Here is a 72089-nt window from a genome sequence, read left to right on the forward strand (position 1 = left end):
GGACGGGCAGTACCGGATGACATGGCCAATTTTTTTACAGTGAGAGTAAGTTGGTGGGATACAGGGGTACTCAACAGCGATGGAGATGATTTCACCACTCTCCCGGACAATCTCGACACTGGAAGGTAGAGGTTTTGTCAGATCTCTCTCCACTTAAACATGGGCTTCAGTTAGACTGACAAGGTTTCTGGTAAATTCGTCCATTTCTTTTGGCTCACCAACTAACCCTGCCACTAAACTGATCCCTTTCTTATGCATCAGGTCGAAAGGCATGCCCTTGAGATGGGCCCAAATAGGAATAGCATTCATATCAGTTTTTGTTCCACCTGATGAGTCCCACTGAGCAACCAGAAACATGCACTCACCAATGTACCAAAGTTTCTTCTCCAATACCTTGGTGCGGATGTATTAATTTGGCAGGCGAACAAGCATTGAGTTATTCAAGTGGTTGAGGTGAATTTTTAACCTTTGACCTCTACCCCACATGTGACTAAGGACGCTTTGTATGTGTTTGTAGGTTGGGAGTCGTCCTTTGAATGTGCCGATAGTGAAGTCTTTGTGAAGCTCAGCACCTTCATGGAAAACCGAGTCAGGTATAACACGACGTGGTTTCCCTTATGGAGAGTATTCGATTGGGGCTAGACGAGTTAGAGATCTATCAGCTGCTTTTTTGAGCTTTTGTGCTAAAGTCGTTGAATCTTTGGTGCTAGGTATTGGCGGTTGGGTATTGGGTGGGAAAGGCAATAAGGGAGGGGAGGAGGCCACACAGGCTGAGATTGGGGTATTTGCACACGCGCTTGGAAGAGAGGGAACAGTAGAGGTTAAGGATACAGTTGGAGCAGAGGAGTCAGTGGATATTGAGGGGACAGTGGAATTTGGGATAGTGGAGACAACCTTTGCAATGTCAGCATAAGGAAGGGTTAAGGGGACAGTGGGTATTGGGACAGAGGAGACAGTGGGGACCGAGGGTACAGAGGGGATCGAGGGTACAGAGGGGACCGAGAGTTCAGTTGGAACAGAGCAGTTAGCGGATGTTGAGAGGACGGTGGAGGTTGGGGTAGAGGAGGCAACCTTTGCAATGCTAGCAGAAGGAAGAGTTAAGCGAGTGACCTTCGGTTGAGGGGAAGGAAGGAGGCTATCAATTTGAGCGATAGTACTAGTTGACACTGTAGCTAGGGATTCAGATCTAGGGTTTTCTTTCAGAGATTTGTAGTACTCATTGAGAATAGCTTGCGCTTGTGGATTGACAATCACAGGAGTTGACTTATGCTGGGCCTGGAGGGCAAGGATGACTCGTTCAGGGGTAATGTAATCAGTTGATGGGGAAAATGGGGAAGAAATAGAGGGAGAAATGGGGGAGAGGGGAGGGAAATCAGAAAGAGAAACAAGGGGTTTTGATCACGAGGATCAGGGGAAAAAGGAGGGGGACGATTGGAACAATCTTCAGCTTTAGCTGAAGCTGGATTTTGGCCGGAAAAACGATCTTCAGGGAACCAGCAGTTCACCATCTACAGTTCCAGAATTATCTTAATTCCAAAAAGTTGTTGGTCTTTCAGTTTTTTTTTTTTTCCAAGACTCGAAATTCATGTGACAAATCTCATTAGCTACTATCTCCATGGTGGAAAAAACACGAGTGATCTTCTTACATTATGCCAGGATGTAACTCCAACAACCAACAAAAAAAAAATACACAATGATCGTTAGAGAACAAATGAGGAGGCAACGACACACACCCACTCTCTCGAACCAAAGTCATACTTCAACATCCAAAACCGAGATCATCACAAAGGAATAAAAATAAAAATTAAAAACAAGCTTGTAAAGCATTTTTTTTTCAAATTTTATTTGTTATAGATAATAATATATTATTTAAAAGGAAAAAGCACATTTTAAACGTTTAAAGTGTCACTGAGTAGCACTTTAAACCTTGAGATTATTTTACTAACACTATAAACCTTTAAAATAATTTCACTAATACTTTAAACTTTAAAACTAACTTTCCTGTTTGCACTGTCATTATAAATGATGGAACAGTAATATACAGCAACATGAAATAGTTAAACTATGCTGGTTTGATTTAAATACTTGTTTAATTTATTTAATTTAATTCTTTAATTATTTACTACGATTGATAAAAAAATTAAAAAAAAAAACAAAAAAAATACATCAAATCCAAAAAATGAAGAATCAGAGGTATAAGGTTAAAACATTTGACAAATGTAAAATTGAAGACGACAACATATTTAGAAGATTCATTGTTTCCTATGAGAAGTCAATCGGTTTGAATCAGAATCCAGTGGAGATGCATTTATTAAAAGGATTAATAATGTGAAAAGTAACATCGTAAAAGTTTTATCTACAATGAAGATGAATACAAATTATATTTTTCTCATTTTATTTATTTATAAAATTTAAATTTAAATTAACCTACTGTAGTTTAACTATTTCGTGTTGACGGATATTATTATTCTGTTATTTTTTACATGAAAGTTATTTTTAAGGTTTAAAGTATTAGTAAAATCATTTTAAAAGTTCAAAGTGTTAATAAAATCATTTTAAAGGTTTATAGTGTTAGTGAAATTCTTTTAAGATTTAAAGTGCTATTCAGTGATACTTTCAAGGTTTAAAATGTGATTTTCCCTTTTTTAAAACATAATGTTATAAATTTATTTACTATAATAATATAATGATTATCAACTAATTTTAAGAGATATTCTGCCTAAAACACATTAAAATTTAAAATTTTAGTGGGATTAACTAAAAAAAAATAGCAACAAATAATAATCTAATAAATTTGAAAATTCATTGGGATTTCTCCTTAATTGTAACTATTTTTTTTTGTACATAACTGATAACTCTTAAGCCAATTTAAGAAAGTTAAAAGTTTAGTTTCTCTGTAAAAAGAAGAAAAAAATATATATTTTAAAGGAAAGAAAATGTGTTCTTAGGAGAGCAAAGATTTATTTACGCCAATCAGCAAAAAAAACAAAAGGTGATGCTTGTCGCACTTGTGTTCGTTGAGAATCTCAGGAGTCAGGACGAACCCAAATCTTCTTCTTCTTCTCGGAGCTGTATATAAACCATTCAATCATTTGAGCTAATCTATTCATAGGTTAAGTAGAGTAAACCCTTCTTCTCTTCTCTAATTCCGTTTCGTCTCCTTCGTTTTTTCCCAATTTCTCTGTCTGATTTTATACGAAATTTTCTGTTAATATCGAAGAATATTGAATACCAATGATTCAAAATTTCATCTTTTATGTGTCTGATTCCTCAATTTGATGTTCCTGTGATTTCTAGGGTTTTTTTTTGGTGTGAATTGGGTGTTCTTATGTAATGATTTTTATGGGTCTTAATTGATGATTGTTACAGGTATTGTTTTAAGGATTTGTATAAAACTTCCATTGCAAATTGAAAGGACTTAGCTTCCAAAAGGGTGAGTTGTGTAATCCAAAGATCACTTCTTCTTTTTTTACCTCTGAGACATTGTCTTCATTGTTATGTATCTTTAATTTTAGTTGTTCTGTTTCAGTTTTTCTAATTTGGTTGCTTAGTGTGTGTGTTCATCAGATTGTGTTAGCCTAGGTCCTTATCAGTTGATTTGTGGGATTGTCTTCTGGGTTCAGTATGTACACTTCGGATGTCGGATGCTCTTTAAGCTTTAAGTTCATGGTTCTGTCTTGGAGATGTTGGGAACCTTAGTGAGTGATATGGTTTCAATGTAGGAACCAAATGCGGTTTTCTTATAGGTTTAAATGGTCTCTAGCTGAGATATCATTCTTATGATGTGTGTCGATGCCTTAGTAAGATGAAACTGTGTAATGTGTTCATATAATGGTTAGACAGAGTTGAATTAGCTGTTGAATTTGAATTTATCTGTGATTCTTTCCAACTTGTCTCTGTTGTGATAATGATCAATATGTATCATTTCTAACTCCTGTGGTCCATTAATTCTGGAATCTTATGTCATAGTACTTTCTTCCAAATCCAATAAGGGATTGGGAAAATATGCCAAAGAAAGAGATGTACATTCTCTGGTCCAACATTCTTAAAATTGTCCGAGTCTTTGGATCCTTAGGTTTGTCTTTGGGTTTAGAATTTCCTTGAATAGAATTTAACAATTATACAAAGTCTTACACTGAGTTTGCATCATTGTGGACAATATCTTTGTTTGCTTTTCTGTTTTAGTGTTTTGATGGTTTATCAAGTTGCAAGGTTATAACAAATTTACCTATACTATTTTTGATGGTTTGTTCTCATGCTACTTACTTTAACGTGGTTAAATAATGATTACATTTTGTTTCAGGCATTACTAAGTTGCAATCTTTTTCAACATGAACAGCCAAAACCCTGATGATCATGTAAGCCATCTAGAATCTGATTTTCTTGAGCCGACAAACCGAATAATTTCTAGTCTCCCTCGCTTGAACTTTCATTCTTTTATCCTATTCTCAAACATAGGAGGACACAACGGTTGTGGGATTTGAGGTACCTTTATCACCGGTTTCAAGTTACAACAATGTGTATTCTGCAGCAGAAGATGAGACAAGAGATCCTCCAGCTGTACCGCCACATCTTCAACACTCTCAGTTAGGCAATCCAGGTAGCATGGAATTGGCTTCTGCGCCACAGAATGTCGTCCTCAACCATCTCTACATTGAAAACCGAAACGCCCCAAGATCTGTTGTAGCACTTGGTTTCTCGCATCGGTTCAGATCTAAGTTTGTCACTGTGGTGATTTACAAGCCGGTCCAAAGAAGAGGGAGCGCAAGTGTTTGAATGATGATGATGAATGCCTCCTTTGAAATAGTGTTGGGATCTTGCTGCTTTGTGGGTTTTTTTTTATTTGGTATACAAAACTAGCTGGTCTAGACTAAATTTTCATATTCTCTTAACCGATTCGGTTTAGACGGTTTCTAGGTTATTTGATTGAAATCATCTTGGTTCGAAGTTGATACTGCATTTTTTAGGGCCAAAAAGCTGATGGACTTGGGCATTGTATGTTTGTAATAACTCCCTTAGATTGGGTTGGTCAACTGAGGTCATGTATCTCTCTTATTGAAGTTGTGTAGTATTCAGTTAGTGTTTACTCATATATAAATGTTCCATAAGGTACTTAAATCTTACAAGTTACAACAATCATAAACTATTTAAAACTCTACTTTAGAATTTTTGGTCAAAAAAAAAAACTCTTTTTAAGAATATGTTCTAATGATGTAACCTCTGTTTTAAAAATCCCCGCCTAGCACCGATTACGCCCCGTAAAATCGCTAGGCCCACCCTCTCCGCCTCGATTAATAACTAATCCCCGCCTAGCATCAATTATCCGATTATACCGTCTAATCCGATTACTTCCCGTTTAATTTTGTATATACCGATGATTTTTGGAGCCAAATACAAATCAAATATTTTTTTTGTTATTTAGACATTTAAATTAAGAGTTTATGATGTTTTACAATATGTATAAACTTTTAATTAAAATCATAAAAATGTTTTAAAAAATAACGTTTTCATGTGTTTACATAATTTTAAAGACCATCTTATAGTTTTATATTTTATTTGATATTTTTCTTTTCACATAAATAGAATATACATATATTTAGTACTATATATTTTTATTTTATTATTATTTAATAAACTAACCCTAAAACTAGTCCCCAATTAATCCTCGTTTAATCTCTGATTTTCTCGCTAGGCGCTAGGCCCACCCCAACCGCCCTACTAGCGCCTAGCGATTTCTAAAACAGGGGATGTAACAAACGGTTAAAAAAACTATTTTGAGATCATAATAATTTTTTTTCTTTTTTGAAACAATATAATGATACTTTATATACAAAAATAAATACTAAAATTTTAACAAATGATCAAGCATATTATACAATGATTTAAAACACTGAAAACACAAAACAATGTAATTCACATAGAAGATAAATTGCATGCAAACTGAAATTGTTTACCTGGTAATTTTTAACCGTATTTCGACAAAAATAATTTGAGTTCAATGAAACCATAACTTAAATCAAATTCGAAGATATAAGAAAATAAATTCAAAATTTAACAAATAAATTAAAGAAAAAAAATTAAATGCAAAATAAAAGATTAAGAGATTTGTATTTTTTTCTTAAATTTTATATATCCTAACCAAAAGATGATTTTATAATTTGATACATAAAATGGCTACATTATGAGTTTTTCACATTTTTTTAATATACTAGCACTGAATTATAGGTCCGAAACTTATTTTGATCTTAGAAGCATCTTCATTGGACTTGTCCGGTAGGTTTGGGCATATTAACCGAATTCAAAACCTAAACCCGATCCGAAATTTCGGGTTAACCCAAAAACCCGAATCCGTTCGAACCCAGTACCTTTTATTGGTGTATCATAAACCATTTTGCCACTTTAGTTATTATGTCCTAATATGAAAACATTAAATATTTACCTCTCTCTCTCTATTATATATATATATATATATATATGTATTCTTAAATTTCTAATTGACTTATTTTTTCCTTTATCAATCAACCGAAGAACTCTAATAATCAATTTTTTTTTTTATTATCTAGATCAATTTTACGAGAAACATGACAAGCAAATCTACAGAAAAAAGAGTGATAGTTTGTGGTATTTGAGGAGTGAGTGAGGTTGGAAACAAAGATAACATTGTTTTGGTTCTTGAAGTGGTGAAAACAAAGATAACATTTGTGTTCAAATAATTTGAGTTCAATGAAACCATAATTTGAGTTCAATGAATCATATCATATAATTTGCACAAATGTTATTAGATTTGGTAGGGGATTTAAAGGATTTGGTTCTTGAAGTGGTGGACATGAATGAACAAATCTAGAGTTTTTGGCTGAAGAAGTGAAAGATGAAAAGATAGAGACGAAAAAGAGAGAAGTAGAAGGTTTTTTTTTTTTCATGACAGAATAAGAAAGAATTTTTTTTACTTATGAATTTGGGTATACCCCAAATTACTGAACCCCACCTGATATTATAAAATACCTGATCGGGTTTTATATATGTACACCCAAAAACCCAAAAACTCGAACATCTAAACCTGAATCCGATCGGATAACTGAATGGCCAAGGCTATTATTGTCCGGCCTGCCAAGAGTTTATTTAGGGAATGTCTAAATCTACTTTTGTAAATTCGGTCTGATTTCTCATAGCACTAGACTAAATCCAAGTGATTCTTGAACAGGAGTTTGACACTTTGAGTCACAAAGAGGGCAAACCAAATTTCCGACCATATATCCAGAACTGAAATTAAGCCACACTTATTTCCTAAAACAAAATTGAACAAAAACTATGATTTACTACTATTGTTGGATTCCCTACCTATTTTTGGTATAGCTTTAGGGTTGTACAATGTTATTATGCGTTATGAGGTAAAAGTAAAAATAGCTATCTTTATCAAAAGGAGAAAAAAAAAAGTTTCTTAATCAACTTACGGAATAGATAATGCTACAATATTAACATATATCGCTTTCAAATCATATACCGTAGGTCCGTAATCTTTCTTTTTAACTCATGTGAGTCTTTTTTAATTCAATAATTTTGGTTATGCTCTTTATCTTCTTCTTTTTTCCCACTAAATCCTAACTTTTGTAAACTTATGCTAGCTTTTGTATTTTGTTCAACAAGTATATTTTCAGAAGTTTGGACACAGAAATTTGGCAGCCACATTGTGGCATATATCTTGGACACCTTTAAAAACTGACACACTGAAATTACTCGATATAGTTTAACTTTTTCATATGAGATATTTTTGTCATCTATATATACTTTGTAGTTTTCGTTTGTTTTAAGTTAAAAGGAAAAGAAAAATACAAAAAGTGTCTTTCATTTGATTTGTTGACACTGAAGACTGAACAGCCAATGAGGATTTGAAACGTTTGTATGTAATTAGTACTCATAGTTGGCTGGCTGACTCTGTGAATCGACATGTTTTGTGCTTCTCTCATTATGAGATTCCATTAGTACAATTTCTTTTCGGCGCATCAACACATTTGACATTTAGATTAATCGTTTTTTTCTTTCTTTCTTTTTCTGTGTAGTCTTTTTAATCCCAAATAAATAACTCTCTCGCGTTGAGTTTGGTGATGAGGTAAAATCCAATATCCGGAGACGAAAAATCAACAGTTTATTCCATTGTTTTTTTTTTGGTTAAAAATATAATATATTCCATTGTTGTATTTGACAAAACAAGATAGGAGAGAGAGAGTGGTTTATCCCCAAAAATATATATATATATATATATATATATAGAGAAGAAGAGTGAATGAGGGGGACCAGATTGGGGTGATAGAGTTGGTCCATGGCTCTGACCATGAGCCCATTGATCACGTGGCAAGGAGTGTCTTACTGGTGCACTTTTATGAAGTAACCATGAGTGTCACGTGAGATACCATTGGGGCTATTGGTCCACCTCACCTCATTGGAGCCATGTCATTATACTTCTGTCTAGTTTTCTCTTAATTAAAAGTGGTGTATTTGGGTCGGAAAAATATCAATAAGTGTGAACTTAGAAAAATAACAATAAATAGAAACCATCTCATTTGTCTCAAGGAGGTAATGAACTCCGGGAAAGATATACTAAGGAATCGAGACCATTGCTAGCTACAATGCTACTAAATCTATTTTTTCGTTTAAAATTCTAAAGGATTTTTCAAAGGTCCTAAACGAGTAATAGTATAAGTATATAATCGCATAGTGTGTCATTGGTGCATGCTACAAGTGTGAAAGTATGAATCACTACTCACTCGGTTATATTTCTGTATGCATCGAGACATTAATTAGAAGTACATGTCACAAATGTGGGGTTATAAAAGACACTTTATTTGAGATTGCTTTCCAACGGTAAATGTCCAACAAGGTTAGACTCAAGGTGAATGTCCGAAAGGAGATGGTTAGCACCTCCTCGAGATAATTAGTATAAGAAAGAGTCCATGGCTATTGTTCATCCAATCTCAAATGTGGGTATTAGTCTTTGCTTATATTCACATTTATATAAAAGAATGTTTTCAAATTTTCGAAAAAGTTTTTTGCCGTATTCGAATGATGTTTCGCGTTTCGAAAAAGTTAATTTTTGTGCAAGTTTTGCAACTGATTATTTTTATTTTTTTTCGTATATGTCAGATTAAAGAAAGTAAACAAAAAAGTTTTAAAAAGAAAAAATAATTGTTGTGTTCTGTATGTAGGGGGAAAAAAGATGGTGGCTAAAGAAATCATGAGGGTTTGATGCGAACACGTCACACCAAGACCAAGTGGCCAACAACTTGTTCACAAAATCTGCACCTATCTACTCAAACTGTACGGACTTGGGTCCCTTTCAGGTGGACTGGGCCTCATACGAATCTCCCTTTGTTTTTTTTTCAGATACTTTCTAATAATATTTTGGGCAATGAAATCAAAGATAGAAAAAATATGGAATTTGATGTCATGCGGATATCCACTAGATAAGATCTGCTTCCTTTGAATTATAATTATTATAATCTGCTTAGACCATCCACAATGGTGTGGGACTTTTTTTGGTCCCCCACATTTAATACTAATATTTTGAGGGTTTCTTATTTTTAGTAGGAGCATTGGTGTGTATTTGGGTTTGGTCCCCAAATAAAATAATATTATTTTGAAAGTTTAAAGATTAATTATTTAAAGAAAGAAAAAACAAAAAAAACACCAAAGAAACATAACCTAAATCATTTACCCTAATTCAATATCCCTAAATCAATAACCCTAATTCAATAACCCCAATTAATTAGGTATTGAAGATCGGACCGGCTTCGGATGCGACAGAAGATCGGCTTCGTTAATCTGGCAAGATTTTCCGGTGAAAAGAACAGAACGTCGTGGAGGATCGAATCGCCTTCGTGGTCGCCGTCAAGAGGGAGAAGAAAGAACTCGGGATGATTTTGTCTCCCGAATACATTTTTTTTAGACCTAGCTTATTCGAGAACAAATCACACGGCTACACGTGGCGAAGAGGACGGTAAAAAAACGTCCCCAAATAAGAACCGTTTTTCAGATATTGGGCTTTTTTCATTTAAATTTAAATCCAATAAATATTGGGGACGGGCCAAATCCACGCCATTGTGGATGGTCTTAGATTATGAACTAAAAGTTCTGATCATTTTTGAACAGGGGGTGCGCGTTGGGGGGCTAATCGGAATATGCTTTATACTAAATTTAATAGATTTAAGTTGGTGTTGTGACCGCTCCCTCATACCATTGGTTAGGATATTAATTGTAGATGCCAATATAACAGAAGATTTCGCCGGTGATCTAATTAAACTTGCATTGATAACTTACTTTGCTAACGAACATGATATTTAATTTAGAAAGTTAATTCTCAGCGTATGATTTATTTGTATTCCTGTTTGCATTGATTTTTTAAAAATCTTATGTGACTTTTTTTTTCCTCTTTTCGTTTATCTATAAGATTAGATCGAGTCCTCAATTTTATGTAATCATTTTAAAAAAAAAAAAATTACCATCAAGTTCGTACTCAACCACATGTGGTTAATTATGTTAACAGTTTTCTCCCAAATTGGCTTGTTTGAATCAATTCTTTGTTTTCTGTTGTTAAAAAAAAAATCTTTTACCATTAATATTAATGAAGAAAAAATGAATTTAGAGTTCAAAAATAGCAATATAAATTATTTAACAAAATTAGTTGATAAAAATACCATCAAAATGTCATGCGTCTTATTTGTAATGGGAAAACCAAACAAATTTTTAAGAATTATGAATTCATGGAAGTGAAATTTAATTGATTTTGAGAAAGTTATACCAAATAACAACGATCTTGTTTTTTATCCACAATAAATTTTCTAGGGACAAATTTGTTGAAACAACAAAGCTATGAGTGTTGTCATCTTCTTATCCCTTTTTGATGTTTAGGTTAAAGAGATTTCTATTACCGACCATCTTGCTTGCTCCTCTATAAGATTGCTCCTAGAAAAATCTCCTAGACCGGATGGTACATGACGTTATTTTATCTACAGTTTTGACATATCATTAGATGTGATATATGGTGGTCTTTGCGATAGTATTTTAGGAAAAGATATTGAAGAACAGTTGAATATAGGAAGTGTATATGTATTTTGATGACCAAAAAGAAAAGGAAGTATTGAAGAACAGTTGAATATAGGAAGTGTATATGTATTTTGACGACCAAAAAGAAAAGGAAGTATATATGTATTTTCAGGAATGCCTATATCTCGAATAATGTTTTGATTGCTAAAAAATGTTTCATGGACGACAAATAAACAATGCATGTCTAAGAATTTACGACGGTGAAAACGTATATAAGTGAATTTTATGGCGAATGGCATTTCGAAGACAACTTTACTAGATTTACGTATTAATGAAGGAGTAATAAAATATCTCTGATAATATTTTGATTGCTTAATAGATATTTCATGGATTGACAAACAATGCATGTCTAAGAATTTATGGTGGTGGAAACGTATATGAGTGAATTTTATGGCTTTTTGATGGCAACTTTATTAGAACTAGGTATTAAAAAAGAAAGAGTAATGCAAATGTATTTAGGTATTACAGAGAGATAATTTAGTTTAAGGAGTACTCAGTTATGTGTATTCTTAATATTTTTAATTTTAATTTCCTGAGATCTGAGTGAGATTCGATCCAAAATTAAACACAATGACGTAATTCGGCTAGTGCGTTTTGATAATTATAAATATATACTATGATATTGTTTGTGTTGGTAGTCATAATAATGCTATCTTTACCCTAAACCAAGTAACCTTTATCAGATAGATAGATAGTGGACAATTATTTTATGAAATAATCCAGAGACCAGATCCTCGTAATAGCGTCAGAGAGTTCCTTGGGTTCAACAAAGTACTTCAAACCACCTGATACTGAAGAGTGAAGACCATACTTTTATATTATCAGTTCTACTTCTACTACATATACAATACAATATATTAATCTGGCTAAAGTTAATATTTAATATTTTTTTTTTAAAAGATTGGTAAGATATATTGATTTGCTTGTTTCTGCTATTTGAAATTAAGTATATTTTTAGTGGTTAGGTTTTATCTACATTAGATTTGGATCAATAAAGATAAAGCTTTTTCTTTCATTTAATTAAAAGTCGATTCAATCCAACTTTTTGCAATTTATATATATTACCGGCGATATGTATCAGTGAAGGCCAACCTCAAATACATGCTAGTTATCCCAAATGTTATATACGCTCTTGTATTTATTTAAAAAGCAATTTGTAGAAAAATTACTGTTTTATTTTTGATTACACCTCTTGTCAAACTGATTGTAGAAAGAAGAAAAATGTTTAACGAATGTTAGGGCTTATATGTACGTACAGGATATAGGTCCTTGTTGGTGTTAAAACTAAATGTACGTATACGTTTCTACGTAGAACATATAGAAACTACACCTTAAAGCTAATAATCTTTAAAAATAAGTGAACACCAACAATGACAAACTCTATGTAAATCTACATTTATATATTATGCAAATACATTTAAGGGGCATTCTCAAAAATGCCCTTTTTTCCATATCTCTTTTTAAAAATACCTCTTCATGTTGACCATTTTTAAAACTACCCCTCTTTATATACAAAATGACCAAATTACCTTTTTTGAGTGACAACAAGAATGTACAGTCATTAAAATCGAAAATATTCTCCCGCCAAAAAAATTTCCCGCCAAAATTTGTTTTCCCGCCAAAATCGAAAATTTTTCCCGAAAAAATTATTTTTTTCCGCCAAAAAAAAAAAAATTTTCCCGCCAAAATCGAAAAATTTTCCCGCCAAAAATATTGAAATTTATACCTTTTAAAAACCTTGTAAATGCTTTTAAAAAACTTTTAAAAAACTTTTAAAAGCGTTTACAAGGTTTTTAAAAGGTTTTTAAACACATTGTAAACGCTTTTAAAAACCTTGTAAATGCTTTTAAAAAGCTTGTAAATGCTTTAAAAGGTTTTTAAACACCTTGTAAACGCTTTTAAAAACTTTTTAAAAGCATTTAAAAGGTGTTTAAAAACCTTTTAAAATTTTTATAAAAACTTTTACAAGGTTTTTAAAAACATTGTAAAAGGGTTTAGAAGGTGTTTAAAAACCTTTTAAAAATCCTTTTAAAAACCATTTGAAATTTTTTTAAAAACCTTTTAAAAACCTTTTAAAACCTTTTAAAAACCTTTTAAAAATCTTGTAAAAGCGTTTACAAGTTGTTTAAAAAACCTTTTAAAACTCTTTAAAAAATCTTGTAAAAGCCTTTACAAGGTGTTTATAAGGCTTTTATAAGGTAGAAACCTTATAAAACCTTTTAAAAACCTTGTAAATTTTTTTTGGCGGGAAAAATTTTGGCGGGAAAATTTTTTTTTTTCGAAATTTTTTATCAAAAGTTTTTTGACAAAAAAAATTTTGGCGGGAAAATTTTTTTGAAAAATTTTTGGCGGGAAAATATGTCGGAAATTTTTTGGCGGGAAAATTTTGTTTTTCTTTTTATTGAATAAAATAATTTTCATCTAAGGGTAAAATGGTCATTAAAAATTAAAAGAGGGCATAAATAAAAATGGCCAGAAAAGAGGGTATTTTTGAAAGTGGTATATCAAAAGGGGCATTTTTAACAAATTCTCTACATTTAATTAAACCGTGATTTTTTTAAGCGCATTTGTGTGTTACACCTTGCGTTGCAAAATCTACTTACTCAAAATAACTTTGACAGAGAGCACAAAACAAAATCATAAAATTCAACTTATGGGAACTTTTCTCTTTTATTTTATAATTTAGATCCCATATTTTTTTTTGAAATATATTATATAAAAATAAATTTGTGCATATATGTATATATATATATATATCTGTATTTGTTGTAAATTATAGGTTAAAATTTTAGATGATATAAAATGATAAATTATAAAACTATATAAATATATTAAAATAGTTAAATTATTTAATGCAAAATTATTAAGTGATTATCAATGGTATTTAACTTTAGGAGTGGAAACAAAGACCGTAAACAAATATATATATATATATATATATATATATATATATATCTGTATTTGTTGTAAATTATAGTTTAAAATTTTAGATGATATAAAATGATAAATTATAAAACTATATAAATATATTAAAATAGTTAGATTATTTAATGCAAAACTATTAAGTGATTATCAATGGTATTTAACTTTAGGAGTGGAAACAAAGACCGTAAACAAAAACATTAGATAATAACTGGTTACCGACCCTGATATTCGATTTGGTTTTCCTTAAAACTAAACTAGGTTTTGAATCCACGCTATGCGTGGGTTTATTTGATATATTTTGATGAACTTATATATAATTGATGACCTTTGATGAAATATTATTTTATAAACATTTTAATTAATATTAAGAAAAAAAAAATTTCAGATACACAAGTTTGAAAAATATAAAAATCAGTTGTGTTATAAAATCAAATCTGATAAAAAAAATCATGAATCTAACTCGACGTTCCGGTGAGACGGATCAAACTGGTGACCTCACATATCCTAAACCATTTCTTTGACCACCAGAAAAACAAAATAATTTTATAATCATGAATTTATTTCGTTTTCATATTTAATTGATTGCTACCACCTATGTTTTCATGTTTTTTATTCAATGTTTTCTTATTTATCATATTCTTTCTTTTCATTTTTATTGTCAAATTTTATGCTAATTATCCTCGTTACTTTTACCGTCAGGTTCTTCGTTATACTCTTCTTCTTCTTCTTTGTCAACTTCTTCACATTCTTCCACTGAAAAACATTTTTTCTTAGACTACTACACAACTTATTAACCCATAAAACTCCAAGACCAAAATCATTTATTTTTCATAAAATTTGTGCAATCATTGATAATTTCATCCATATACTTATTCGGTTTTAGATCCACACATATTGAAACTTCTCAAACCAAAATCCTTGTACATATTTCTTTTATTTATATAGATTTTACTTTTACTTTTTTTTTCCATAAATGTTAATTAGTTAAATATCTAATTCTTATTGGTTGTTTTAAATCCTATATGGACACCTTTAGGAGTTTATAGTTTCAACTTTTTATTAGTATAGATATAATATTTTGAAATTTCTATGGAGGATAAGTAATTGTAATAATTAAAATATTCTGTGAAGTTTAAATATTTTTAATATTTGAACCTTTTAAAAGTTTCTATATTTATAATATTTTAAACTTTTAAAATTTATAAATTATAATTCTCTTAAAACCTTTTAGCTAAGAAATTTTAAAAATTTATAAATTATAATATTTTGAAATCTTTCTAAATATTATTTCAAATATTAATTAAAAGTTTAAAATATTATAAATATTGAAATTTCTAAAAGTCTTAGCTTTAGAAAGATTTCAAAATATTATAATTTATAAATTTTTAAAATTTCTTAGCTAAGACTTTTAGAAATTTCAATATTTATAATATTTTAAACTTTTAAAAGGTTTTGAAATAATATTTGAACCTTTTAAAAAGTTTCAATATTTATAATTTATTAAACTATTAAAATTTTAAAAATTATAATATTTAAAATCTTTTTAAAAGTTAAGAACTTTTAAAAGTTTCAATATCTATAATATTTAAACTTTTAAATTTTTTAAATAAGATAATATTTTTTTGAAACTTTTTAAAATTTTAATTTTATCAAATAAAAACTGGATCAAACCGAATAAAACTTTTAAACTTGGACGCCTGATAAATCAAGCTTTCCTGCTCATTCGATGTTGGAAGCATATTAATCTTATTTATACTGGTTCTGAACCATTGTCTAAAAAAGTTCTAGCTGATGTGGGATATTACACGTAGTTCTTTTATTTCCATAAATTTAAAATTCTGTAAATTTAAAAAATGTTAATGAATGAGCTGTCAAATCCTGATAGGTTGTTTAAAATAATTATTAATATAGAAAATTCTGGAAATTTAGAAAATGTTAATTAGTGACATATCAAACCCCTATTGGTTGTTTAAAATCTTAGGTGGACAGCCTTAGAAACTTATAGCTTCTACTTTTATTTAGTATAACTAAGTTTTGAACCCATGCGTAGCTTATACGATAGTATAAAATTCCGATAGGATGTTTAAAATCCTAGGTGGACAGTTTTAGGAGGTTATAGCTTTTAGTATAATTAGTTTTTTTTTAATGATATTGATACATAATAATAATATGTATATGCTCCATGCTTTCCCTACGTGTAGTTTACGTTTATTAATTTACTTTTTGAATTTATAAAATATATATAATTCGCTGACAGAGACAAATTAAATTTGCAAACCGCCAATATTAAAATCCCCAACTTCGAGAGAGACACGTCCAGAATCAAGCACCACACCCCCATCTTGTTGTTTTCTCTTCAACTCTTACACATTTATAACAAACATATTATAATAAAAATAAAACCAATGAAAATGCATGGTGTTTTACATGACACTTGAGTACTTGACAGGTAAAGGATGTCAGATATTACCATATTTATAAACATAATTGACACACGCCAGAGCTACATGTTATTATGTTAGTCAGGATTTTGTAAATATAAAATAAACCTTATTTGTAAATTATAGATGTAAATTTTAATAATGTGTTGTATATGAAAAAATGTAGATGTCCAACTTCGACATGTAGACGATGTAATAATTTTCTGTGCGGGATTCTCTAATCGTTTCATTTTAGTGGACCATTTCTTTACACGTGAACTCTTTTTCGTATTCGAAATACAAAAGTTTAAGTTGGACCATTTTGTGTTCGTAAAATCTTTGTCTTATAGATGGTCGATTGGTTTAAAGATCATTTTGTGTGCATGTTTTGGCAGTATCTCGAATCGGTTTTGCGGACCTGAAGTTCGAGAAATGGAAATCACTCCACAAATTTAATGGGGAAAATACCAAAAAAAAACCCAAATTATTTTTATTTGGAAGTTTAATACTCAATGATTTTGTATTGGAATAAAAATTCCTCGTTTATTTCTTATATGCTTTTTAAATCATCATGGTATATTGATTTGTCGAATCAAACATCCGACTTAACAGACGTTAATTTGATTAACGAAATCTTTTAACCGGGTTAATTAAACCATACATGTGGGTAATTGGAGTTAACGAAAGACGTTGTTGCTCTTAGTTATTTCCCGAAATCGATTTGATATCGACAAACCCTAAAAACCACTTTCCCCAATTTCTTTCTCTTTGTCGTGTGTGTTCTTCGCGAGTGATGAGTGAAGTCGTTTGATTTTGCGGATTTGGGTTCAATGTATTGAGCGTGCATTCTGAGATTATTGCGGAGATGAGGTATGTCGATTTCAGTTAATAGGGTTTGGGGTTCTCGATCCATCGCAATTTTGGGGTCGATTTCAATTCTTAGGAATTTTAGGGTTCATAGATTTTTGTATTTTTTGTTGGGTGGGTGAAATCCATTATTATATTGGGAGATTAGGGGTTGATTTGAAGTCGATTTCAGTTTTTAGGAATTTGTTTGTACTAATCGTGAATGTTTTATTGTCGTGTGTAGTGCTTTCGAGTGTTTGAAGTGCAAAATACACTTTAGAGGGGATGTTTCAATAAAGGAGCAATCATTCGTCTACATAGGAGGGGATTCAAAAGACATGTTAATAGATCCCGATTTGATGACATGGTCAATCTTTGGCGAGTTTTGCAAGGAGAATGAAGTGGATGGTGAAGTCGAAGAAGTTTGATATAAGCTTCCACATGAGGATATAAGTTCAGCAAGAGCAATTAGTAACGACAAAGATGATGGTATAAGGAAGTTGTGTCGTGAAGCACTTATTGGTGGTGAAGTCGATATATACATCGACAATGGGGTTACTGTACCAGCACCATTTCCTCTTTCAAATGAGGATGTTGTAGTTGAGGAAGACGAAATAGAGGCTGATGCTGATGAGGATGACCATGGTGATCGAGTAGAGGAAGGTAGGCATGATGATGGAGTAGATCCAGTAGAGGAAGGTAGGCATGACCATCCCGCAAGTGTCTAGTAAGCCTAAGTTTGACAAGTTTTACATTTATTTTGATGCTTTAAGCAGAACATGGAAGAGTTGATGTCGGCCTATCATTGGACTTGATGGGTCATTCTTGAAATGGGAATTGAAGGGTGAGATTTTGGCGGCTGTTGGGAGAGATGCAGATAATAGAATCTTTCATATTGCTTGGGCAATAGTTAGAGTGGAGGTCAATGACTCATGGGTCTGGTTTGTTGAGAATTTAAAGAAGGATTTAGATTTGAATTTAGGTAGTGGTTTGACGGTGATATCCGATAAGTAGAGAGGTTACTTAATGTTGTTGCTGACTTGCTGCCTAATGTAGAGCATAGGCATTGTCCTCGACACATATATGCCAATTGGAGGAAGTCACATGGAGATTACTCTCACGAAGGTTATTTCTGGGCTATTGCATATATTCCAGTAGAAGGAGATTATCGGTTTAATATGAGAGATTTGAAAGCTTATGATGAAGCTGCACATGATGATTTGCTGAAAATAGAACCACATACGTGGTGCAGAGCCTTCTTCAGTGGGCATTCTAGTTGTGAGGATGTTTGCAATAATCTATCTGAGAGCTTCAACCGAACAATCAAAGACGCAAGGAAGAAGCCAGTTATTAATATGCTTGAGGATGTTAGGAGACAAGCCATGAAGCGTATATCAAAGAGACGTGATAAGACTGTGAAATGTCAAACTAGGTTCCCACCTCACATAATGGGAATTGTTGAAGCCAATCGCAAACATGCCAAGTTCAGTTCAGTTCTCAAAAGTATTAAGAATGTCTATGAAGTGTTAGAAGGAAGTGGCAGCTTTGTGGTCAATCTTCTTCGTAGGAGTTGTGCGTGTAACCAATGGAATCTCACAGACATACTTTGTCCCCATGCAATGTATGTCATAACCGAGCACAATCGTGATCTAGAAGAGTAAGTTTGGTTAATTATCCTTTAAATTTTATACTTTGTTCCATTATAAGTGACTGACCAAGTCTTGTTTATCCTTTTCTTTTGTAGCTATGTGAATAGAAAGTTTCTGACAACTGTTTGGCAAGCCAACTACAAAGACAACATAGAACCTGTAAATGGAGAAAGATTATGGATTGGAACAGATAAAGAGGCTATTGAAGTGCCTGACAAAAGAAAAAAACGTGGGCGTCCTAAGAAGTTTGCTAGGATCAAGGAACCAGGTGAATCATCCAATCCGTCCAAGGCTACAAGGGAAGGACAAACCGTGACTTGTACAAATTGCAAGCAACCAGGTCATAATAAAGGCACTTGCAAAAATGTTGCTGTACAACCAGCTCCTACTCGCAAAAGGGGGAGACTGAGTAAGCGACTGGTAAGTTTGATTTATTTGTTTTTTCGTTTATTACAGCTTTCTGTTTGTAATATTTTAGCGTTTGCTTAGGATAATGATGATCCATGGAGCATACACAATGCACCAAAGAGGTGGCAGCAAGCTCAAAGCCAGTCCACTCTAACTGTTTCTCAAATCAATCCACAGAACAACCACAACATTCAAGTGTTCCTGCAGCTGGTAGAGGACGTGCTCGTGGACGTCCTCCGGGAACTAAAAATGGTGAAGGCAAGGGTCGTGTCAAAGCTCGGGGTAAAGGTCGTGGAAAAGTATCAGATGAAGCTCCTAAACTGCCAGTTTTCTTAATGTCTCCATGGACTGACAAAGTCTTTGATGTTTGGCAACCCAAAAAAAACTAAGTTGATGTGTTCTATGTTCTTAATGATTAGGATGGTACGATGATGTCTTTAGGATGATATTTTTGTAGGATCCTTGTCTTTTTTTTTTGTGGGATCCTTGTAATGTTCTCAAACATAACGGCTCTTTTGGATCAATGGTACTGATTTTTAAGAAATTTTTGAAGTGCAAATAACATCAAACTTAGATTAACCATACAACAGACTAAGCAACAACAACAACAATATCAAACAACAACAACAACAACCCATTATAGCATACTACTTTCCCAATCCAAGTATCATCGCAATTACCACAATGAATCCTCCCCAAGACAACACAATGAACTGTCAGAGCATTTTCTCTCTCTCTCAGTAGCTGCCATAACTTCATTTTCAAGCTGATTCTTCTCTTGCTCGTATTTGTTGACTAACCCACTATGCATCGTCGTCGTCGCAACACTCACACCATGCTCATTCATGGCCTTTAGAGATTCTTTAAGCACTTTTATTTCATCTTTCTGATGGCAAATGTCATCTCTAGCTTCTAATAAGCTAATCTTCTGCCATCCATACGGCTTTCCTTCATCTGCCCAACCAAAGAACCCATGAACAACACATCTGTAGAATCTTCTTCCTGGATTATCGTTTGTCTATGATTTTACAACGGTCGTTGCTTTTCCACAATTGCAGATAGGACCACCAGACCATCTCCCTGAATTTGCATCATACCCAGAACTTTGACTCGACATTCGCTCCATTTTGGGGGACAAAGAGTAAGAAATTTGGGAATTTAGTTTTTAGGGTTTGAGCAAATCGATTTGGGGAAAATAACTAAGGGCAACAGTGTCTTTCGTTTAACCCCAATTACCTACGTGTTTGGTTTAATTAACCCGGTTAACAGATTCTGTTAATCAAATTAACGTCTGTTAAGTCGGATGTTTGATTCGACAAATCAATATAACATAATGATTTAAAAAGCATATAAGAAATACACGAGGAATTTTTATTCCAATGCAAAACCATTGGGTATTAAACTTCCAAATAAAAATAACTTGGGGTTTTTTTGACATTTTTCCCCAAATTCAATATCATTTGGTGCAGCTTCCTTGATCATTTATATAAAAGCAATATTGTTCAAAAGAGCAAAAAGGTTGGACATAATAATATAAATATAGTAATAACTAGAATTCAACGTTTCGGATTTCTGATCTGATTCTGATAATTCAGATAAAAGTTCATTATCTATTCAGGCTTTATGACTATTATGTTTAGATATGTGTCGGATTCAGATCAGTTTTCGGAGAAAAAATTAACTAAAAAGTCAGTTTAAACAAAACTAGGTTTAATTTTAACAAGATTTGGTTAATTTAACAAAAATATATTAATTCAACAAATGTAATTTAAAAAACTTGGATATCTAGGTTATCTCGGATATTTTTGTTATTTGGTACTTTTAATTATAAAACGATAACTAGATATAACACAAATTTTTGGATACATAATCTTATTTTAGGTTTTCAGATATACCATTCGGTGAGAAAAAAAAACATTCATTTGTTTCATTTTAATTGATGTTTATTTTTCTCATTTATATTAAAAAATCATTTAGTGTTATATTTTGTAACACCCGCGAACCGGAATCCCGGTTTAGGGTATGCATCAATCGATGCAGTTAGAGCATCGGTCGATGCTGACTCAATTCTCTGCATTTTGACTTAAGTCAAACGCTGCGTTTTGGGCAAAAGGGAGAAGGGAAAACCCTTAAGTCGTTTTGTCTCATTAGTCGTGGGGAGCCGTTTTTGAGAGAAACAAAAAGAGAGAAAAAGTTATTGAGAGTTCTTGGTGATTTCTGGAGATTTGAGGTGTTTCTTGGTGAGATCTGTAGCTGCAATCGTTGTAGGAGCTTCCTAGAGGCTTGTTCTTGCTTGTTAGAGGTTCAGATTCTTCTGTGGCAAAGGTAAGTTCATGACCATGGCTTATCTAAGCTAGAGGATTCTTTAATCTGCTTGTTGTGTGATGTTAGGCTTGTTAGATCGTTGCTATGGACGTTAGGAAGCTTTCTTGTGGCTTGGGATCGAGTTTTGTGGTTGTAGGAACGAAGATCCAGCGAGAAGCTTCGGGGAAAACATGGTGCTCGATGTTGCGTCGATCGATGCATAACTTGCATCGGTCGATGCAAGTGCGAGGACGGCGCGTAAAACTCTAGAGTTTTCGCGTTACGTCGAGCATGCGTCGGTCGATGCGGATTGGGTATCGGTCGATGCAAGTTACACTTGCATCGGTCGATGCAGCTTCTGTGTCGATTGATGTTTCCCCATTGGGCATCGGTCGATGCATGTTGGCGTCGGTCGATGCTGAGTCCCGGTTTGTTATTTGTCGTTTGTTGATTGTTGTGTGTTGGTTATTGATACTCTATTGCTTGTGTGTATAGCCCAGTAGATGGGAGGATTGCCTTACTAAGTGTTTATAAAATACTCATGCATTGCAATATGTGTTTGTGGTGCAGGTAAAAGCAAAGTGTAATCGTGGTATCAAGGCAATGAAGAGGAGGATGTTCTAGTGGTTCCCTTGGTTGTCTAGCTTCTGTTAGGTTGCTAGAGTTGAGTCCTAGAATGTTGCTTAGAATTGCTGGTTCACTGGTTTATGTTGGTTGGATTATTAATTTATGATTGGAATTCATACTGGATATTATTCTATTGGTTATTATATTTATTGGATACTACTTATTGGTTATTGGTATTGTTATTCCGCTGTTGGTTGTGATTGTGGTTAGGTGGCTAGTGGGTATGGGACCACTAGCTGTAGTTTATTTATTATATTATATTTATTATTAATTATTTTTTTTTTAAAAGGTCGGTCGTTTCATATTTAAAAATAAAATAAGATATCATTTATTTTATCTTTAATACTAATTTAGCCTATGATAAATGAATTCGTAAGATACAAATAATCACAAAAATAAAAGTAAAACTAAAGTTAATTTTGCATTAAAAGCAAAAATATTACAAAAAGGGAACTTATTTTTTGGGTAAAGAATCCCTTAATATTGTAATTAATCTTGATCTAATTGAACCAGAGGATTAGAACAAAGAACTTAAGAATCAAAGAAAGCAAAGAACGACACACGATTTAACGAGTTCACGCTTCAAAATCGGAAATGTTACTTCTTGGCAGAGTAAACTTCTCTGGTAATCCACTAGAACAATGGTGGACAAATTGGTTTACAAAGCTCTCGACATCAGTCTCTCTTGATCCTTCTCTAACCTCTCTCAACAAGATCTAACAAACTTTTTGATCTCGTTTACAAAAGATAAGAAACCTCGAGCAGTCTATATACAAAGACGAAACTACCCTTAGCAACTTTTAACAACCACCAACCTTAACGTCCACACTCACATGCAATGACTTGAGCTTGCTTGCAAATCCTCTCATACACCGAGAGTCTTTATCACCCTCATGCTATTTCAATAATCGAATCCTGAGTCACAACACTTCAGTTCTCCACCTTGACTCTTATTCTCTTACTTAGCTTCATACTTGTCTAGTTCTGGGATTACCCTCCTCTGATACTTGAGCTTCACCGCTCCAACTTATGACTTTAACCACTCCAATCCTAAGTTCACCACTCAGCCCTTGAGCTTAACCGATCAAGTATCAAGCTTCACAGCTTAGCAGTTTGTTACTCGGAGCATATCTAATGCTCCATCAAGTTTATCCACCGGTAGTATCTTTGTAAAGATATCAGCTCGATTGCATTAACTCGCAAACTTAACTACCTTCACCAATGATACCTCTGATAAAGTGAAAGCTGATATCAATATGTTTGGTTCTCTCATAATGAACTGAATTCTTTGCCAGTGCAATCGCACTTTGAGGATCAGAATGTACCTCCACAAAACTCTAAGAGAAACCAAGCTCGGCTTCTAATCCTTTAAGCCAAATGACTTCTTTCACTGCCTTTGTCAGAGCCATATACTCGACCTCTGTAGATGAGAGAGATACCACTCTCTGTAACCATGATTTATAACTTTGTGTCCTCCTACTGTGAAAACATAGCCTGTAGTAGACCTCCTGGAATCACCATCACCGGCGTAGTCCGAATTACAATAGCCTCATAGTACAAAATCCCCTTGTTTCCCACTTGGCCGCCTCCCAATGACTTTTTAGTGGCTTACCCATGTATCTGCTTATAACTCCAACTGGATAACCAAGATCTGGCTGAGTGCTCATCATCGCATACATGATACTGCCTGTAGTATTAGTGTATGGAACCGCCTTCATCTTACTGAAGTGTTCTTCATATTCTTCATCAAAGGCTGCTTTTAACTTGAAATGAGCTCTCATAGGAGTAACCACTGCTTTAGCTTGATCTATGTGGAAAGTCTTCAAAACTTTCTTCATAACCCTCCTGAGACAAAACTAATGTCCCTGTAACACGTCTCGTATGATTTTCACACCCAAAATCTTCTTAGCGTCTCCTAAGTCTTTCATTTCAAACTCTTGACTTAGAAATTTGTTTAATTCCTGAACATGAGGTTTACTCACGGATGCAATTAACATGTCATCTACGTATAACAACAAATACATATACGAGCCATTCTCCAGCTTCCTCTAGTACACACAACTATCATAGGCACTTCTACTATAGTCTATTCCTTTAATAAACTCATCAAATCTTAAGTTCCACTGCCTAGGAGATTGTTTAAGACCGTACATAGATCTTCTAAGAAAACATACCTGGTTACGATCTTTCTAGCTCTCAATTCCTTATGATTGAGCCATCACTATATCTTCATCCAGAAAACCATGTAGAAAAGTTGTCTTCACATCCATCTGTTGAAGCTCCATATCAATCTGTACCACCATTGATAGTAAATACATGATTGATACATGCTTAACCATCGGTGCAAAAATTTCAGAGTAATCTACCCCTTCCTTCTGAGTATAACCTTTGCAACAAGTCAAGCTTTAAATCTTGGAGCTTCGACCACAGGGATACCTGGTTTTTGAGTAAAGACCCATCTACAACCAATCACCTTAGCGTCCTCTGGTTTCTCTCCAAGATCCCAAGTATGATTCTTCTTCATAGAAATCATTTCTTCTTTCATTGCTTCATTCCATTCTGTGAAGTGACCTTAGTGCAGTGGCAGGAGGTAAGTCCATTTGTAGAAGGCACCATCACACCCGGGATCGAGTCCCGGTTCCTACGAATGTAGGAATTTGGCTAATGGGTCGGCCTGTTGTGGCCCAATGGTTGACAAAAAAAAAAAAAAAAGATCTTGGTTCTGACTTTCCTCCATCTTCAGTGTAGTAAGCATAACCTACCATATTAGATTATTTATACCTCTGATTAGCCTTGATAGCCCTTTTACCTCTATCTCTAACTAATTGATAGTCACTTAAGTCCTATTCCTCAGACTCTATATTCTCTTCTTCTACCGATGCTTCATTTTTGATTTTTGTGACTGTTTACCATTGATTATTCTATCATCTGTAGGAACACTAGGTTCCTGAGTAGCTCCACCTTGATCAAAAGAACTTGAATCTAAATCCAGATTCTGCAGGTCCAACTCGAGAACATCAAACTGCAAACCATCCTTAGCATCTTTATACATAACTTATTCTCTGAAAATGACATTCTAGCTTATGACACATCTTCTTTCTTCTGGAACCCAAACCTTATAACTCTTGACTCCTTCAGGATAACTTGTAAAGTAACTTTTCTTCGCCCTCGGATTTAACTTGCCTTGATCTTCATGAACATATACTAAGCAACTGAACTTCCTGAGTAAGCTCAAATCAGGTAACCTCGATGTCCACCTCTCCTCAGGAAGATCACACTCTATTACCGTGGAGGGAGACCTATTACTCAGATAAACTGCAGTGGAGGCTGCTTCTACCCAAAATTTCTTCTCCATTCCACTCTCGCTAAGCATACTTCTCACCTTATCCATAATAGTCCGGTTTATCCTCTCAATTACTCCATTTTGTTGATGAGTATAAGCACACATCCTGTGTCTTACATTACCCTCATCCCTACAGAACTTATGGAAATACTGATTATAGTACTCCAAACCATTATCAGTTCTGAGCTCATTTACCTTCTTCTCAGATTGTGTCTCCACCATCTTCTTCCAATCTACAAACCTCTCAAAAGCTTCATCTTTTCTTTTAAGAAGATAAATACATGTCTTCCTCGAGAAATCGTCAATACACGAAATAAAGTATTGACAATTACCTAATGACAACAGATTATGAGGAGAGCCCCATAAGTCTGAATAGACATACCCCAAGTTCTCCTTTGTAACATGTTGAGCTGGTGAAAAACTCACCCTGTGATTCTTTCCAAAACACAATCCTCACAAAATTTCAAATCTTGGATCCCTCTGCAGACAAAATTTCTTCACAAGCTTCTCAAGACCTCTCCGACTCATGTGACCAAGGCGGCTATGCCACAAGTCTGTCTCATCCTTTGACAGTTCTGAAGCATGAGATTCTGCAATTGATGTCTCTCCTTGTAGAATGTAAAGTGTATCTTTCTTCTATCCTTTAAGAATTGTCGAACATCCTTTGAGCACCTTAAGTACACCATCCTCAAATTTAAACCAATTCCCTTTATCTTCAAGCCTTTCTAAAGATATCAGGTTCGTGGACATTAATGGCATATACCTTACATCTGTTAAGACAGCAAAAGTACCATCTGGATCCTTGATTTTGACACTACCTATCCCCTTCACCTATGAAAAAGTATCAATTCTCATCTTCACATATCTAGAATGCACATCATTGAAATCATAAAACCAATTCCTCCTGGGAGTCATATAAAATGAACACCCTGTATCTGATACCCACTCGTCAGCTTTACTACCAGATGCAACTAAACTTTCATCCACCGCCATTAATACCATAGCATAATCAATCTCTTCAGTTGATTTTGCCATACTACCCTCTCCCTTATCAGGTCCATGTGTTTTACCTTTATTCTTTTCTAGCTATTTGTAACATTGTTTCTTGAAATGACCTCCTTTACCGCAAATCCAACACACTTGCTTACCATCCTTTGACTTAGATCGAGACCTTCCCTTACTTTTAGTAGTATGACCATTATACTTTTCCTTAGATCTACCTCTCGCAAAATGGCCCTCTGCAACTGACTTATTATTCTGAGCTACCTCCCTTTCCTTATCTCGTGTCGCTACCATCACATCATCTAATCTTAAATTCTCTCTACCATTACTATACGTCAATGTTTCAACTAGAGTATCAAACCTAGCAGACAAAAAAACTCAGTAGGATGATAGCATGTACCTCATCAGAAACTTCAATCTGCAAGTGATTCAGATCCGCAACAATCTTTCAGAAGTCATCAATGTTATCATCGATTCTCTTATTTTCTTGCATCTTGAATGTATATAAGTTCAACTGTGAATACACACGATGCGGAAGAGAAGTATTCATGAACATCTTATCTAGCGTTGACCACGCTTCTGCTGCTGTTTCACACAAGTCAATGTTCCTTAACACCTTATCCTCGACATTTAAGAAGATCACGTTCTTTGCCTTATCGCATCGCTCTAATCTAACTGCTTCATCTGCTTCACGCTTCTGTTTCTTTTTTTTGAATCTGGTTTCTCTTCTTCTGTGAGAGGTGGAGACGGAACCTTCTCTACGAACAAATCCTTTAACCCAATCACACTCAGATGAGCTCGAATCCTCGTCTTCCACAGAGAGAAATCACCCGAACCATCAAACACCGCAATCGAAACCCCATACATCTTCGATTCAACCACACTTCGACAAAACCGTAGCTCTGATATCAATTGTAATTAATCTTGACCTAATTGATCAATCACAAACTCAAATCGAATGCGAAACAAAAGGATTAGAACAAAGAAAGCAAAGAAACGACACACGATTTAATGAATTCACGCTTCCAAGTCGGGAAATGTTACGTCTCGCTAGAGTAAACTTCTCCGGTAATCCAGTAGAACAACGGTTAACAAATCGGTTTACAAAGCTCTCGACCTCATAAGATCTACCAAACTTTTTGATATCGCTTACAAAATATAAAAACCCTCGAGCAGTCTATATACAAAGACAAAACTACCCTCAGCGACTTGTAACAATCACTGACCGTAACGTCCACACGAGTCACTCACATGCATTGACTTGAGCATGATTGCAAACAATGGCGGACCGACGTAGAGCTTAGGAGGGTCAACTGACTGGGTAAAATGTTGAAATAGCATTGTTTTGCATATAAAGTTGTAAATTTTCAGTAGCATAGTTGGTCTTCTTTTAATAGGTTGACCTCGGTTCGACTCTTCCGTACTACACCAATTATTTCTTTTTTATATTTAACTAGCTTTTAATTATTTTTTTGACCTAGATAAATTTTTTTTCTGAGTCCGCCACTGATTACAAACCTTTTCATACACCAAAAATCTTTATTACATTTATGCTATTTCAGTAATCGAATCTAAGTCACAACACTTCGAATATGAAACAGAAGATGTAGTTTTTATCATCCTCCTCAATCTATACTAATAAAAAGTAGAAGCTATAAGCTTCTAAGACTGTCCACATAGGATTTTAAATAACCTATCGGGATTTGACATGTCACTCATTAACATTTTTAAAAATTTCTAGAATTTTATATATTAAGAATTATTTTAAAACAATTTATCAGGATTTGACATGTCATTCATTAACATTTTTTAAAATTTCCAGAATTTTTTAGAAAATGGAAATTTTAAATTTGTGAAAATAAAAGAACTATGCACAATATCCCACATCGGCTAGAAAAGTTTTAGACAATGGTTCAGAACCAGTATAAACAAGATTAATATGCTTCCAACAACGAATGAGCAGGAAAGTTTGATTTATCAAGCGTCCAAGTTTAAACATTATTCGGTTTGATCCAGTTTTTTATTTGATCAAATTAAAACTTTAAAAAGTTTCAAAAAAATATTTTAATTTTTAAAAATTTTAAAAGTTTAATTATTATAAATATTGAAACTTTTAAAAGTTCTTAGCTTTTAAAAAGTGTTTAAATATTATAATTTTTAAAAGGTTCAAATTTTATATTTCGAAACCTTTTAAAAGTTTAAAATACTAGAAATATTGATGCAAAACATAAATTATCTTATTTATCTACGTTTGTACTTTCTATTTCTTATGAGCTATAAAACATTTTTTTTGTATGATTTTAGATGAGTTGATATTCTTTCATTAATTTTTTTTATTTTTAGGTCTAAGGAAGAACGATTGACATCACAAGACCTTGATTTGATGTTTGAGTCAAGTAGTACAAAAAAAAAAAAAAAGATGGACGACAAACACATATGTTTTATTAGCTATACATAGGCAAGACCAGTGTTACGGTTGTCACGGTTATGGTTTATTAACCATCGGTTAAGGTTAGAAATTTTGTTTAATCTTAACTATAATCGTTTAATAAATAGTTAAACGGTTACGTTTAAATACGGTTCCGGTTCAAGCGGTTACGGTTATATACGGTTAAGTTATTTGAGAATATGATACAGTTGATATTATTTGATGATATAACATAATTAATATTATTTATTTATAATTATTATGTTTTTACAGTGTACTCATATTTCTATATATCATATGATTCATATTAAATAAATTATTATTAGTATATTTTATTATGTTTTTAAAATATTATAAACCAATGATTTTGGTCGGAGAAGATTCTAAACGTGTGGATCTAAAACCAAATAAGTATATGGATAAAATTATCAATAATTGGATGCATGTGTTGACTATGCTGCTCTTCATGAATTTCACAAATTTATGAGAAAATAAATAATTTTGTTTTTGGAGTTTGATGGGTTAACAAGTTGTGTGGTAATCTAAAAAAAGGTTTTTCAGTGGAAAAATGTGAAAAGAAGAAGAAAAAGAATATAACGAAGAACCAGACGGTAAAAGTAACAATGAAAATTACCAAAAATTTTGACAATAAAAATGACAATACTAATTTATTTATTTCTATAAGATAATATTTTATTACCGTCATCAATCATATATAATTTTCATCAAAATATATCTAATAAACCAACCGTTTAATAAACGGTTAAACAGTTACGTTTAATACGGTTCCGGTTCAAGCGGTTACGGTTATATGAGAATATGATACAGTTGATATTATTTGATGATATAACATAATTGATATTATTTATTTATAATTAATTATTTATTTATAATTAATATGTTCTTATAGTGTACTCATATTTCTATATATCTTATGATTCATATTAAATAAATAATATAGTATATTTTATTATGTTTTTAAAATATTATAAACTAAGTAAGGATTTTGGTTGGAGAAGATTCTAAACGTGTGGATCTAAAATCAAATAAGTATATGGATAAAATTATCAATAATTAGATGCATATGTTGACTATGTTGTTCTTCATGAATTTCACAAATTTTACGAGAAAATAAATAATTTTTTTTTGGAGTTTGATGGGTTAACAAGTTGTGTAGTAGTCTAGAAAAAAGGTTTTTCAGTAGAAGAATGTGAAGAAGTTAACGAAGAAGAAGAAGAAAAATAGTATAACGAAGAACCAGATTGTAAATATAACAATGAAAAATTATCACAAATTTTGACAATAAAAATGATAATACTAATTTAACTATTTTTTAAGATAATATTTTATTACCGTCATCAATCGTATATAATTTTTATCAAAATATATCAAATAAATTTATACGTAGCGTGAGTTCAAAACCTAGTATATGAATAAAAAAGAGACTTTATTGAGAGAGGGCGTAATAAACCAATAAATTTTTGTAAAAATGGACCTTTTTGATAATTTCTAAGTAGAAATAATATATCAATTGGCGTTTTGGAAAAGAAAATGAAATTATTTCTTTTGATTATGGCGACATATTATTCGATATATTTATAATCAAGATACTTCTTAATATATGTATAGAAAGATTCTGCATGTCTATTCTTGAAACTTGAAAATTGCTGACTTATCAAGAAATAAATTAATAAATTAAGTTCTCAAGCCATTATTTATCATCCGTTATACTATTATCTAGTATTTGGGTCAAATCTGTTCCTCTAAATAAATCCAAACAATTTGACGAGTGAGCCGATTTGGGTTTTAGTCTTTTAGCTAATGGTGTAAGTATGCCGTTAGGATTTAAACAGGAAAAGACCTGATGTTCAGACGAGGAAAGCCAACTATCCCGGGCAGAGCCGTGCCTACCCTTATAGAAAAAAGGTAAGTGCCTTAGGCCACACTAATCCCCTAAATACTTCACTACACTGTTGATGACTCAACTGTTAAAACTTAGTTCACTATTAGTATTAGATTATTGCTTCCGTAACTGTTTAGCTGAAGAATTAAATACTTTAGCTAGATACAATAATAGTTTTTTTTTTTTAAATAAATAAAATGCATAGATCCAATAATAGTTGGGCAAATAATAAGAAGTAGCAAGACATGTGAAGTGGGAAAGTGAGATATTCCTTCACGAGGTGGACTCCAAGATGGCAGCGTCTAACTCCATTTGGCCCAACTCTCTTTACCAATATACATAAACTCAGCTTCTGCCAATCAAACTCTTTATCAGAAAATATTTATGCATACATTAAAAATTTTAATCACAAAAATCAGCATATATTCACACTCACATCTCTAGACTACTGTGCCTATATATTATTCACACACACATACACATCTCTCTCTCTCTCTCTCTCTCTCTCTCTCTCTCTCTCTCTCTCTCTCTCTCTCTCTCTCTCTCTCTCTCTCTCTCTCTCTCCTGTTCTAGATCTCATCAGGTTTTTTCTGGTTATTTTGTAGCTTCTACGATCTGGTAACATGTTTTTATATACGTCATACCTTTCATTTTTGCAAATCAATAATAGAAATTTGTGGTTTTGTCTCATTTTACTATTTTAGCAGTATATATATATTACCAAGTTCAGAGAGTGTTCAGTATTTTCTTCTTCCCCTCTCTTATCTCTATCTGTTAGGGTTTCACTTCTTTTTCAGGTTTGGATATGGTTAGGTTCCAACTAAGTAGAAGAGAATACGTAGAACTGTACCAATCACAACTTGTCATCTCGACTATTCCGCCATGTTACCCCTCCCACATATGTATAAGTATAATGTATACATAGATAAATTTTATATTATATTATATATATATATATGAAGGTACGAGTTTCTATAAATTATGAAGGATAAGTATTTAAATATATTTAGAGGATATATATGTAGGTAGTGAGTTGGAGTTATGAGTTTGAGTTTGATTTGAGAGACAAACGATTGCGACATGAAGATGAAAGACTATTTCCGAAGCCGCGCGCGGTCGTTGTTTGCTGCTGTGGCATCATCAAGATTCACATCTCTGTTGATGGACGGTGGTGATTCACTCTCCCCAAATTTGTCTCTGTGAAAAATGAGAATCTTGATGATGCTGCATCGGCAATCAAGGACTATTATTTTTGCCCTTTCTGTATTCCATCCAAGATCTTGTTCAGGTTAGTTTGCTTCTGCTTGAAATCCGTTTTTATAGTTTCATTTTTGTCACCTGTGTATGTTAACCTATTTTCCCTGTTTAGTTATAGTTTCTTAATACATAAAGATCTGATCATGATCTGTTGTTAGTATCTTTTTTTCTTCATGTGATACCGTCGGATTTGATTTAGGATCTCAAGTTTTTGGCAGTCGTTTTCAACCCAATACATGAATGGATCAAAAAGCTTCTCTTTCAATAGATGAACAAGAGTCACAATATCATCAAAAGGACTAACTAAGGTAACTATGACATATCCCTATACAATTTTCTCTTGTTGGCAAAATTTCAGCTTGCACTTTCACAACACAATAATATCCTTTTCTTTCTTTTGGAAAAAATAAAAAAAATTGGATATCATGGAAGTTGATGAGATAATGAAAGGGTCTAGATGGAACTATTGATGTCTAGCAGCAAAGAAAGGTTTTCAGGACAAACTGTCAGTTCTCTTTGTGTTGTTGGTTTATTGTTGGCTATTACATTCAAAATGAGAATCAATTAGGAACTTGTTGGGTGGACCTTACACATTGTAGACTAGGCATACGTACTCAGTCCCACCTATTTGTGTCCCCTCTATGTACATGTTTAGGTGTTCTTGTAACTGCAATACTACTGATGAACAATGAAGCAAAAAGTACTCTCATTTTTTTGTTTTTAAAAATCTTATAGGGTAATATATATATTATGACAGACCAATCAGATTGTGAACAAAACCAAAATACATAGTATAATGAGTCTCATGTGTTGTTTGTGAGCACCAATCATCCCAAATGTAGCTTCCAAATCAAATTAACAATACCTAAGTAATGCCGCCTTCTTTTCTTTTGGTTATGTCTCGTAGTACATGTAGATATAGGTGAGTTTAGTTAGTTAATGTCTTGTATGTTGTGGAGCGTGTGTTTAATCACTCCCCCATCCATATATATTTAGTTTTTCAAAGAAATGAATCATAGCTTCCACTATAAAATCTAATTGTTTTGAGCAATGAATTGGATGATCGCGCTCCATAAGTGGAAGTGAAATCATTCTATCTCATTCTTGTAATGCACAATGGCAAGTTGGCAACTATTTTTTCATATCATGATGATATCTTTGATATGTCCGCCAATCACGTGTATTTTGCATATATCTTCCAGTATTGGCAAACGAAATTGTAATTTTATCAAAATTAGTACATCAAAATAATAATATATGTCGTCACTCCAACTTTCTAATTGAGGACATAAGCTGTAAAAAAAATACATTTCTACCGCTATATTGCTAATACTAATCACAAGCGGATATCATTATTTAATCGATCTTTTGTTAAAATATTCTTACCGATATGTGTCACTAATTAAACGAACCATATAATATGTTTTAATCAGAAGAATTTAATGTGTGAATCTTTTTGTGTTCTGATGATCTTCGTATTTATCTAAATAGCTATTGTGATGTTTCATCAGTTTTATATATAAATGCAAAACAAAACAACAAAGCATTAGAATCTTTGCGTATATGGATGGATCTGACAAAATGAGATGGTAATATTGGCTCGAGGGGATGAATATATGTGTTTGTGTGTGGTCCATTCAAATTGAATTTAAACGCAACGCTGAGTATGTGAGGACCATTGTCCATTTCATTGTAGTTGTACTTATTATTTCCCAGCTTTCTCAAACTTTAAGCTTTTAATGTGTTTGTATTAATTACTAATTTGGCTCAGTTTACTATTTATAGATAAGATTATTTCCCACCTTTCTCAAACTTTAAGCTTTTAATGTGTTTCTCAAAAGTATTTGTTTTCAAGTATTTTTGATGGCTAACGAATTTTGAAAGTGATATTTACGATTTTATCGATCTCAAATTAGTTTGATCTACAAATATAGCAATTCAGTCACATATTTACCCCTATCAACAGAAATGATGAGACAGTTTATCTTGATATAAGAAAAAAAAAAAAAAAAAAATTCTCTGACCAACCACACTCTTCATATTTTGTCTTTCTCACTCAAAAATTTTCTAAATATTGTTTCTCTGACTAAACCACACTCTTCTTACTTTGTCTTTCTCACTCCAAATTTTCTAAATATAATTTTGTGGTTGTTTATCTTTCTATTTCTAGCTCCCACAATGTTTTTAATATTAATCTGGATCATGGTAGAAATGATTAAAGGCATAATAAAGTAAATGTATATTGTTAAATAAGTAAACGTCACACCAATACATTTGGACGATAGTAGATATGATATGATAGGTCGACCCAAATTCAGTAGTAGAGTTACGAAAAATAAGACGAAAATTATTATCCACTTTAACGGTACTGTACACTGCGATCAAATAATCTAGTAACCAACCCTGACTACTGCCTATAGTGACCAGCTACTAGAATCTTAAATTGTTATATTCATTAGCGATCAATTTAACGCGTCGACTGAATTTTATTACGAGGAAAAACATTATAAGAGGGCTATCTCAAGCTTTGGAGTATCTTCACAATGGATGTGAGAAGATGATATTTCACAGAGACATAAAAGCAAGCAACGTAATGCTGGACTCGGATTTCAACACTAAGCTCGGTGATTTCGGGCTTGCGAGGATGGTTCAGCAAAGCGAAATGACACACCATTCGACTAAGGAGATTGTTGTAACACCAGGATACATGGCTCTTGAGACTTTTCTCAACGGGGAAGCCACGATTGAAACAGATGTGTATGTGTTTGGTGTTCTAATGCTCGAAGTAGTCTCAGGGAAGAAACCAAGTTATCTCTTGATAAAGGAAGACCAGAGCAATTAAGAGAATAGTATTGTGAATTGGCTATGGGAGCTATACAGAAATGGAACCATCATGGATGTTGCCGACCCGAGAATGGAAAGTTTGTTTGATGAAGAAGAGATGAAAAGCGTTTTGCTCTTAGGACTCGCTTGTTGCTACCCGAATCCGAACCATCCATGAAAACTGTTTTGAAGGTCTTGACAGGTGAGACTTGCCCACCCCATGTGCCTACAGAGAGACTGGCTTTCGTGTTGCCAGTAATGCCTCCATCTTTTGGTGTCGTAGACTACTTTCTTACAGGGAGCCAAAACCTATACGCTCACCGAGCTTACTGTAAACTTATAGAAGATGCTTGGAGAGTATAAGTTTTTGATCTAATAATCAGAGTAAACTAAGGGCCGGTGGTGCCCTATATTGTATGTTGTTTACTTTATATTTAGAAAGTAGACTCTTTTTATGTGAAAATCGTCATATATTTTAGTGATCATTTTCTTGAAAATTTGTTGTTATGTCTACACTATCTCTAAGAAATTTAAACCAAAATGGCAAAAACTAGCTACCACGTTTAACAGTGATGTGATGCCGCTTAATCAGAAGTCCTCTTCTTGATAGAGCTAAGGAATTTCAAAGTCTTAGTCGATGAAAAATTGTTGGCATTAGTAAACTTACAGGTCAATAATATAGACGAGCATGGGGATTCTAAAATCTTGATAACCAAGAAGGAACAAGTAACCAAAGCCGGTTATGATTTGTATGAATTGCTGTTTGGAGTGGTGAACTTGATTGCCCGGCCATAAACCACTAGAATAATTGTACTATGCTAACTATGATGCATGTGTCTATTCAATATATGTTATAACTGTATTAAGGGAATTAGATGTGAGTTACGGTAAATTAATGCTGAATAGCCATCATCTTCATAGGTGTTCCGGCATTCAAAACTGTTATCCCCTTTTCCACTCCTGACTCTCATCTGGTTTGGCTAACAAATAATTATCTTACGTTGTTCAAAAATAATGTTGCAAGTCCGAATATGGTCAATCGAGAATTAATTTAGGATGTTCATGTCAACAATCAATATGCCGGAACAGAGATAATAGACACATATAGTCATACTGTTATAAGATATTTAACTAAAATTTTAAATATCCAAAAATAAAAATGATATTTAAAAACTATATAAATTTAAAAAGGGAGAAAAGTCCCGTCATCTAGGTTCGAGTAGCATTGGCTAGGGGGTTCGAAATTTAACATAGTTTCTCCCGGTTCCAAGAGATTAGTTTTTGGGCCTAAAAAAACTTTGGATGTTATCAAAAAAAAAAAACTAGATAAATTTATAAAGATTAGAAATTGTTTTCAAACTTAAATAGTTGTTTTACTTGTTAATTTCTCAATTGTATCTTATTATATAAAGCTTGGTTCTCAAATTTAGTAACTCACCAGATCGTAACACATGTTAGTTTTAACGATCAGAGATCAAAGTTAAAAACTCACTAGATCGTGACATGTGTCAGTTTTAACGATTAAATATCCAAGTTAGTAATTCATCAGATCGTGACACGTGTCAATTTTAACGATCAGAAATCACATATCAAAGTTAGTCACTCATTAGATCGTGACACGTATCAATTTTAACGATCAGAAATCACAGTTTTCAAGCTTGGTAAAACGATGCATAAGATAATTGTAATCTTATTATATTAAAAAAAAACTTTGTTAATCCTAAAAGAAAAATGATTGTAAATACACCCCTCTATATAAGCAAAAAGATAATGACATATTTTTCACCAAACAAAATAATTTCGACAAGCTTTGTTTTTTTTTGGTAAAATTTTCTTCTTTGTTTTTTATTATCCTTTTGTTAGACACATCATTGTTGTTGAACAAGTCTGGAAGGTAATTTGTTTGTTGTCTAATCGAAGCAACTATATAAAAAGATTCCTAGATATTACAACGTGTTTTCGTCATCGTTTCTTTGAATTTTGTTTCGTCTCTCAATTTCATAATGCATACTACGCGATCTTTGACTTTGAAGTGTTAACAAAGTTTCTTATGCATAATAACTAAGGTTTTTGGGAGTAACAAATTTCTCACGGTGTTATTATTATTTCTATTAATTTACAGGACAAGTAGCATAAAAAAATATGAATACACAAATGCACGATAACAACAGAGATTATATAACACTAGATCAACTAAACATAAAGCGTTCTTATCATCGAACGATAGTATGTCTTACAAGAAAGTGAGAAGCAAAATTTTTTAAAAAAACAATGAGCTCATTGGAATAAATTTTCTCATAAAATAGAAAATGGATTAAGAAAAATACACAAAAAATATTAATTCTAAAAAATGTAAATACTCACTTCTATATAAACATAGATTGTCTTATATTATTCATTTAACAAAATAATTTATCCTAAAATATTGCTTTCAACTTTGTTCTATTAGTCAAACTTTTTTAATGAGAAGACAAATTTTCCTTATTTTTCAAACCAAAATATACTTCTACTTTCGACTTTTTCAGTTTGGAATAGGTAAGATTAATATGTTGACCCAAAAAGAATGAAAGATTAATATATCTATCTTCTTTTTCTAATATTGTATTTTAAAATTTATTGTAGTAGTTTTAAATTATTTTATTTAATTTATATTTTCATCTTTGAATTATTTGAGATTCATATATTACCGTGCTTATAATTTTCTATTATTTTATTAATTATGTCAAATTAATATTCTTCTAATTTCTCAACCTTGATTGGTTGGTCATAGACCTTTTTTTTTTGTGTAAACATAATTGTTACCATTCGTTCAATCTCAAAATGAGATAAAGAGGAGAAATTTATCAACCTAATGGCTGGATAAAATAGGCTAATCAAACACAAGCCTACAAAAAACATAGATAGATTGGAAAAACATAAATCGTTGTTGATAGATCCATAGGAACTTGAAGACAGAGGCTACATCATGATGTGTCAAAGAACCTTACATAATTACATTGAGAAATTTAACATTAGTTACTATCAAAAGATTTTGTGACGTTGGAAAAAGGTCTTTAGTTTCATTGGTTGCTGGAGCAAGTCAGACGTGAACATATTCTCTCCACGCAGGAGGAGGGCAGAGCCAAGATTCTCTCTATGGTGGAGGAGGTTGGACGGAAGGTTATCTCCCCAAAGGAGGAAGGTGAGGGAGGTTGGATGCAAGGTGATCTCCCCAAGGGAGGAAGGCGGAGCGAAGGTTTCTTCTATGGTTAGTCGTACACTATTGTGATGTAATTTATTTTTATTCAACATGTTTTTTGAGCCAACAATTTTAGTGATTAAAGAAACTATGCAAAAATAAAAGTAAAGAGACATATAATAGTTGGCTTAATTTGTTCATATAAACATTTTCTAGGTGGTGATAAATAATATATTTGTAACCTACAATATACTTAGGTATAAAAAATACACTTTTATTGGTAACATACATAAATAATTTGTATATGGATACAAATCAGTGTATTATAGCAAAAAAAACTTTTATAAATAATGTACAATAAATTTTAATATATTTTTATTTAATTTTATTTTATTTATAAAACTTTAAACCGCACATCGGCGGATCCTTATCTAGTGATTGTATATAGTATATACGATTGTAAAAGTCAATAATATAAATCACTAATAATTTTCTAAAACTTGAAAAGATTAGAAACATAAGAAAAATAAAGAAGGCTAACTAGACAAGTTTGAATCTCTTGCACACTAAACTTCACATTTCCTAGAAAAGTGAATATTTGACCATATATGGGAGGGCTCAAACGGCTTGGTCGGTGGTGTTAATTATTGTGGCTGGCTTTAAACAGGTTTCGGATACGAGATTTTACGTTTTATAGATCTATTTGTGTTCTTCTAATGCTAATTAAAAGCTACAAAATGTAATGTACATTATCTTTTAAAAGGTGCTAATATTTGCCAATAGAACATTAGAATCTTTAAGCCACCCCATCCATGCCTAGAATAATATGTAACTGAAGCGCGTAAGTAACTTTGCATATTATTCAATGAAACATATCCATGTTCTATGCTCTTATTGAAAGGACAAATAAAAATTACAAGCCGAAGGTGTGAAAATATATAATAGTAAAAATTAAGTTCGCAAAAGACTCTTTTGGTTTGTCTCTCTTTTGGTTTGTCTCTTCAACTCCACAATGCAGAACAATCAGTAGGCTTAAAAGAAACCAGCAGTGAAGAAGAATCATAACTCACCAAAAAATTATTCTGTGCCCTGTTCCCAAAGATAGCTTCTTGTGTCGCATTACCACATAGAATAGCCAAACAAAACAGTCCTCCTCCCTCCAATTCAACATACATATTGTACTTATCCAAGACAAGATCCGCACCGCCAGAAAAATGCATTGTGATCACCGGAAAAATCTCTATGGTGCCCGAGATGTAGCACAACATGTCGTTGCGACTAGTGTCAACTACTCAATCCGCTGTCACAATTTTTTCTACTGCCTCTCTTACTAGGTTACAGTAGCTCTCAGGCAAATATGTGTAAGTGGTTCCAGAGTCTATCACTATGTTTCCTAGCAAGGCATGAAACGGTGTCCCCAATGTCTCAATGCGGGTGTCCCCAACGCTGACCGCGTCTAGGTTTAGGTAATAGATGTTGGATAATTCCAACTTGTGATAGAAGTTATCTCTTAAGGGGGCTTAAGGAGATAATGGTCAAGGATACACAAACAAGATTTAGATAAGGAGAAGCTTATTTAGATAAGGCTTTGTGTTACAATCCTATTAGAATTAGGAGTTGTCTAATTCACTATATATATGTAAGGGTCAATAGAGAGGTGTTCTATGTGACTTGAGAGATTTAGTTTTTAAGAAGTTTTCTAAATCAATTAGAAAGGTGTTCTTTTATTTCAAGTCTTTAATCTAATATTTGGTATCAGAGCAAGGTTGTGCTTCTGAACTAAAACTGGTGGAGAAGAGTTACGAAAAAGCATGGCGGCTGAAGCAAATCCACCATTACGAACAAAGGATCTTGGAGCACCATCGATCCAATGTCCGTTACTCACACCGACCAACTACACAGTTTGGTCGATGAGGATGAAGATCATACTTCGAGTCAGCGAGGTATGGGATGTTATTGAACCTTGATCCACAGATGAAAAGAAGAACGATATTGCGACTGCATTTCTGTTTCAGTCTGTTCCAGAGTCACTTATCTTGCAAATAGGAGAGCAAGATTCAGCCAAATCTCTTTGGGGAGCCATCCGATCACGTCACCAAGGAGCGGAGCGTGTTAAGGAGGCCAGACTTCAAACCTTGTTAGCAGAACTAGAACGTTTGAAGATGAGTGAAACAGATTCGGTGGATGACTTTGCAGGCAAGATTTCAGGGCTTGCATCGCAATCAGCTTCTTTGGGAGCGACCATTGAAGAACCAAAGTTGGTAAAGAAGTTTCTAACAGGCTTACCTAGAGAAAAATTTATACACATGGTAGCCTCCCTAGAGCAAGTCCTCGACTTAAATACAACACCGTTTGTAGACATAGTTGGGAGGTTAAAGGCTTATGAAGAACGAATTGGCGAAGTAAAGATCGTCGAAGACCAAGGCAAGCTGATGTTTACTAACACCTCTAATAATCGTGGAGGATATGGAGGTCTTAGAGGAGGATCCAGAGGCAGAGGCAACTACGGTAGAGGAAGCTACGGTAGAGGTAACTCTGGCAGAGGTGGTTTCGGTAGAGGCAGGGGTCGAGGGAGATTCAACAGCCAAAACCAAGGAGGAGAAACCACGGAAGAGAATCAAAAACAACAGAAGAAGGATTTATCCAAAGTAATCTGTTGGAGATACGACAAACCTGGACACTATGCGACGACTTGCACCAACAAGCCGATACAGAATCATAATCAAGAGTCAAACCTAAATGAGACACAAGAAGCAGATGGACTCTATATGCACGAAGTTGTTTTCCTCAATGAAGACAAGGTGATTCCGGAGAACTACGATATCAACAAAGGCAATGCAAGTGTTTGGTATCTAGATAATGGACCAAGTAATCACATGTCAGGAAACAGAGAATTCTTTTGCAGTTTGGATGAAAGGATTAAGGGGAAAGTGAGGTTTGGTGATGGCTCATATGTTGACATTGTTGGGAAGGGAACTATTAACTTTGTTTGCAAAACAGGAGAAATACGAGCACTCAAAGAGGTTTATTATATACCTGATCTCAAACACAACATATTGAGTTTAGGACAAGCAACAGAAGGAGGGTGTGAGGTGAACATGAAGAAGGATTTTCTAACACTTCTAGACCCATGTGGGCGGCTGCTTGTAAGAGTTGTCTGATCACCAAATCGTTTGTACAAGACCCCGATGGAGATTAGTTTGCCGATGTGTCTACAGATCGACAGTGATGAGGCTACACGGCGTTGGCATGCTCGGTTAGGACATGTCAGTTTCAATGTTATGAAGAACATGGTACAGAAGGATATGGTTGAACGTATGCCAAGCACTATACACGAGCAGGGTATGTGTGAGGTCTGCTTAGCTGGGAAGCAGACAAGAGGATCGTTCCCGGGAAAAGCAAGTTTCCGTGCATCACAGCCTTTGGAACTGGTACATGGAGACTTGTGTGGTCCGATTTCACCTTCAACACCGGCTAACAACCGCTACGTCTTTGTCTTAATTGACGATTTCTCTACGTATATGTGGACAATGTTGCTTAGGGAAAAAAGTGAAGCGTTTGATCGTTTTAAACGCTTCAAGGAGTTTGTGGAGAAACAGAGTGGTTTAGCCATCAAAACTTTCAGAACTGATAGAGGAGGAGATTTTACCTCAGGAGAGTTCAATCGTTTCTGTGAGGAGAATGGTGTAGCCAGACACCTAACAGCGCCATATACGCCTCAACAGAATGGTGTGGTTGAGAGAAGGAACCGCACTTTGATGGAGATGACAAGAAGTTTGATGAAGGGGATGTTGATTCCGAATGATATGTGGGGAGAAGCTGTACGGCACTCAACTTACCTCATTAATCGAGTTCCTACAAAAGCTCTAAATGGTCAAACTCCTTATGAATGTTTCATGTCCAAGAAACCAAACATAGAACACTTGAGAGTGTTCGGTTGTGTCACATACGCAAAGATCAATGGACCACAATTGAAGAAGCTTGATGATAGATCGAGGAGAGTGATTAACCTTGGAACAGAACCAGGTTCTAAGGCCTATAGACTCTATGATCCTATTGATGAGAGAGTAGTTGTCAGCAGAGACGTGATTTTTGATGAAAGTAAGACTTGGGATTGGTCATCTACGAGAAACAAGTCAGATGATGGAAAACCTGGTATGTTTAGGCTTTTTCAAGAAGGTTTTATAGAAGATGGTGGTGGACATGACAATGGTCAAGAAAACGACCATCAAAATGTAGACCAACATGCTAATCATGGTAATCAAGAGGAAGAAGAAGACAATGAGGGTGATGCGATTGTCGAGAACCAAGTTCAACCACAAGTTGTAGTAGTACAGCCACAAGTTGAAGTAGTACAACCCTTGGTGACCAGGTCTGGTCGTGTGGTAACAAAACCACGCCATCTGAATGATTATGTCTTGTTCGCAGAAGCAGAAAGTTGCAAGTTGTTCTTAACAATCGATGGAGAACCAGAGAATTATCTTGAAGCTGGAAAGATAAAAGAGTGGATTGATGCTATGAAAGCTGAAATAGATTCTATCATAAGGAACAACACATGGGAGCTTGTGGATAAACCAATCGGAGTTAAACCTATAGGAGTTAAGTGGGTCTATAAACTCAAAAGGAAGGCTGATGGTTCGGTGAATAAGTACAAGGCGAGGCTAGTTGCAAAAGGGTATGTGCAACAACAAGGCATAGACTTCGACGAGGTGTTTGCTCTGGTAGCAAGGGTCGAGACTATTAGGCTACTGATAGCACTTGCAGCAACAAGAGGCTGGGAGATTCACCACCTAGATGTGAAGACAGCTTTTCTCAATGGTGAACTAAAGGAATTGGTCTATGTTACTCAACCTGAGGGGTTTGAGAAGAAGGGAGAAGAGGATCGAGTATATAAGCTTCACAAAGCTTTATACGGACTGCGTCAAGCCCCTAAAGCTTGGAATTTAAAACTTGATCAAGTTCTTAAGACAATGAACTTCAAGAGATGTGCGAAGGAACCAACGGTGTACCGTAAGAAGGAGGAGAATGAGTTTTTGATTGTAGCCATCTACGTTGATGATCTATTTGTAATAGGGACTTCACTCAAGATCATTAAGCAGTTTAAATCATACATGTCAAGGAGGTTTGAGATGTCTGATTTGGGGAAGCTAACATATTACCTTGGCATAGTAGTTTTTCAAGGAAAAGATGGAATAAGAATCAAGCAAGAAGCATACGCTCAAGGGATTCTTATTGATGCAGGAATGGGTTCCTGCAATTCAACTCATGAACCGATGGAGCCGGGACAGAGTTTGTCAAAAGCAGAGAAAGAGAAAGAAATAGATGCTACAAGGTATAGAAGAACCATTGGGTGTTTGAGATACCTTCTCCACACGAGACCGGATTTGTCCTTTGCTGTCGGTGTCCCTAGCCGTTATATGCAGAGTCCAAGAGTTTCTCACGGACAGGCTATTAAACATGTTCTAAGGTACTTAAGAGGAACAACAAGCTATGGTTTGTTTTTCAGGAAAGATGGATTGAGGAAAATTACTGGGTATAGTGACAGCAGTCACAACATTGATATTGATGATGGGAGGGGTACCACAGGTCACGTGTTTTACTACGGATCGTCACCTATTACTTGGACAACACAGAAACAACCGACTGTGACACTGTCATCGTGTGAAGCAGAATTCATGGCCGCTACGGAGGCTGCCAAACAAGCTATCTGGCTGAAAGAGTTGCTGAGTGAGATACTAAGCTTACAAGGAGAGAAGATCCTGCTTAGAGTTGATAATAAGGCAGCCATAGCTTTAACCAAGAACCCAGTCTTTCACGGGAAAACAAAACACATGCTCGCCAAGTATCATTTCATTCGAGAATGTGTAGAGAATGATCAAATTGAAGTTGATCATGTGCCAGGAGAAGAACAGAAGGACGACATTCTTACAAAGCCTCTAGGACGGATTAAGTTCAAGGAAATGAGGAGTTTACTTGGAGTTGAAGAGATCAAGCTTCCCAAAGTTCGTGTTGGAATTAAGGGGGAGAATGTTGGATAATTCCAACTTGTGATAGAAGTTATCTCTTAAGGGGAAGCTTAAGGAGATAATGGTCAAGGATACACAAACAAGATTTAGATAAGGAGAAGCTTATTTAGATAAGGCTTTGTGTTACAATCCTATTAGAATTAGGAGTTGTCTAATTCACTATATATATGTAAGGGTCAATAGAGAGGTGTTCTATGTGACTTGAGAGATTTAGTTTTTAAGAAGTTTTCTAAATCAATAAGAAAGGTGTTCTTTTATTTCAAGTCTTTAATCTAATAATAGAAACCGGGTTTTACTGTGGTCATAAACATAGTGGTTGATACAACACCATCTCCTGCTTAATAGCATTCGCTCCAAAGTTGATCTTACTAGTTCCTTTACCAGAGAAGCAGTAAGAGATGAAACCTGGGTACTCCCCTCCCATCTGAGTGACGAGCGATAAAGGTCCCCAGTTTAGACCAACCATGCCCGAAGAACTCGGTCTGTTAAGCCCTGAGCTACTGTGGCTACAACCAATAATGGTTTGAGGCATCACAAAGGGTTCCCCTGAAGTTGAATGGATCGTGACTGTCTCGGTTGCTAAGGTTCCCTTGGTATGCCTTCCGTCTTCGTAGACAATCTCGTAAGGACAAGAGTGGTCATGGGTTTTGCATCTTTTCGCTTTGAAGGTTGAGGATTTCGAAGGATCGAATATGGGAGCGTATTTGTCGTAACAGTTAGTACAAGGTAAACATTGTGTCCATACGAGTTCGCTTCCTGTGTCTAAGATAGCTTCGATCTCGAAAGGAGGAGTACCTATCTGTAGTTTCATTAGATACTCGCTGTTATCAAAGACGGTGTTAGCCTAAGGTGATCCGAGCTGAGTATCAGAGCTGACTCTAGAAGAAGATGCATTGGAGCGACGCTGGATCAAGTCGATGGTGAAGCCGTGAGGTGATGAGGCTATGGTGGTAAAGATGAAACAAGTTATTATGATTTGAAGAAAGAGAGCGATCATCGTAGTTGTAACACCCTGGACTCACCGTACGGTCCGGTCAACGTGTTGACTTCTTGGTTTGGCTCAAAACGACAATCTCTAAAATTCAAATAACGAATACAACTAACCTGAGAAAAATAAATAGTAAATGGGGGTGAGTAATTAATTACTCAGTGAGAGGGTCAACACTGCCCACTGAAATGCATTAACAACAATCTACTCACATTCATCAATCATTGCATAGCATAGAATCAGACTCCACATTCTTGATATACATCCAACAAGCATAACATTTTTACATCTATTCAACCTAGCATCATTATAATATTTAAATCACATTTCTCATATCATCAAAGTCAATCATATACACGATCATCAATATCGCTAAACCGAAATTCCATCGGCTTAGCATGGCACGAAACAAATCCCATGTTCGTCCAATCACCATGTACAAAACCAATCCCAGGTTTGTACAATTACCAGGCACGAAACAAATCCCATGTTCCGCCCATCACGAGTCACGAAACAAATCCCATGTTCGCGCTCCCAACACATAATCTCATCTCATATCATCATACATTAACCATCATATTAAACCAACTCATCTTATCATGCATCATCTCATACTACTACATCATTATACATTATTATCATAAATATAATCATCATAATAGCACACAATATCACACAACAGACATATCCAATCACATAGTTTCCAAGCCTATACAAGCAATTCAAGAAAAAATATGTTTAGAAGTTAACCAATGCATTCCCGCAAATCCCGCTCTCACCTTTGCTTTAATGTGATTGAGAACTGCCACTAGCAAACTGCAATTGCGACTAGAAACGGTGACTGCACTCCAAAAACTTGCAGCAGAAGAAACACATTCAAAATCCCGATTAGGGTTTCTGTTTTTGACAGACACAGTAGTTTCTTGCACAACAAGCAATCATTGTGGTGGTTAGGGTTTACCTTTTCCGGTGATTTTGACGGTTAAGGTGGCTTCCTTGACACCTCCTATACCAAGAATAACCGTCTATATGCTCCAAATCGCTAAGGTATTACCGGAAATATCCTCCAAAAACCCCAACCTAAATCTCCGTTTGACAAACCGTCAGTTTCTGTGGATTCCTTGCAGCAAGATCTATCTAGGGACGATAAGATCTCTATCTATATCTTTCTGAGTCGACGGCAAACTAATCCACAAAACCCTTACTTGCAACCGTTTTCCTCCTCTCCTAACAAACCAGGGACGACGGAAGTCCAGCTCCGGTGAGCAACGGTGACTAACGGTGTAGCTACGGTGGTGGTAGATGTCTTTGTTTCTCTACAATTCTTCTTCTTTGCTCTCTCTCTCTCTCTCTCTCTCTCGCTCTCTCTCATTTTCTCTCTTGGCGGCCTAGACTAGGTTTTGCTCTTTCTAAACGGAGAGGGAGATACTTACGCATATACACATATGTGGCCACACTCACGTATCACGATCAAACCCTCGTTTTTTTTGAGGTTTTGCCCCAATTGGGCTTTTAATGGACTATAACTCACAATGGCCCATACACATAAGATTTGGGGATGTTACAGTAGTTGCAAGAGAAAAGTCATATGATCGAATAATTGTTTTGTTTTTATTTTTTTTTGGGGTTTTGAGACACAATGCAATGTTATGTTCCATTTTTAGGTGAACTTGGGGGAAAAATTAACAATTTTTACTAAGTTTTACATTTTTTTCAGGGAATGTTATTTTCTTTGAGTTTTACTCACGATGACCATTTTTAATCTTTTATTCGAACTTGTCTTTTTTTAGTCACCCCAAAACTAGTTTAAGAAAATCGTGTCGTTTTCATATTGAGAAACCACTTTTTGACGGCCGGTCCAAATTTCCAGCTCTGATGAACGGAGGTGGTGAGTGAGCCAGAGCTGCCGACGAGACGATTCGATGACTCTGCAAAGCTTCCTGAAAACCTTAAAGACAGCTAAAAGAACTTATCCATTCTCAATCAACAAGCTCCTCCTCGATTCTTCCTCTATAAACCAAACTCTCGATTCACCGGAAAAGCCACTCTCCGACCTCAACCTCTCCACCTTTCGCCGTATTTTATCCGACCCAGATGTCAAATCCTGGAAATGCGTCTCCTTGTTCAATTTCATCCTCGAAAGCCCATCTCTTTTCTCGTTTCAACCTGATCTCAGAGCTCACTTGTCTTTAGCTTTCCGTGTCTTGTCAGAGAGGAGATTCTCAGATGCGCAGAAACTGATGAAACCTGTCGCTATTGACGACATTCTCAGGTACCCTTTTATCACAATCGTCTCTGCCTTCGTTGATGAGTGTGGTTGTTGTGAGACGAGAGTTGTTGCGAGGTTCTTTAATTCGATGGTTATGGTTTACTCAGACAATGATAAATTCGATGAAGTTGTTGAGGTTTTTAAGTATATGAAGAACAGTGAGGTTAAGATTGATGAAAAGACTTGTACTTTACATCTGTTGAATCTCAAAAAATCTGATCAGATGGAATTAGCTGTAGATTTCTTTCCTTTAATGGTTGAATCGGGACTAGATGTTGTATCTGTGTACTCTTTAACGGTTGTTGTTTCCGCGTTGTGTTGCAATGGAGAGATCACGAGAGCAAGAGGATTAGTTGAGGAGATGGTTCTGGTTAAAGGGATTAAGCCTAATATTGTTACATTTAAGTCAATGATAGATTGTTGTGTTAAAAGATGGGATTTTGAAGAGTTGGATTTGGTTCTTAAGTCAATGGAGAAGGAAAGTGTGATGCTTGATCTCGATACTTACAAGATTTTGATTGATGGGTTCACTAGTTATGGTAAGCTTGAAGAAGCAGAGAGGTTGGTTTCGACAATGCATGATGAGAAGCTAAGAGTGGAGACTTATCTGTATAATTTGATCATGGATGGGTACTCTCGATTTGGACTAGTGGAGAAAGCGTTTGAACTACACAGAGAGATGAGTTGTAGAGGTGTTACTCCAAACAAGGATACGTATTGGGTGTTGATGAATGGACTTTGCAAAGCTGGGAAAGTGTGTGAAGCGATGAGATTGTTGAACGAGTTGCGAGTGAACGAGTTTGAGATTGATGAAGAAATGTATATTACGTTGACTGAAGGGTGTTACAGAGCAGGAATGATAGATAAATCTTTGGAAGTGGTGGCTGAGATGATTAGGGAAGGATTCATTCCTGATGGTACAGTATTTGAAAGATTAGCTGATGCACTGTTAGAAGTAAGCTGGAAAGAGGCACAGATGATGGTTACATTCGTAGTTAAGAGTGGCATCAAACCAAAATCTTGTTCTGAATTTGGTCCAAAATGATTATGTGGTCATAGAGGAAAGAAACTTATCTACTTTCTTATAACCTTAAGACTGAGATGACACACCTGTGCCTTACCAAGTCTCCAACTACACCTGTGTCAATGATATGGTAATCTACCTCTACTAATATTCTAAACTGTTTTTAAGGATAGTGATGTGCACAAAGTTGGTTCTATACCTCCAAAAGATGCAAATATATTAGACATTCTTGAAAAATTAGTGGTTCCGGAAATTTTTAGAGTATTAGTGAGTCTACAGTGTATTTGAGTTGGAGAATAAAGTAGAAGATGATTTAATGTATAAAGTGAATAATGATGACAATGAAAGGGAATGGTGATGAACAAAAACTAGGTGGAGAAGAAGGAATGACGACGATGAATATGAGTTTGATTAGGTCCATGTTGTTATGTCTTCCATGACAACCGAAATAAGATCTAAGGAGATTGCTTGAAGATTGATTTCCTATTTTGGATCGTGAGAAAGCAAGGTTGCAATGTCTAGAAGCTTAATGATTGTGGCTATGTCGATCTACGCTATACCAACTTGTACTTTTTAGAGAGTATTGGAAAAATCTTTCATCAATTTATATGTATGTTTTGATTCCCCAAATTAGCTAAAAGATCATCCATATTGACTGTTCCGTTTTTAAAAGGTGGTGTGTAGTAATAACAAGTGATATGGTTAACTTAACATCTGATCGTAGAGATCTTAATGAAATAACTAATGTTTTCCATCGCATGAATCATTATTAATGTTGATAACAACATGGACCTAATCAAACTCATATTCATCGTCATGGAAGACACAGCAACATGGACCCAAATACAAAAAACCAAAACATAAATCTGAATCTGAGAAGAGAAGAGATTCATCAGTTTGTATTAGGGATTGAGAAGAGATAAGAGAGAAGAGATAGTGACCTTCATTCTTATCAAATGATGCGGTGAAACTGTGATCGGAGATTCAACGCGAGAGAAAGATTAGGGTTCGACGAATTGGGGATTATACAATTTGGGGATTTTGATTGCAATGTGTCTTGAGGGATTTCCCATCTTCGATGGTGTTGCCGGTGAACTACGACCATGGATTTCATGGCTGGAGGATTTCTTTGTTCAAGAGAATTTCACGGCGGATGAGAAACTGAATCTTGCACATAGTCTTCTCGAAGGTGAAGCAGACGCCCATGTTCAATGGCGACAATCGTTTATGCCTTTCCAAAGCTGGGAAGACTTGAAAGATGTTTTGGTACTGGGTTTTGGGAAAAGAGACGATCCTGAAAAAAGGAGGATGATGCTTGAGAACGAACGTAAAATACAACAGTTCATCAAGAAGCAAAGAGTCGATCTAGAGGCTGACAGGAGTGGTGAACCAGAATTTGTAGTGACTGATTTGATTCGCAGTGACAAAGACTCGCGTCATGAGAAGAAAGCGATTCAAGAAACACTTGTTTCTCCTGTGTCGAAGGATTTTGTATACAGAACAAGTTTGTTTACAACACAAGATACTATTCACAATGAAGAATCGATTCTACACGAAGAACAGCCTGGCCAGATTCAATACATCCCACAAAAGGAAGCGTTTCAGCATCAGATATTGATCTCTGACTCGGAACCTAGCAGTAGAGTTGATCAGTTAGGATTTTCTGTACTGGATTCGATTGTGGCAAATGGGAAACTTGGGGAAAAGCACGTTGAGAATCCAATCTTTGAAGGTCTAAATGAAGGTTCACATAAGGAGAAGGACTTCTCTAAAGAGAAGCAATTGCTACGGACTGGCGACTCTGTTGGTGTGAAGACATTAGGTCAGCATGAAGACGTGATTTGTGAAGCAGAGTCGACTTTAACCTTGTCAATGATTGATTCTAGTCTCCAAATGGAATCACAAGCTTCAGTAACTTCAAATTTGGCAACAGATGGAGTTCAGATGGAAGTGGAATCTGTTGGAGTGAAGGAATTGGTTCAACAAAAAGAATCCATATGTGAATCAGAATTGATTGCGATAACAGAGAGGACTGAGTCGATTACAAAATCAAAGTTATGTGAAACAGTGTCTGCAGTTCCAAAGACAGTGTTCGTTCAACCAAAAGAATCATTTCGACATCAGAAGGAGCAATTACATGTTTTAGATTTTTCAGAAATGGCTGAATGTGTTGAGAAGTCAAGTCATCAGTTTTTGGAAGGAGAGATTGCAAAGCTATGGATATCAACTTGTGGTACACTACAATCTCATAGGCATCATGTGCAAAGACTCATTACAAGACATAAATTTCAAACTAAGAGAAAGCTTACTTTGTCTCTTAAGTCATGGATGTTTAAGTACAAGCGGAAGCATAGACTGCTTGATCGATTTGGAGAATCTACTGCAATAAGGCATGGAAACAGAGTGCTTACTCACTCTATACCAAAATCACTTTTACCAAATTCAGCCACAGATGCTATCGAGATCAAGACCAGATCATGGACTAGAGCATACATGTATGCCTGTTTCAGAGAAAGTGAATGGCCAGTATCAGTTCCATGGATTTTATGGTTAAGGTTGGTAACTATAGTGTTTTTTCCTATTGGGGTCGAGTTGCAGCATACACTACAGATGCATCACCGATTTAAGAAGCCAAAATTTATCAAATCTTGGCGTTTCAAGTACAAAACTAAGGGTAGTTGCAGAGAAACGAAAGTGACTATGCAACATACATTCACACTCTCACGTTTGGATGCACTGAAGCTTTGCTACATGACATCGCAAAAGCTGACGTACAATCTGTGTTTGAGCAGATTAGACAACGACTTGAGAGAGAACGTGTTCAATACATTCTGCAGGTGAAAGTTCCATCAGATGGAACATTTCAAGTAGTGCCTTGTGTGCAGCAGGCTGCATTTAGGTTGTCAATGAGAAGACACAGCTTGAGGACAAGCTGTTTTAAAACGGGGGAGTATTGATAAGCTGCATAGTGTGAAGAAGAAGACAAGCACATGTGGATCACGTGAGAAGAGAACCGGTTTAGAAGAAGAGCTGGTTTACTTTCTTAGACATTTGTGTATATAAACGATTGTATGGTTTTAGAAGAGGGTTATGCATTGTTTGTGAGTTGTATAGGCGACGTATGGTTGCTTGGGAGAGAGAGAGTTGATGAATCGGTGATGTGCCGGTGGCTCTATCTTTTGTAAACAGTGTATCAGATAAGAAATAGAGATTGTGTTCTTCATTCTTATCAAAATCTCAAAACCGTATGTCTTTTATTACTACTAGCTAGGTTACTGCAGGTTGTAGATAAATAAGCAAATATAAAAATTATATTATTGCTTGAAGATGAATTTGTTTCTCTTTAATTGCTTTTGTTTATCTTTTGCATATCTTGAACACACATTACGAAAATAAAATGAAAATATATAAATCGAAAAAAATGGACCAGGTTTTTTTATGGGATTTTTGAATCAATATGGTAAACAGTTCATAAAAACTGGTAACTATATGTGAATATGGACCAAGCTTAGTTACTTGTAACTCTAAATTATAGAATACATGGTGTTATAGTAATTTTTATTTCTCACTTTTCGTTACCTCTTATTGCTTCTTTTCTTTTGTCCTCTACTCTCTTTGCCTCCTCCAATTTCTCCTCAGATCTTGGTCTTACCGTAATTGGTGATCTTCTTATCTCTCTCGTTAGTTCTTCAAGAACAAGAATGTAGCAAATGCAATCAAGAACACTACTCTTGAAATACTCTACAATTGATTTAAGGACTCTCTCCTCTAGCTTATGTATCCCCTCTGCGGGTTTCTTCGTCCACCATCAATTTGTCCTCCAAATTTGCCAAGATTCATATTCAGTTCACACATCTTTTCTTTCTTTCTGTTTCTTCATCTTTTGCATGTCATATAGTTTCGTTTTATTAAAATCAGAGAGCAAGAAGAGGGCATCTATTAGTTGATAGAAGTGAAAACAGCATGACACTAATACACTAAAATATTAAACAAAAATGGCACATGTCGCAATAAATAATATAATGTATGTCATATAAAATTAATTAAAAATATAATAAAATATTGTAAAGAAAATAACACATGTTGTAATAAGATAGTGTCAAATGACAACTTCAGTTTGTCTAAAGAGAATCTTATTATATAAACTTTAGTTCTCAAAGTTTGTAACTCACAAGATCGTGACATGTGTTTGTTTTAACGATCATCGATCAAAGTTAAAAATTCACCAGATCATGACACGTGTCAGTTTTAACGATTAAATATCAAAGTTAATAACTCATCAGATCGTGACACGTGTCAATTTTAACGATCATAAATCACATATCAAAGTTAGTAACTCATCAGATCGTGACAGGTGTCAATTTTAACGATTAGAACAAAATAATTTTTATGATCATAAGATCATCTATTTGCTTATATAGAGGGGTGTATTTACCATGATTTTGACATGTGTCAAGTTACTAATTTGAGGTCTTGACATGTGTAAAAGTTATATTTAATAAAAAAAAATTAAGATTACGAAAAAACAAATAAAATTGTTTTAAACAATATTGATAATATAAAAAGATAATTATCAAAAAATTAATAAAATTAAACAGTTTTTTAAATAATTATAAGGAGATTATATATATATATTTATATAATAAGATAATTCATAAAATTCAAAATTATAATTTTTTTACTTATTAATTATACAAAAAAATAGAAAAAGGATTAAGGAAAGTATACAGAAAATTATTAATTCTAAAAAATGTAAATATTGACTTCTATATAAACATAGATCGTCTCATATTATTCATCTAACAAAAATAATTTATTCAAAAATATTGCTTTCAACTTTGTTCTATGGGTGAAGTTTTTTTAATGTGAAGGCAAATTTTCCTTATTTTTTAAAACCAAAATATACTCATACTTTCTACTTTTTCAGTTTAGAATAGGTAAGATTAACATGTTTACCCAAAAAACATATGGAATATTAATATATGCATCTTCATTTTCTAATACTGAAAATTAAAAAGAAAATTTTATTTAGTAGTTTTAGATTGTTTTATTTAATTTTTATATTCATCTTTGAATTATTTGAGGTTCATATATTACTGTGCTTATAATTTTTTATTATTTTTCAGTTATGTCAAATTAATTTTTTTCTAAATTCTCAACCTTGATTGGTTGGTCATAGACCTTTTTGTTGTGCAAACACAATTGTTACCATTCATTCAATCTTAAAAAGAGATAAAGAGGAGAAGTTCATCAACCTAATGGTTGGATAAAATAGGCTAATCAAACACAAGCTTATAACAAACATAGATAGAATGAAAAAATATAAATCGTTGTTGACAGATCTATAGGAGCTTTGAGATAGAGGCTACATCATGGTGTGTCAAAGAAACTTCTATGATTACATTAGAAAATTTAACATTAGTTACTGTCAAAAGATTTTGTGACGTTAGATAAGTCTTTAGATTCATTGGTTGCTGGAGCAAACCACTTTGAAATAGCTAAAAGACGTGAACATGTTCTCTCCACACAGAAGGAGTGCAGAGCCGAAGTTCTCTCTATGGTGGAGGAAGTTGGACACAAGGTTATCTCCCCAAGGGAGGAAGGTGGGGGAGGTTGGACGCAAGGTTATCTCCCCAAGAGACGAAGGCAGAGCGAAGGTTCTCTCCATGGTGGAGGAGGTTGGACGTAAGGTTCTCTCCAAAAGGGAGGAGGGCAGACTCCGAGGTTCTCTCCATGGTTAGTCATATACTATTATAATGTAATTTATTTTTTATTCAAAATTTTTTTTGAGCCAACAATTTTAGTCATTAAAGAAACTTTGCAAAAGTGAAAGTAAAGAGACATATAATAGTTGGCTTAATTTTTTCATATAGACATTTTTTGGGTGGTGGTAAATAGTATATTTGTAACATACAATATACCTAGGTGTAAAAAATACACTTTTAATGGTAACATAGATAAAAGATTTGTATATGGATATAAATCAGTTAGTAAAAAAAAAATTTATAAATGAAATACAATATATTTTAATATATTTTATTAAATTTTATTTTATTTACAAAACTTTAAACCCGCCCGATCAGGCGGGTCCTTATCTAGTCTTACTTATAAATAGTTACTATAACTAATAATATATGATATGAATTCCAAGCAAAAAAAAAAATTAGAAATAAATCTTATCATATATATAAATATACTTGTAATAATCATATTATGTTAATTATTTCTATTAAAGTAAAGAAATAAAAGAGAAAATCTTATTTTGGACAATGTGTTACACAAATTAGAAATAAATTGACCATCTTATAATGTATAATATCAAATTAGATTTTGTCTTAATGTCATGTAAAATCAATTAAAAATATATATTAAAATATTATAAAGAAAATGACACATTTGTCTATTGCAAAGTGATCATCTTATTTCCATTAATGGAAAGTAAACCCAAGGAACAATATAAAATGTAAGACTTAGTAACAAAATGTGGATGTATGCATAACATTGCACTGTGTCTCAAACCCAAAAAATAAAAATAAAAAAACAAAAAAAAACAAAACAATTATTCGATCATATGTCTCTTGCAGAACGCTCTCTTTCTTCAAATCATAATAACATGTTTTATCTTTACCACCACAGCTTCATCACCTCACGGCTTCACCATCGACTTGATCCAGCGTCGCTCCAATGCATCTTCTTCTCGAGTCAGCTCTGATACTCAGCTCGGATCACCTTACGCTAACACCGTCTTTGATAACAACGAGTATCTAATGAAACTACAGATAGGTACTCCTCCTTTCGAGATCGAAGCTGTCTTAGACACAGGAAGCGAACTCGTATGGACACAATGTAATAACGTAAAATAGAGATTAGAATCAAAAGATCAAATAGATTCAAAAGGAACAAGTAACCGATAGATTTGACACAACGTTCATAGAAAAACGCAGTCCCAACATCTCATCTGTAAGAATCTCTAATGGAGATCCAACAAAATGATGAGGAAGATAAAGTCTAGAAGATTCTAGAGAGAGTTTACAATTTCAGATTTTGCATAATCCATATTCCATATAATGAGCTAACAAGTTGCTCTTTATAATGAAATGGTGAAACGAATCTTCCGTCTGTAACAACCCCTTGAGCTTAGCACGACACGCGTCCTTCCCTTCTCACACTTCACACGTGCTATCTTCATGTCACAAGTCCCTCACGTGTGGCTAAACCCCTTTACCACAATCCTATATCAAATCTCCCCTCTTCGAAGAACCTTGACCACAAGGTTCAGATGTAGAACTGTCCATGGAGCTTGACCTGCAGCTAACAACTCCATTGTAACTCCAGTTTAAATCAAAGATGAGTGAAACTGGACCTCCAGGATCCCAAACTTGACTGCCCAAATTCTGTGAAGATGGAGCCTTGCAACGATGCCACACATAATTACTTGCACCCCCAAAAAACATATGAATATTCAAAACCATTGTCATTTGTTGCAGCTCCACTCGGCATGTACCTGGCACCTTAATTACTGTATTCTCCATAAGAAATTGGTCATCAAGTGTAAATTGTTGCAGGTCTTGTAAGGTATGTATTTGTCTCAGCAATCTCAAAGGCTCAGTTGCAGTCCTCGTCACAGTGGTTTCAGTTTGACAACCAGAACTGATGAAGTTAGTGTTTCCTCTTTGCTTGAGCACCTTAGCTGATATAATCTGCAGTTTTGCAGCCAACCACTTAAACGTTACAGTAGATAGTAGCTCATCAGCAGCCCCTGCAACTTCAGTGATGTTGATGAGAAAGAAAAGCAACAAACTTCTCTCCACTGAAATAATTATTTCATCACATCGAAATGACTTCATCCTCAATGAATCATCCTCGTCATTAACACATCCAAAAGTAGAATGGAACTGACTTTGATGTGTCCTCCAAAACGAATGTTGACAAACCTCGATAATTTCTAATGTTGGGTTACCAAAATTAAGGTTATGTTCCAAGGGACAGATAGAAACCTGGGGTTGGAGTGAAACAACCGACCCTTTTTTTTTTTAATAAATAAATAATAAATAATAATATAATTAAATAACTACAACTAGTGGTCCCAAAACCATCAGCCACCTAACCACATTCACAATCCAACAGCGGAAACACATACCAATAAATATCCAATAAAACAATATCCAATAACCAAATAAGTAATATCCAGCATTAATTCCAAACAGCATAAATCAAACAACCAGCAATCCTAACAATGCTCTAAGACTCAATTCTAGCAACCTAACAATGCCAGATAACCATACAATCAAGTCCCTAGAACATCCTCCTCTTCATTGCCTTTGATTCCACGATCACACTTTGCCTTTACCTGCACCACAAACACAAATTGAGATGCATGAGTATTTGATAAACACTCAGTGAGGCAATCCTCCCATCTACTGGGCTATACACACAAGCAATAAGATCTCTACATGCCACAAACAACAATCAATAAAACAAACCAGGCAATATACATAGCATGCAACGTCCATCGTAACTGAACAAGGGGTGTCGACCGACACCAGATGGTGTCGATCGACACTGACTATCTGGTGTCGACCGACACCAAACTGGTGTCGACCGACACCCTGCCCGACACTCCCGAAAACCCTAGTTTGCGTCGACCGACACCTCCACATGGCATCGTTCGACACTCGCTAAAGTCCCGAGCCGTCCTCGCGTTGGTGTCGACCGACACCCCAACTGGTGTCGACCGACACCGATGCCGAGCAGCGATTTCCCTCGATCAGAAACTCCGAATCTCGCCTCCAAGCTTCTCCAATCCGCTCCTTGCACTCCCAGAAGCCAAACCCAGCCCAGACAGCAACGAAATATCATAGAGAACTCAAAGAAACAACCACATAAGCACCAAATCACATAGAATCTAGAGATCTTAGCTTAGATAAGCCATGGTCATGCACTCACCTCTTTGCAGGAAGATTCTGACCAACAAGAACGAATTCCCTCACTCCTAGCAAGCTTCTAGCACCTTCCCAGCCTTGGATCTCCCAAGAACAGCAAGGAATCTCTCAATCTCTTCCCAATAGCTCAAGAACACTCTCTCTTTGTGTTTTCTCTCAAAAAACGGCGAATAAGACAAAACAACACGACCCTATGTCGTTTTCTTCCTTTAAAACTCGATTTAGGGATTCCCTAAACCAACCACGCAAACCGGACAATTAAAATTGAACCGACCAAACCGACCACAATTGGTGTCGATCGATGCCTCACTAGGAGGTGTCGATCGACACCCTTACCAAAATACCAAAACTTGGTTTGCGGGTGTTACAATTCTCCCCCACCAATATGGATTCGTCCCCGAATCCCGCAATACCGTCCATCTGCCAAGGACCTCCGTGCCACCGTCTGCACGGCCCGCACGTCCCCAGACCGGACTAAACACCGTCAGCCAAGGTTTCCCGTGCCACTGTCGCAACAGCCCGCACACCTCCGACTGACCCTCGAGGTCTCCCTCTAGCCAATATACTCGCATCATAAACACTATTTGCTCACAACTCAGTGCTTCCCCCGTCCGTCGTCGCAACCATCGAATCATGCCGGCTCGCTATCAAGCCAACCGCCTTAAGCTACGGCATCCAGGAAGTCACTCACACACACACACTCCCCCCGCTCTCAGGTCGCAACCTTCGAGTCATACCGGCTCACTGCCAGGCCACAGCCTACAGCTACGGTATCCAGGGAGTCTCACGCGCCCACTCCCCCCGCTCTCGGGTCGCAACCCTCGAGACATACCGGCTCACTGCCGAGCCGTGGCTCACAGTTACGGTATCCAGGGAGCCTCGCATATCCCGCTCTTGGGTCGTCACCCTCAAGCGCGCTCTCGGATCGTCATCCGAAGCAACATACCACTCCCACTCTCTGGCCACAAAGTCCATCGAGCTATCGGTATCACGTGAGTTAGGCTCGCACGGCCTTGAGCAAAAACAAACACTGATGCCAACGAGTATCTCCCGGCTAGATCTACCTCACATTTCCACAAAACATTCCCATTTTAGAAACTTTCTATTTATGGAAACCTTCCTTTTGTGGAAACTTTCTATTTATGGAAACTTTCCAAAAATAGAAACCCGAGCTATTTCTCTTTTCCCATGACAACAACAGTCAAACATAAAGAAAAATACTCATCTTATTAATCTCAAAATGTCATAATCGTTACAATCTCAACGAAATTACATCAGAAAAAGCAATAATACAACAACCGGAGCAAACAACCCGCATCCCGAGCACCACCTCATCTTGATTCTTAGTCGCACAACCAACCACCCCTAAGCGACCAAATATCAAGAGAGATGGGCTGTAATACTCCGTACCCGCTCCAGCCACGGACTACAACTCGGACCTGGCTAGACAAGCTCAAGTCGCGGTCTGCTTCTCAAACCACTTCTTAAACCTTGCCTTCATCCTCGCCTCGGGCTCCCAAGTCTGCTCCTCTACTCCGTCACAGTCCCACAGGACTCTCATCAAAGGAATCTTCTTCTTCCGAAGTTCCTTGACTCTCCTCTCGAGCACCCTCACTGGTCTCGCCTCTAAAGTCAAGTTAGGCTGAAGATCCTCAGGAATCTTAGCCAACAACTGATCACCCTCGTGAAGACACTTCCTCAGCATCGACACATGAAATACCTTGTGGAACGCACGCATAACCTCAGGCAACTCCAGCCAGTATGCCACTGGTCCCACCCGCTCAACCACTCTGAACGGTCCCATGTACCTCGGACTCAACTTAGTCTCTGTCAATGATCTGTTCGGACCCCGCAACATGGCCATCTTGAGGTACACTCTATCACCAACCTGAAACTCAAGATCCTTTCTCCTCTTATCAGCATAACTCTTCTGCCGATCCTGAGCCTCCTTCATGTTCAGCCTCAAAACCCGAATCTTCTCCGAGGTCTCCTGAACAAAATCTGCACCAAATATGCTCCTCTCCCCCACCTGAGTCCAACATAATGGTGTACGACACGGCCTCCCATACAAGGCCTCATAAGGAGCCATCCCAATACTAGCCTGGTAGCTGTTGTTATAAGCAAACTCCACCAAACTCAAGTGATCTGCCCAATGACCACCCCAATCCAGCACACACATCCTCAATAAATCCTCCAAAATCTGGATCGTCCTCTCTGACTGACCGTCCGTCTGAGGATGATAGGCTGTACTCATATGCACTTTCGTGCCCATCTCCGCCTGAAATGCCTTCCAAAACACTGAAGTGAACTTGGAATCTCTATCAGACACAATACTAGCAGGCACCCCGTGCAATCTGACTATCTCCCTCACGTACTTCTTGGCCAAAACCGCTGCTCCATCAGTTTTCTTGATGGCCAGAAAATGCGCGGACTTAGTCAAACGGTCCACAATGACCCAAATAACATCAAACGTCCTGGACACAGGTAAACCTACCACGAAGTCCATCGTGATCAAATCCCACTTCCACTCTGGAATGGGTAAACTCTGTAACAAACCACCAGGAACCTGATGCTCCGCCTTCACCAGCTGGCAAGTATCACACTTCGCCACCCAATCAGCTACGTCCTTCTTCATCCCGACCCAGTGATAGTACCGCTTGAGGTCACGGTACATCTTGGTCGCTCCTGGATGAATAGAGAACTTGCTCGAATGAGCCTCTCTCAGTATCTCCTGCCTCAAATCCTCACCCTTGGGCACACAGATCCGACCATGCACAAGGATAGTACCATTGGCAGAAACCTGATACTCTGCACCCGCAGCCTTAGAGGCATTCACCAGCCCCTCATCACTCTCCTGAGCTAACCTCACTCTGCTCAACAAATCTGCTCTATCAACTGCCTCCAAACCCAAAGGTTCCTGTGAGATAGCACACAAACTCAATGCACTAATCTCACCTACCAACACCTCCATATCCTGCTCCTGAGCCGAAGCCACCCGCTTCTGACTCAAGGCATCTGCAACCAGATTAGCTTTACCAGGATGGTAAGCTATGTCCAAATCATAATCCGCTACTAACTCCATCCAACGCCTCTGCCTCAAATTCAGCTCAGGCTGAGTAAAAATGTACTTCAGACTCTTGTGATCTGTAAATACCTGTACCTTCCCACCATACAGATAGGATCTCCAAATCTTAAGAGCAAAGATCACTGCTGCCATCTCCAAATCATGAGTAGGATAATTAGCTTCATGCTTCCGCAACTGCCGCGAAGCATAAGCTATAACCTTCCCCTGCTGCATAAGTACACAACCCAACCCCACTCTAGAAGCATCTGTATACACAATATAAGGCTCGTCCTGCTCAGGCAATGCTAACACCGGCGTGGTAGTCAACATCTGCTTGAGACTTGCAAAACTTGCCTCACACTCTGGTGACCACACAAACGGGACATCCTTCCCTGTAAGCTTAGTCATCGGCTGAGCCATACTCGCAAAACCCCGAACAAACCTCCTATAGTAACCTGCTAACCCCAGGAAACTCCGAATCTCAGTGGCACTCTGCGGCCTCGGCCACTCCCTGATGGACTGAATCTTCTCTGGATCCACTAAAACTCCCTCAGCTGAAACAATATGACCCAAGAACCCCATCTCACGCTGCCAGAAACTGCACTTACTCAGCTTAGCAAACAACTTCTGCTCCCGCAGCTTCTCCAACACTGCTCTCAGATGTACTGCATGCTCCTCAGGACTCTTAGAATATACCAGGATGTCGTCGATGAAAATGATGACTGACACGTCCAGAAACTCCTGGAACACGCTGTTCATCAATCTCATAAACGCAGCTGGCGCGTTTGTCAACCCAAACGGCATCACCACAAACTCATAGTGCCCATATCTCGTCCTGAAGGCTGTCTTCCTCACATCTGCCTCATGAATAGGGATCTGATGATAACCTGAAGCCAAGTCGATCTTGGAGAACCAACTAGCACCCCTCAACTGATCCAACAACTCATCAATCCTCGGGAGAGGGTACTTGTTCTTCACAGTAACTCGGTTCAAACCCCGGTAGTCAATACACAACCGAAAACTCCCATCCTTCTTCTTAACAAACAACACCGGAGCTCCCCACGGTGAACAACTAGGACGGATAAAACCCTTGCCCAACAAATCCTCCAGCTGCTTCTTCAGCTCTGCCATCTCTGCTGGAGCCATCCTGTAAGGAGCCTTGGATAACGGCATCGTCCCCGGTTCCAGCTCAATGGTAAAAGGATCCGACCGAGATGGTGGTAATCCCTGCAATGACTGGAACACATCCTCAAAGTCCTCCACAACCGGAATACCGCTAACCGTAGACTTCCCCACTGACTCTGGCATAGATATAGTAACCAGATAGGCCTTACGGCCCTTCTCGATCATCTTCCCTGCCTGAACGGCTGAGATCACGAGACTCCCCGAAGTCGGTCTAATACCCTGAAAAACCAACTTCCCTCCTGGACGCTCAAACTCCACTCTGCCCCGATAGCAATCCAAATGCACCTTATACCGATGCAACCAATCCATACCAAGAATGACATCATACAACTCCACTGGACTGATAAGCAAATCCGCTGGCCACGACTCTCCTGCGATCTGAATATCAACTCCTCCAGCTCGTCCAATAACCCTCAGGAACTTGCCTCCAGCAACTCTGACCACTCCTGATCGCTCTCCAGAATCCCCTCTGCTCCCCGCACTCACGGCACACTCCGGAGTAATGAAGCTATGAGAAGCTCCAGAATCAAACATAACATGGGACTTAAACCCGCCCACCAACAAGGTCCCTACACAAACCTCATGTGTTGAGAACCTAACACTTGACCACAAACAAAAACAAATATAATCTGAACTATTGAATTGACTAAGTTCGAATCTCAGAGGTTATACCTGTGATCGCTCCTGCACTAGTGCCACCGGGCTCCTGAGTCGAATACACCTAAGTCGTCGGCTCAATCCAACCCACCGGCTGCACACCGTGCTGCACACCCTGCTGCACCCCTGGCTGAGCTCCAGCCTGCAACACTGCTACCGCCCTCTGCTGCAACTTGGGACAACGAGGCTTGATATGCCCCGTCTCTCTGCAGTAGTAACACACCCGAGTATCTGTCCGCGGCTCCGTCACCGCCCGCTAGTCTGTCACTGCCCGCTGCTCACCCCTCTGTGGACAGCTAGACACCTTGTGGTCCCTACTACCACACCCAAAGCACTTCGCACCCCCGTGCCTCGATCTCTGCATAACATCGAACTTCCTCTTCTGCCCCTGCGCAGGCTTGCCGCCCTTGCTAGGAACAGAAAGCGGCTGAGACTGCTGTGGCTGCACCGAAGAACTGACCACAACCACCTGTGACCTCAAGTCATCCTCTATCCCAGCTGCAACCTCAACCAGCTCTGCTCTCGTAGCATAGCTCCTCACTCTGCACCGAGTCCTCAAATCATCCCGTAGAGCCAACAAAAACCTCCGCACCTGAGCCGCCTCTGGCTCCCATGCCCTGCCTGCATACCCCACAAGCCGACTGAACTCTGCATCCAGCTCCCGCACTGTACGGTTCCCCTGAGTCAGACCCAAGAACCGTGCCTCCATACGATCAAGAGCCTCCTGAGGAAAATACTTGGAGTTAAACTCCCCCACAAAATCTCCCCAAGACATACCCCTCTGCACCCTCCGTGCTGTCACCGACCTCCACCACACACGAGCATCTCCTGACAAGTAAAACACTGCCAGATCCACCCTGTACCGGTCGGGACACCTAAGCGAAAGGAAAATATCCTCCATCCGCTCTCTCCACTCATCCGCTACACTCGGATCGGTACCTCATGAGAAATACCCTGCTCCCACATGCCGCAGCTGCTCCATCATCCGCACATACTGAGCATCCACAACCTCGGCCCCCGGCTGCACACCTGCCTGCAAACCCGCCACAGGCTGCACCCCTGGACCCTGCCCACCACCCACGGGCGGCATTACCGGATCCTGCCCACCAACCACTGGCGGCACTACTGGATCCTGCCCACCAACCACTGGCGGCACAACTGCTGGAAGTCGCTGCAGAACCTGAGCTAGCAAGTCCATCAAGACATCCTCCCTGCCTGGAGCACCTCCCGCTGTAACCCCCACACCCGGGGCAACACCGTGACCGACACCGGGCCCATCCGCCCTACCGTCACCCAAACCAGCCTGGTCTCCAGACACACTAGGATGAACTTGTGACTCCGCCACCTCCTCACTGGCCATGCTCTGGGTCACACTCACACTGGCCTCAGGAACCTGACCTCGTCCCCGACCCCGACCACGACCACGCCCACGACCACGACCGCGACCAACAGCATCCTCACCCCTAACCATCTGTATCATCCAAGAACAGAAGGCTAAGCAAACAATAATTCTATTACACAAGAAACACAACTTACCGTGGAATCACAACACAGGCTCGAAGAGGATGTTCTAGGACTTCATGCCACACTCAATTGACCAACCACACAATCAATCATAGCATGGAATCCTAAACATCAACAGCAAAAGCACAATGAACCCTAGTCCTAGAACCATAAGGGCTCTGATACCAAAATGAAACAACCGACCCCTTTTTTTTTTAATAAATAATAATATAATTAAATAACTACAACTAGTGGTCCCATACCCACTAGCCACCTAACCACATTCACAATCCAACAGCGGAACCACATACCAATAAATATCCAATAAAACAATATCCAATAACCAAATAAGTAATATCCAGCATTAATTCCAAACAGCATAAATCAAACAACCAGCAATCCTAACAATGCTCTAAGACTCAATTCTAGCAACCTAACAATGCCAGATAACCATACAATCAAGTCCCTAGAACATCCTCCTCTTCATTGCCTTTGATTCCACGATCACACTTTGCCTTTACCTGCACCACAAACACAAATTGAGATGCATGAGTATTTGATAAACACTCAGTGAGGCAATCCTCCCATCTATTGGGCTATACACACAAGCAATAAGATCTCTACATGCCACAAACAACAATCAATAAAACAAACCAGGCAATATACATAGCATGCAACGTCCATCGTAACTGAACAAGGGGTGTCGACCGACACCAAATGGTGTCAATCGACACTGACTATCTGGTGTCGACCGACACCCTGCCCGACACTCCCGAAAACCCTAGTTTGCGTCGACCGACACCTCCACATGGCATCGTTCGACACTCGCTAAAGTCCCGAGCCGTCCTCGCGTTGGTGTCGACCGACACCCCAACTGGTGTCGACCGACACCGATGCCGAGCAGCGATTTCCCTCGATCAGAAACTCCGAATCTCGCCTCCAAGCTTCTCCAATCCGCTCCTTGCACTCCCAGAAGCCAAACCCAGCCCAGACAGCAACGAAATATCATAGAGAACTCAAAGAAACAACCACATAAGCACCAAATCACATAGAATCTAGAGATCTTAGCTTAGATAAGCCATGGTCATGCACTCACCTCTTTGCAGGAAGATTCTGACCAAGAAGAACGAATTCCCTCACTCCTAGCAAGCTTCTAGCACCTTCCCAGCCTTGGATCTCCCAAGAACAGCAAGGAATCTCTCAATCTCTTCCCAATAGCTCAAGAACACTCTCTCTTTGTGTTTTCTCTCAAAAAACGGCGAATAAGACAAAACAACACGACCCTAGGTCGTTTTCTTCCTTTAAAACTCGATTTAGGGATTCCCTAAACCAACCACGCAAACCGGACAATTAAAATTGAACCGACCAAACCGACCACAATTGGTGTCGATCGATGCCTCACTAGGAGGTGTCGATCGACACCCTTACCAAAATACCAAAATTTGGTTTACGGGTGTTACATGGAGAGGCAAATACACATGATAAACCAAGCTAGGTTCCAACACTGAATCCGTCAACTGATTCTTGGCTTGTTCTTGGATCAATTGACTTTGGTTAATCAATGAATCTATTTCACACGTTACTGATTCAATGTCACTTGTTACCCTTGCAGAAGTCCCTTGCTGAATTGACTGATTCCAGTTGGAGCATTCCATATCCTTATGTAAGGAATTAAGCACTTGAGTGTTACTCAAAGAAGATCCTTCCATCATTTCCTGATGTAACATATAAGCCCCAATCTCCAAATGGGCATTGTGAATACTCTCTAGTACAATACAATGAATTGATTTGCTCTGACTTTCATCACTGCCAAACTCTTTGTCACATTTACGAACACTCAACTTTGTACAATTTGTTTTGTTTTCCAAGTAAGTAGAAAACAGATCATAACCAAGCCGTTGATCCCTCTTTTGTTTCCTGAATTTGAACATCCAAGTCTTAATCCCTTTCAATTTCGTCTTTACTCTAAGCTTTTCTTTATGCTGAGACAATTTGCAGAACACTTGGTGTGCAGAGGTATATTTCGGCAAACTTAATACTTTCTGAACCCTCTCAACATCACCTCCAGCCACAAATCTCTTATCACCATTCTTTAGAACCCATTTTTGCTCTAGATTCTCGTTCGTCACCACATCTAGATTTCCCAATCTTAAATCTACTTCCCTAAGTTCAACTCTCCTCAAAAGCTCAGAATTAGCAATTGGTACCTGTAATTGTGGAGTTGATTCTTCCTCCATGATTGTTCCTTGTACCAACTTATCTTCCAAGCCACTCAATTCTATCTCAGCCTCCCATTCTTCTTCTTGGTTATCCACCTTAGCTTTTAGATCATTATCAATCTTAAGGGGACTGTTACCAATGTTGTTTCTAGGATTTATATACTCATATAACTTTCCAATCGAGAAACATTGTTGAATCGTTTGAGGTTGAAACATTCTAATATTCATCCGAGTATCAGTTCTCAGCCCTGCCAATTAGATATCAACCAAGTAATCTTCAGCTAATTCCACTTCAGTGCTAATCAACTCAAAACGAGTATGATACTCCTCAATTCCTTCAGTCTCCTGCAACAGTTTCAGCTTTTCAATCGAATCATCCACATGCTTATTATATCTCGCTTGAAACAACAGTTTGTAACCCCACCAACAGTTTGATGCAAAGTCGCAGCAAGACCATCAAAATGGATTGAAGCTATAAAAACTTTCAATTCCTCAGGAGTACGATCAATTAAGAAGAATTGTTCAGCCTCCCACAACCATTCCTTGATTTTATCACCATTAAATCGTGGAAAATCAAGTTTCCCTAACCTGGTAAGATCGGCGTAACTCGAGTCCCATCGGAAGCTCATCTCTGCCGCTCCATGAACCACTGTTTCCTTGAATAACATCTGAAATCGTGACTCCACCATTGTTTCCAAGGATGCGATAGCTCTGATACCAGTAATAACGTAAAACAGAGATTAGAATCAAAAGATCAAATAGATTCAAAAGGAACAAGTAACCGATAGATTTGACACAACGTTCATAGAAAAACGCAGTCTCAACATCTCATCTGTAAGAATCTCCAATGGAGATCCAACAAAACGATGAGGAAGATAAAGTCTAGAAGATTCTAGAGAGAGTTTACAATTTTAGATTTTGCATAATCCATATAATGAGCTAACAAGTTGCTCTTTATAATGAAATGGTGAAACGAATCTTCTGTCTGTAACAACCCCTTGAGCTTAGCACGACACGCGTCCTTCCCTTCTCACACTTCACACGTGCTATCTTCATGTCACAAGTCCCTCACGTGTGGCTAAACCCCTTTACCACAAACCTATATCACAATGTTTGCCTTGTACTAACTGTTTCGACCAATACGCTCCCATATTCGACCCTTCGAAATCATCAACCTTCAAAAAGAAAAGATGCAAAACCCATGACCACTCTTGTCCTTACGAGATTGTCTACGAAGACGGAAGGCATACCAAGGGAACCTTAGCAACCGAGACAGTCACGATCCATTCAACTTCAGGGGAACCCTTTGTGATGCCTCAAACCATTATTGGTTGTAGCCACAGTAGCTCAGGGCGTAACAGACCGAGTTCTTCGGGCATGGTTGGTCTAAACTGGGGACCTTTATCGCTCGTCACTCAGATGGGAGGGGAGTACCCAGGTTTCATCTCTTACTGCTTCTCTGGTAAAGGAACTAGTAAGATCAACTTTGGAGCGAATGCTAATATAGCAGGAGATGGTGTTGTATCAACCACTATGTTTATCACCACAGCAAAACCCGGTTTCTATTACCTAAACCTAGACGCGGTCAGCGTTGGGGGACACCCGCATTGAGACATTGGGGACACCGTTTCATGCCTTGCTAGGGAACATAGTGATAGACTCTGGAACCACTTACACGTACTTCCCTAAGAGCTACTGTGACCTAGTAAGAGATGCAGTGGAAAAAGTTGTGAAAGCGGATCGAGTAGTTGACACGAGCGGCAATGACTGGTTGTGCTACAATTCGGACACCATAGAGATATTTCCGGTGATCACAATGCACTTTTCTGGCGGTGCGGATCTTGTCTTGGATAAGTAAAATATGTATGTTGAATCGGAGAGAGGAGGACTGTTTTGTTTGGCTATTGTATGTGGTAATGCGACAGAAGAAGCTATCTTTGGGAATAGGGCACAGAATAATTTTTTGGTGGGTTATGATTCTTCTTCACTGCTGGTTTCTTTTAAGCCCACCGATTGTTCTGCGTTGTGGAGTTGAAGAAACATGGATATGTTTAATTGAATAATATAGTATGCGAAGGTGTCTTGCTTAAAGAATCTAAAATGTTGTATTGGCAAATGATAATGTTATGTTTAGAATAGCAGAAAGAGATCTATATATAAATGGAAACGTAAAACAACAATGAACAAGAAAGAGAGATACTTTAACCAAAAAAAAAGAAAGAGAGATACAGTTGGATCAGACGAAAGAAAAAGAAGTTAAAAGGTTAAAATCTTACCTTTTTAGAATCCTAGGAGCCATGTGTGATAACTCCACCTTCCGAGCCGTTTGAACCCTCTCATATGGTCAAATATACACTTTTCTAGGAAGCGTGAATCGTTTCCTCTACCTTAGCGTTTGACGCAAGTAACTTACATTTACTCTTCAATACTATATACTTCCTGTTTTATGGTTTTTTTTTTCTGGTTTAGGTTTCCGAATAGAATTTATATCTCTTAAGTTAGCTAGAGACAAACATTAAGTATCTCACTGTTTGATTTGCAGTGGTGGTTATCTCATTGGTGGTTGATGCTTGTGATCTAGTCGCTGAAAGCTCTATAATTCAGATTAAAGGTTTATTAATATTGGGTTTAATTAGGGTTTCGTAAAAAAATGGATAGGATGAACGGTCTATCAGATGACATTATATGCCACACACTATCTTTCCTTGGGATCAAAGAGTCTGCTCTAACGTCTATCCTCTCAAAGCGATGGCGTAATCTGTTTGCCTTCACACCGAATCTTCACTTTGATGATCGTGAAGTTGGTAGTGGACAAAGTTTCATTGATCTTATTGATAGATTATTGGTAGTGTCTGGAAACTTTCCCTTAAAGAAAAGTCTCAATAAAATGTCGTAAGAGTATTATTAACTTGGAAGTCTCGGATCATGTCACCCGATGGATGAAACGGGCGCTTAACCGTGGTGTCTTAGATATTAATATAGACATAATCACTTCTGGAGAAGTGATTTTAGTGCCTCTTGAGATCTTTACTAGCAAGACAATGGTTGAGCTGAAACTAGGAAAATTATTTTATGCAATGAGTCCTGAGGTTGTTAATCTTCCATCACTTAAGACTCTCTATCTTGATACGGTTTGTTTTCATAGTAGTTTTTCTTTGGATGAACAATATAATAATTGACTATACTTTGATGACTATTGACTAGTTGATTTTTTTTTTTAACTTTGTTTTGATCAGATGCTCTATCATTTCCGTGAAGCAATCCCAGTGTTCAGCAACCTGATTCGTTTAACTATTACAACTCATTTTTATAGCTACCATTGGAAATATTTTTCCAATATTTGTAAAAAAATCTCCATATCTACATACTCTCATCATCAAGGTATAACCGAAACCCCAAATGTTTTATTGGACAAACTCAAATCTCTAATTTTCCCTCTTGTTTCAGGGTCCATTGCCCGTTTATAATTTTGAATGAGAATATGGATCATGTCCTCTGAAAGTATTGGAGATAACTGAGTACGGAGGAACAATTGCGGAGCTAGAGAAAATGAAACATTTCCTAGAGAAACTGTCAAGTCTTGAGCTCGTCAAAGTCTGTGCTTGTGCAATAAACGACAAGGAAAAGGATCGAATCACCAAAGATCTGCTAATGGTTCCTAGATCGTCCAAGTGCAATATCAAGATCAAGTTTATGAGAAAACTAAACAACTTAATTTGTAGCCATATATACTCTTAGTTGCCAGGTGACAAATGGTAGATGGATTATAATATGCTAGTCAACCAACTCTATCTAAATCCAACTCCCACTATACTTGGATGTACATAACGGATTATAGTTCGTATAGTCAATATATCCATCTCTGATGTTTTGAAGCACATTATTCAAAGTTTCAAACTTGATGTTTTTTCGAATTATTCATAAAACTGCTAACGACTCTCCCTGCATATAAAATGTTTGGTCGAAGTACATAAGAGACAATAGCATAAGTACTTAACCATATTTTAGGCCAACTCGAAACAACATTATTGATGTTTCCTAGTAAGAGGTGAGGTGAAAGACCTATACGACTCACTGTGTTTCCACATCTCAATCATCATTTGGAATATAACAACGTGAATGTGTTCATTTTGAAAGGCTGTAAACTTGCTAGCCCTTCTTATAATGTACCAGCAGACACAACCTTCATTGATGTTCAGTAACTAACAACTTTAACGAGTAATTGAGTACCCCAAGAAAACATTTTCTTTTGAGTAAATTGTGAACCTTAATGTACATTTGGTCCTGCATATGTCTAGTGTAACAAGAAGACTTGTCCAGAATCACTCTTAACTCTTTTGAATGTCCAAGTTTTATTTCTGCAACTTCCCTTGTAACACTAACAACAATCAGAAAGATCCTTGGACCAAAAAGATAATTATTTCTCGTTATTGTTAACAAACTAACTCATATTCCCCCAAAAAAAAAGAAAAACATTGCAGATAAATGGGGATGACAAATGTGCAAAAAGATAAATATGCCATTGTGATGATAAGATGTTGTGTTTATGATTACACCATGAGACCCTCCGGAGCAGCAGCAGCAGGAGCCTTGGGTTTTGGTTTGTCGACAACAATGGCCTGAGTGGTCAGTACCATTCCTGCTACGGAAGCAGCGTTCTGTAGAGCACATCTTGTCACTTTTGCGGGATCAATCACTCCAGCTTCCAACAGATTCTCGTATGTATCAGTCATCGCGTTGTACCCAAGCTCCCATTCACTGAACATAATCTTTTCAACAACAACCTCTCCTTCGATTCCAGCATTCTGTGCAATAAGTGCAGCTGGTGCCACCAATGCCTGAACTCAAAACATTAAACCCATATAAGATTAACAGTCACAATTCATCACAGAACTAGAAAAATCAAATGCTCAAAGTTATGAATCTTACCTTTTGTACTATATCAGCTCCCAAACGTTCATCAGCATCTTCGAACGTCTCCTTAATGGCGGGAATAGCAGTGGAGAGATGGACCAAAGTAGCACCACCACCTGGAACTATACCTTCTTCAATAGCAGCAAATGTTGCGTTCTTTGCATCCTCGATACGGAGCTTACGGTCTTCAAGCTCAGTTTCGGTTGCTGCTCCGACTTTAATGACAGCAACACCACCAGATAGCTTAGCGATTCTCTCAGCGAGCTTCTCTGAGTCATATACTGAATCAGTCTCGAATAACTCTTTCTTCAGCTGAGCAATCCGAGCTTGTAATTCATCCTTGGAAGCTGCATCTGCAATGAGGGTAGTCGAGTCTTTGCTAATCGTCACTTTACGGGCAATACCTAACTGATCTATGGTTGCATTTTCAACCAGCAAGCTCATGTCACTGGCTAGGTACTCAGCTCCTGAAGAACATACAAAAAAGATACAAACTTTAGAGCACAACAGAGAGAAGATAAAAATAAAAGTAAACCCAAGTGAACTCTGCATTTACCTGTCAAGATTGCAATATCTTGAAGCATGGCTTTTCTTCTTTCTCCAAATCCTGGAGCTTTAACGGCAACGACATTGAGGACACCACGGAGCTTGTTCACGACAAGGGTAGCTAAGGCTTCACCAGTAACATCCTCTGCAATAATCAACAACGGAGCTCGAAGCTGAGTGGTCTTCTCTAGAATAGGGATGATGTCTTTGATTGCAGTGATCTTCTGATCAGTGATCAAAACCCTAGCGTTCTCAAACTCAGCTAGTAGTTTCTCAGGGTTTGTAACAAACTGAGGCGAGATGTAACCTCTGTCAATCTGTTATTCAAGGTAAAATAGTCAAGTTAGCCATTGATAAATCAAATCAGAGTTGAAGAGAATCAACAGAGATAAAAAAACTCTTACCTCCATCCCTTCTTCAACTTCGACTGTGGTCTCAAAAGAGGATGAAGATTCAATGGACAAAACACCATCAGGTCCAACTTTGTCAATGGCATCAGCAATCATTGACCCTATAAGATCATCATTTCCAGCAGAGATAGA

The 72089-nt window shown here is 36.6% G+C and overlaps 3 protein-coding genes, 1 long non-coding RNA gene and 3 pseudogenes across 8 annotated transcripts in view; 4 read left to right on the forward strand and 3 right to left on the reverse strand.

Annotated features, from left to right (window-relative positions):
• The first annotated feature begins 2937 nt into the window (after positions 1-2937).
• On the forward strand, positions 2938-5092 carry LOC147943920 (SNF1-related protein kinase regulatory subunit beta-3). Of its 3 annotated transcripts, none has more exons than XM_087450194.1 (4): positions 2939-3122; positions 3370-3433; positions 4304-4358; positions 4459-5092. In XM_087450194.1, exons 3-4 carry the CDS (start codon positions 4332-4334, stop codon positions 4774-4776), a joined length of 345 nt encoding a protein of 114 aa, XP_087306320.1. In that variant the 5' UTR covers positions 2939-3122; positions 3370-3433; positions 4304-4331; the 3' UTR covers positions 4777-5092. The 3 variants fall into 3 exon arrangements, with proteins under 3 accessions (XP_087306321.1, XP_087306320.1, XP_087306319.1); XM_087450193.1 differs by having other exon boundaries at positions 2939-3112; XM_087450195.1 differs by lacking the exon at positions 3370-3433 and having other exon boundaries at positions 2938-3112.
• A 14900-nt stretch (positions 5093-19992) lies between these two features.
• LOC147943921 (uncharacterized) lies at positions 19993-20462 on the reverse strand (annotated as a pseudogene).
• Positions 20463-31302: 10840 nt separating this feature from the next.
• On the forward strand, positions 31303-35495 carry LOC104786924 (uncharacterized). 3 transcript variants are annotated; one of them, XR_015557070.1, is made up of 2 exons: positions 31303-32240; positions 32418-35495. It is a non-coding gene; the product is annotated as an uncharacterized LOC104786924 (long non-coding RNA). The 3 variants fall into 3 exon arrangements; XR_767684.3 differs by having other exon boundaries at positions 32409-32918; XR_767683.3 differs by having other exon boundaries at positions 32428-32918.
• Positions 35496-39211: 3716 nt separating this feature from the next.
• Positions 39212-45236, reverse strand: LOC104789268 (aspartic proteinase CDR1-like; annotated as a pseudogene).
• Positions 45237-46954: 1718 nt separating this feature from the next.
• LOC104786925 (pentatricopeptide repeat-containing protein At2g28050) lies at positions 46955-49189 on the forward strand. The gene has a single exon (XM_087450196.1). The coding sequence runs from the start codon at positions 47147-47149 to the stop codon at positions 48536-48538; it is 1392 nt and encodes a 463-aa protein (XP_087306322.1). The 5' UTR covers positions 46955-47146; the 3' UTR covers positions 48539-49189.
• A 19548-nt stretch (positions 49190-68737) lies between these two features.
• LOC109132857 (F-box protein At4g22280 pseudogene) lies at positions 68738-69825 on the forward strand (annotated as a pseudogene).
• A 597-nt stretch (positions 69826-70422) lies between these two features.
• Positions 70423-72089, reverse strand: part of LOC104786926 (chaperonin 60 subunit alpha 1, chloroplastic) — a 3038-nt gene continuing 1371 nt past the window's right edge. The window contains exons 5-8 of the mRNA XM_010512403.3: positions 71952-72089; positions 71558-71864; positions 71017-71468; positions 70423-70925 (exon numbers count right to left, since the gene is read on the reverse strand). The exon at positions 71952-72089 is cut by the window's right edge and continues 8 nt beyond it. Coding sequence (XP_010510705.1) covers positions 70638-70925; positions 71017-71468; positions 71558-71864; positions 71952-72089 — 1185 coding nt within the window. The 3' untranslated portion in view covers positions 70423-70637. The remainder of the gene's footprint in view (positions 70926-71016; positions 71469-71557; positions 71865-71951) is intronic.

The sequence above is a fragment of the Camelina sativa genome, chromosome 5 (assembly GCF_030686135.1).
Source record: "Camelina sativa cultivar CO46 ecotype springtype chromosome 5, ASM3068613v1".
NCBI lineage: Eukaryota > Viridiplantae > Streptophyta > Magnoliopsida > Brassicales > Brassicaceae > Camelina > Camelina sativa.

What these genes read in the sequence shown, in the direction of transcription:
- LOC147943920 (XM_087450195.1), top strand. Translation starts at nt 4,332, where the DNA reads ATGAACAGCCAAAACCCTGATGATCAT. An exon ending in GCCAAAACCCTGATGATCAT is followed by an intron (nt 4,359 to 4,458) that starts GTAAGCCATCTA and finishes TCTCAAACATAG; the next exon opens with GAGGACACAACGGTTGTGGG.
- LOC104786925 (XM_087450196.1), top strand. Translation starts at nt 47,147, where the DNA reads ATGACTCTGCAAAGCTTCCTGAAAACCTTAAAGACAGCTAAAAGAACT.